We start from the raw sequence: 72,089 nt of genomic DNA, 5'->3' as shown, positions 1-72,089 counted from the left end.
ACAGGAACAAGGATGTGTTGCTGCAGTTGCACAGGGCCTTGGTGAGACCACATCTTGAGTATTGTGTGCAGTTTTGGTCGCCTTATCTGGAGAAGGATGTTCTTGCCATGGAAGGAGTTCAGCGAAGATTCACCATGCAGATACCTGGAAACTTATAACATTCTGACATGACTGGACAGACTAGATGGTCGGGGAGTCCAGAACCAGGGGTCACAGTCAAAGGATAAGGGGTAAGCCATTTAGGACAGAGATGAGGAGGAATTTCTTCATCCAGCGAGAGGTGAACCTGTGGCATTCTCTACCACAGAAGGCAGTAGAGGCCAATTCATTAAATATATTCAAGAAGGGTTTGGATATATTTCTTAAGGCTAAAGGGATCAATGGGCATGGGGAGAAAGCAGGGACAGGGTACTGAATTTGGATGATCAGCCATGATCGCATTGAATGGTGGAGGAGGCTCGAGGGCCCGAATGGCCTACTCCTGCTCCTATCTTCCATGTTTCTATGTCTCTATTACCAAGGCATAGAATTCAAGAACAGAGTTGTTATGCTTGAACAGTATAAAACACTAGTTAGGCCACAGCTAGAGTATTGCAGACAGTTTTGGTCACCACCCTACAGGAAAGATGTGATTGCACTAGAGAATGTACAGAGGAGATTTACTAGGATGTTGCCAGGACTGGAACATTTTAGCTATAAGTAAACATTGGATAGGGTGGGGTTGTTTTCTTTGGAGCAGAGGAGGCTGAGGGGATACATAATTGAGGCATACAAAATTATGAGGGGCCTATATACAGTGGATAGGAAGGACCTATTTCCCTTAGCAGAGATGTCAATGATCAGGGGGCGTAGATATAAAGTAAATGGTAAAATGATTAAAGAGGAGTTGACAAGAACCATTTACACAGAGAGTGGAGGGGATCTGGATGTCATTACCCAACACATTAATAGAAAGCACTATGGATATGTACTTGAAGTGCTGTACACTACAGGGCTACGGGCCCAGAGCTGGAAAGTGGGATTAGACAAAATAGCACTTTTTCATCCAGCAAAGACACGATGGGTCGAATGGCCTCCTTCTCTGGCGTAAATTTCTGTATTTCTATGATCTCACCCCTTAATCTTCAATATTCCAGGAAATACAAGCCTAGTTTATGTAATGTCTGCTCATAGCCTAAACCTTGGAGCCCTGGCATCACACTCGTGAATCTGCACCGCACTCCCTCCAAGGTCAATATAAGCTTTCTAAGGTGCAGTGCGCAGAACTGTACACAGTGGCCTAACCAGGCCTCTGTACAGCTGTCACAAAACTTCCTTCCATTTGTGCAGGGCAATTGTCTAATATTTTGCACTGGTCATTCCAGTTTTGAAACATTGTGCACGCCCTGCTGCGATGGCCGAGTGGTTAAGGCGTTCAACTTGAAGTTCAATGTGATTTCTCCGTGCAGGCTCGAGCTCTGCTCACTGTGAATCTGTCACAAAATTTTAATTGCATTTCTTCGGCTCCCTGTGCAGATCACTGGCCGCGAAACCAGCCCGAATTCCCTCCACTGCACTTTATTACACTGAGTAATCCAAAGCTGCTGTCCAATTGGAAACACAAATAATTTAGCGGCATCAATTAGATATTGTGGATATTTTTGAAACTATTTGCAAAGATCAGTGAGAAATTTACGCATAAGAAAACACGTAAAAATTCCATTTAATGAAGAGCCCTGCAATGTTTGGAAGGAAAAGAGTGGAAACGCGGTTTGGTTTTCTAAAGTTGAACACAAATTAGAAAGTGTGTAAAATGAGCACCATAGGAATCGAACCTGCAATCTTCTGATGGCACGAAAAATTAACACCAAAGCCAGATATCTTAACCATTAGACCACACGGCCACGAAAATGCTTTGTAAACTAATCGCAATAAAGGGTGATTTAACTCCGTCACTGTGTTCATTTCAATAATAACAACAGAGAATGCTGGAAGCATTTAGAAGGTCAGGCAGCATCGAGTGAGAGAGACACAAAGTTAACGTTTCAGATCGAAGCCTTCCTCAGAACAGGAAAAGGTTAGAGGAGGGATGTTTTTAATCAGGGGTGGGAGGAGGCGAGGTAAGAACAAAGGGAATGCCTGTGACAGAATGGAAGGCAGGAGAGATTGACAGGCAAAACGGATAATGGTGCAAGGCAAAACGAGAGGTAATGGGACAAGTTAACGAACAAAAGGTGGCTCAAGATGAGGTGTGAATGATGATGGCAGAAACATTAACAACTGCCATGTGAGGAAATATGAGAACAAATAAAAAAAAAAGAAATAGAGGGGCCAATTAATAGTCTAAAATTGTTGAACTCGGTGTTAAGTCCAGAAGGCTGTATAATGCCTCATAGAAAGATGAGGTGCTGTTCCTCGAGCTTACGTAGAGCTTCATTGTAACAATGTAACTGGCCAAGTAAGGAGAGATCAGAGAAGGAGTGGAGTGGAGAATTATAGTGTCAGGCGCCCAGAAGCTCGGAGTCACACTTGTGGAATGAATGGAGGTGTTCCGCAAAGCAATCACCCAATCTGCGTTTAGTCTCACAATGTAAAAGCAGCGAATATAGTTTACTAAATTGTAAGAAGTACAAGTAAATCGCTGATTCACCTGGAAGGGGCCCTGGGTGATGGGAAGGAAGGAGGTAAAAGGGCAGGTGATGCATTGCCAGCACTTGCACGGGAAGATGTCAGGCGAGTGGGGAAGGGGTGTTGGGGTGATAGAGGAGTGGACCAGGGTGTCGTGGAGAGAGCCGTCCCTTCAAAATACTGAAAGTGGGGAGGGCAGATGTGTTTGGTGGTGGGATCATGTTGTAGGTGGCTGGATTGGCGCAGGCTGATCCGTTGAATGTGGAGACGCGTGGGGTGAAAGGTGAGGACAAGGGTGGAACCCTATCATGTTTCTGCGAGTGAGGGGAAGGGGTGAGAGCAGCAGTGCAGGAAATGGAACGGACACAGTCGAGGGTCATGTCATCCACGGTAGAGGGTGATCCTCAGTTGAGAAAAATGGAAGACTTGCCGGAAGCACTGATATGGAAGGTGGCATCGTCAGAACAGGTGCAATGGAGACTTGTTAAACTGGGAGAATGGAATATAATCCTTACAGCAAGCGGGGTGGGAGGAAGTGTAGTCCAGGTAGCTGGGGGAGTCAGTGGGCTTATAGTGGATGTTGGTAGAAAGCCTAGCCCCAGAAATGGGGGCAGAGAAGTCGAGGAAGGGAAGGGAAGAGTTGGAGATGGACCATGTGAAGGTGAGGGAAGGGTGGAAATTGGAAGCAAAGTGAAGGAAAATATCTAGTTTAGGGTGAGAGCAGGAAACGGCACCAATACAGTCATCGATGTACCGGAAAAGAGGTGAGGAAGGGGATCTGAGTAGGACTGGAACAAAGAATGTTCCACATATCCCACGAAAAGGCAGGCATAGCTACGGCCCATGCAACACCTTTAATTTGGAGGAAGTGAGTGGAATCAAAGAAGAAGTTGTACAATGTGAGGGCAAGTTCAGCCAGGCGGTCGAGGGCGGTGGTGGATGAGGACTGGTGAGGCCTCTGTTCAAGGAAGATGTGGAGCGGCTTAAGGCCGTCCTGGTGGTGGATGGAGGCGTGGAGGGATTGGGCGTCCATAGTGGAAAGGAGACGTTTGGGAACCGGAAACTGTTAAAGTGACCAGTCGAGAAAAAATAGTCTAGCTATAAAGAAATCAGTTCTGTGGGGAAAGAAGAGGCCCCAACAATTGGTCGGCTAGGGCAGTCCTGTTTGTGGATCTTGGGAAGGAGGTAGAAGTGGGCAGTGCGGTGTTGAGGAAGTGAGAGGTTGGCGGCCATGGGGCAAGATCTCCAGAGGAGGTGAGGTCAGTGACAGTCTTGGAAACGATTGCTTGATGTTCAGTAGTGGGGACATGGTCCAGGCTTAAGGTAGGAGGTGGTGTCAGTGAGTTGCTGTTCAGCATCCACATGGTAGAGAACGGTTCACCAAACAACAACAGCACCACCTTTGTCAGTAGGTTTAATGAAAATGTTAGGGTTGCATCGGAGAGAACGGACTGCGGCAAGTTCAGAGGGAGGTAGGTTGGAGTGGGTGAGGGGAGCAGGGAACTGGAGATGGCCGATGTCATTTCAGTCCCATTCTTTGCACTCCAAACCAACAGAGAGAGTAGACAATGGTAATGCAGCAGATGTAATGTTTCTTGATTTTCATAAGGCCTTCGATAATGTACCCGATACTAGACTGATGAACAAGGTCAGAGAATGCTGAGTCAGGGGACAAGTAGTTGAATGGATTGCTAGCTGGCTTCAGGGCAGAAGGCAGAGAGTTGGAGTAAAAGGTAGCTTATTCACAGTGGCAGAAGGTTGGCGGTGGTGTTCCACAAGTATCAGAGCTGGAGCCACTGCTGTTCGCAATTTATATTCATGATTTAGATTAGTAATCTGAAACACAATTTATAAATTTGCGGATGACACCAAGTTGGGGGGCTAGTCAATGCTGAGGAGGACTGCAACAAGTTACAGGAGGACATTAATAAACTTGCAGAATTGGCACAGAATTGGTAAATGAAGTTCAACACAGATAAATGTGAAGTATTTCATTATGGTAGGAAGAATAGGGAGGTCACTTATCACTTGGAGGGCACGAGTCTAGGTGGGGTAGACGAACAAAGGGGTCTCGAAGTACAAATACACAATAACTGAAAGTTGTTACACAGAATAAAAAGGCCATAAAAAAAGCAAACCAAGCACTCGGGTTTATTTCTAGAGGGATAGAATTGAAAAGTATGGAAATTATGCTAAACCAGTAACAAACCTTGGTTAAAGTAAACCAAGCACTAGGGTTTATTTCTAGAGAGATAGAATTGAAAAGTAGGGAAATTATGCTAACCCAGTAACAAACCTTGGTTAGACCAAGGGTACAGAGAAGATTTACAAGGATGGTACCAGAAATGCGAAGGTATACATATCAGGAAAAGATTAACAGGCTGGGTCTCTTTTCTCTTGAAAAAAGAAGGCTGAGAAGTGACCTAATAGAGATATTTAAAAATATGAAACGTTTTTACAGGGTGAATACAGAGAGAATGTTTCCACTTGTATGGAAGAGCAGAACTAGAGGCCATCAATATAAGATAGTCAGCAACAAATTCAATTGGGAATTCAGCAGAAACATCTTTACCCAAAGGGTGCTGAGCATGTGGAGCGCGCTACCACAGGGAGGGGTTGAATAGTATAGATGCATTTAACGGGAGGCTAGATAAGCACATGAGGGAGAAGAGAATAGAAGTTTATGCTGATAGATTCAGATGAGGAAAGACGGGAGGAGGCTCGGGTGAAGCATAAACGTCGGCCTGGACTGGTTGGACTGAACGTTCTGTTTCTGACGGTATGTTAATAATGAGTGATTAAATCCCGGGGATTGTATTTATTTCAGTTCTATTCTTTGCACTCCAAACTAATCAGCGGCTGTGAACCGTTGACTGATTGAAATACGAGAAGTCCCGATGGATCTGGAATTGTTCATTTAATGTTGGAAATGCTCCGCAGGTCATAACTCAGGATTTCCGGCTTTGCTTCAAATTATTGCAGGACCCGTGTGAGTTTCCATCCACACATTTCAACAAATAACAAAATCAAGAAAAACCCCTGTCTACCAAGAATCAAACAGCTCGCATGGGGATTGAAGCAGCGAGCATGGTGGTATTAGCATCACACTCTAACCAACTGAGCTAACCAGCCTTCAATCACTTGGTTATCAGTTCATTTATGGTTGATTTTCCTCTTTGTCGGCTCATTCACTTTTTTCTCAGCAGGCTCTAAAAGAAAGACTTGCACTTATAGAATCTTTCATAGAATCATAGAATGGTTACCACACAGAAGGAGGCCATACGGCCCGACGAGCGCGTGCCGTGTCTCTACAAGATAACTTCTGCTTATCCCACTCCTCCACCCTTTCCCTGCAGCCCTCCAATGTTTTCCCTGTTGAAAGCCACTCTTGAATCTGCCTCCACCACCCTTTCAGGCAGTGCACTCCAGATACTAACCACAACATTTGTATTTCTTAATAGAAGCGGGGATGCTGCAGTAAAATGAAAAGCCAATTGCAGCAGATGCTGGATCTGGAATTGTTTATTAAATGCTGGAAACATCTGTGGACAGAGAAACACAGGGTTAATCTTTCAGGTCCATGAGCTCTGGGCAGAACTAAGTCGTTAGCTTTGCGTCAAAATATTGCAGGTCCCGTGTGCGTTTACTTCCAAACTTTTTAAGCTGCTCAAAAAGAACAAGAAGAAACTAACTCAATACAAAAAGGTCAATGGCCCGTACGGGGATCGAACCGTGACCTTCATGCTCAAACAACTGAGCTAACCGGCCATCAGGTTTGGCTTATGTGTCCTAAGATTTTATTTTCGAGAAACACTCTCTGGCATTTTTCTGCATTAATCTTTCTGCATACAACCTGCAGTTGTCGATCATACACTATCCGATCGGTAAATGCAGTAGATATGGCACTTTCTGCCACACATGAACACAGCCAACACAAGTGCCAGTAAATCAGCTCCAACAAGCGAAAGTCTATGCACCACCCCTTGACATTCAGCAGCATGACCATCACCGAATCCCCAACCACCATCATCAACAATAACAACTTGCATTTATATAGCGCCTTTTATGTAGTAAAACGTCCCAAGGCTCTGCACAGGAGTATTTTCGGAAAAAAAATTGACACCAATCCACATAAGGAGAAATTAGGGAAGGTGACCAAAAGCTTGGTCAAAGAGATAGGTTTTTAGAAGTGTCTTAAAGGAGGAAAGAGAGGCAGACAGGTTTCGGCAGGGAATTCCAAAGCTTAGGGCAACAGAAGGCACGGCCACCAAAGGGTGAGCGATTATAATCAGGGATGCTCAAGAGGGCAGAATTAGAGGAGCGCAGATATCTCAGGCGGTTTTGGGGCTGAACGAGATTACAGAGATAGGGAGGGGCGAGGACATGGAGGGATATGAAAACAAGCATGAGAATTTTGAAATCGAGACACTGCTTAACCGGGAGTCAATGTAGGTCAGGGAGCACAGGTGTGATGTGTGAACGGGACTTGGTGCGAGTTAGGGAAAGGGAGAGCAGAGTTTTGGATCACCTCAAGTTTATGTAGGGTGGAATGTCGGAGGCCAGCCAGGAGTGCGTTGGAATAGTCAAGTCTAGAAGTAACAAAGGCATGGATGAGGCTTTCAGCAGCAGATGAGCTGAGGCAAGGGCGGAGACGGGTGATGTTACGTTGATGGAAGTAGGTGGTCTTTGAAATGCTGTGGATATATGATGGAAAGCTCATTTCAGGGTGAAATATGACATCAAGGTTGTGAACAGTGTGGTTCAGCCTCAGACAAATGATCGTGAGATGGATGTGGTTAGTGGCTCTGCAATGCAGTTTGTGGAGGGGTCTGAAAACAATGGCGGAATACAATCGAAAACATCAACATCCTGGGGGTTACCAGTCAGATGAAGAGTGTGGTTACAAGAGCAGGTCACAGGCTGGGTATACTGTGCCGAGTTTCTCATCTTCTGACTCCCCAAATCATTTCCACCTTCTACAAGGGACAAGATAGGAGTGTGGTGGAATAATCTCCACTTGCCTGGATGCGTGCAGCTCCAACAACACTCAACCAGCTCGACACCATCCAGGACAAAGCAGCCCGCTTGATTGGCACCCCATCCACCGCCATAAACATTCACTCACTCCACCACCAGCACACCGTGTCTGGAGCCTGTACCCTCTACAAGATGCATTGCAGCAACTCACCAAGGCTCCTTCAACAGCACCTCCCAAACCCGCGACCTCTACCACAGCCTTATCTGCTGATGATACAAAGATAGGTGGGAAAGCAAGTTGTGAGGAGGGCACAAAAAGTCTTCAAAGGGATATAGATAGATTAAGTGAGTGGGTATAACTTTGCAGATGGAGTATAATGTGGGAAAATGTGATGTTATCCACTTTGGTAGAAAGAACAGCAAAGCAAAATATTATTAAAATGGAGGGAGACTACAGAATGCTTCGGTTAAGAGGGATCTGAGTGTCCTCGTACATGAAACACAAAAAGTTAGCATGCAGTAATTTAGAAGGCAAATGGAATGTTGGCCTTTATTGCAAAGGCATGGAGTATAAAAGTCGGGAAGTCTTGCTCCAAATGTACAGTTGCGAACACACCTGGAGTATTGCATACATTTTTGTTCTCCTTATTTAAGGAGGGATATACTTGCATTGGAGACAGTTCAGAGAAGGTTCTCTAGGTTGATTCCTGGGATGAAGGGATTGTCTTATGAGGAAAGGTTGAGCAGGTTGGGCCTATACTCATTGGAGGTTAGAAGAATGAAAGGTGATCATATGGAAACATATAGGATTCTGAGGGGGCTTGACAGGGTAGATGCTGAGAGGGTGTTTTCCCTCATGGGTGTATCTAGAATCAGGTGGCATAGTTTTAGAATAAGGGTTTGTCCATTTAAGACCGAGATGAGGAGGAATTTCTTCTCTCAGAGAATCGAGAATCTTTGGCATTATCTAACCCAGAGAGCTGTGCAGCCTGAATCATTGATTATATTAAAGGCTGAGATAGACAGATTGTTGAACTACAGGAGAGTCAAGGATATGGGGCAACAGGCAGAAAATTCGAATTGAGGCCTGATCAGATCAGCCATGATCCTACTGAATGGCGGTGCAGGCTTGAGGGGATGAATCGACTGCTCCTGCTCCTATTTCTTATGTTGTTATGTTTTTATAAGGGCAGCCGGTGCATGGGAACACCATCACCTCCAAATTGCCCTCCAAGTTACACACAATCCCAACGTGAAAATATATCACCATAACTTCATCATCGCTAGGTCAAAATCATGGAAGTCCCTCCCTAACAGTACTATTGGAGTACCTTCACCACATTGACTGCAGCAGGCCAAGAGGGCTTCTCACTAACACCTTCTCAAAGGGAATTAGGGATGGGCAATTAATGCTGGCCTTGCCAGCGATGCACAAATCCTAGGAACGAATTAAATTAAATTAAAATAGTCACGACTGGATGTGGCAGGATTTCAGAGATTTGTTCTGATCCGTTGGTTGTTGGATCGCTTAGCTCTGTATACACATGCTGTTTCCATAGTTTAGCATGTGTGTAGTCCTGTGTTGTAGCTTCATGAGGTTGGCACCTCATTTTTAGGTATGCCTGGTGCTGCTCATGACATGCACTTCTACACACCTCATTGAACCAGGGTTGGTCCTGTTTCTTGATGCTAATAGTAAAGGGAGGGATATGCTGGTCCATAAGGTTATAGATTGTGGTGGAACAAAATTCCAAAACTGAGGCCCGCTGTGCCGGCTGTGGTGGACATAAATGATCCCATGGCACTATTGGAAGTACAGCAGGGTGGTGAGGTTCACCCCGGTGTCCTGCAGCAAATATTTATCCGTAAATCAACATCACTAAAACAGATTATTCTCGATTATATCATTGTTGGTTGTGGGAGCTTGATGTGCACAAATTGGCTGCTGCTGTTTTTCCTATATTACAACAGTGACTACAACTTCACTGGTTGTAAAGCGTTTTGAGACGTCCTGTTGAAAAGCGCTGTAGAAATCCGAGTCTTTCTTTTACAGCCTTCGAAGTCAACTGACAAAGACCAGAAGTCAACATAAATTAAATGCAACAACAAAAGAAGTGGAACAAAGCCAGTTACCGCAGTTGGTTAGAGCGTGGTGCTAATACCGCCAAGGTTGTGGAATCGATGCCTGTACCGGACATTTATTTTTTGCTGGCCTGGGTAGTTTTTTAATGTTGTTATTTGCAGAAAAGTTTAGAAGTGCAATACTTTGAAGCAAAGCTGCAAAACCTTAGTTCTGCCGAGAGCTCAAGGACCTGCAAGGTTGAACCTGTGTTTCTCTGTCTACAGATATCACCTGACCTGCACACTACTTCTAGTGGCGCGTGGATCCGAAGCTGCTCCTGATGTTATCAGAAGATTGTAGCGTCGACTCCTGCTGCGGTCGTTTTACAAACTTTTTAAATTGTGTTCAACTTTAGAAAACCAAATTGCGTTTCCACTCATTAGCTGAAGGTAATTCCCTTCCAAACACTGCAGGGCTCTTTATTAATTAGTATTTTGACGCTGTTCTGTGTGTGTATTGCTCACTAGTTCCCAACAAATCCACAATATCTAATTCATGCCGATAAATTATTAGTGTTTCAATTAGAACAACAACTTTGCGCTAATCAGTGTAATAAATTGCAGAGGAGGGAATTCTGATCAGTTTCGGGGCCAGTGTTCTCCACAGGGAGCCGATTAAATAAAATAAAGAATTTGTGGCAAAGTTGCTGCAAGCAGGTTTCGAACCAAGATTTTGAGCCAGTGAAAATGAAGGATCAGCAATATACTTCTAAGGCAGGATGGTCTGCGACTTGCAGGGGAACTTGGAGGTGGGGGCGCTCCCATGCGCCTGCTGCCCTTCTCCTTCTGGAGAAAAAGTTTGCGTATTTGGCAGGTGCTGCCGAAGATGCCTTGGTGAGTTGCTGCAGTGAATCTTGTCGATGGTACGTACTGCAGCCAAGGTGCACCGCTGGTGGAGGGAGTGATTGTTTAAGGTGGTTGATGGGGTACCAATCAAGCGGGCTGCTTTGTGCTGGATGGTGACTAGCTTCTTGCGTATTGTTGGTGCAACGCTCATCCAGGCAAGTGGAGAGTATTCCATCACACTCCTTATTTGTGCCTTGTAGATGGCAGAAAGTCTTTGGAGAATCAGGAGATGAGACACCCGCCGCAGAATATCTAGCCTCTCACCTTCTCTTGTTGTCACAGTATTTATGGGGTTGGTCCCGTTATGTTTCTGGTCACTGGTAACCCCCCAGGATGTTGATGGTCGGGGATTCGGCGATGGTAATGTCGTTGAATGTTAAGGGGAGGTGGTTAGACTCTCGTTTGTTCGAAATAGTCATTGCCGGGCACTTCTGTGGAACGAATGTTACCTGCCACTTATCAGCACAAGCCTGAATGTTGTCCAGGTTTTTTGTATACGGGCATGGATTGCTTCATTATCTGAGGAGATCTTAATGGCACTGAACACTGCAATCATCAGCGAATATCCCCACGTTTGACCTTATGCTGGAGGGAAGGTCATTGATGAAGCAGCTGAAGATGGTTCGACCAAGGACACTGCCCTGAGTAAATCCTGCAGCGATGTCCTGGGGCTGTGATGACTGACCTTCAGTCACAACAACCATCTTCCTTTGTGCTAGGTAAGACTCCAACCAATGGAGAGTTTCCACCCCACCCCCCGATTCCCATTGACTTCAGATTTACTAGGGCTCCTTGATACCACACTCAGTCAAATGCTGCCTTGATGCCAAGGGCAGTCACTTGCACTTCTCCTCTGGAATTCAGCTCCTTATTTCATGTTTGGACCAAGGCTGTAATGAAGTCGGGAACCGAGAGGTTTTGGCAGAACCCAAGCTGGGCATCCATTAGCAGGTTATTGGTGAGTAAGTGCCACTTGATAGCACTATCGATGACAACTTCCATCACTTTGCTGATGATTGAGCGTAGATTGATGGGGCGGTATTTGGCTGGATTGAATTTGTCCTGCTTCTTGTGGACAGGAAATACCTGGGCACTCTTCCACATTGTTGGTTCGATGCCAGTGTTGTAGCCTCACTAGAACCGCTTGGCTAGATGCGCAACAAGTTCTGGATCACAAGTCTCCAGCATGATAGCCGGGATGTTGTCAGGGCCCATAGCCTTTGCTGTCGACAGTGTGCTCAGCCGTTTTTGATATCACGTGGCGTGAATCGAATTGGCTGAAGTCTGGCTTCTGTGGTGTTGGGGACCTTAGAAGGAGGCTGATATGGATCAGGACAGGTGATCCTCCCAGATTCATTTTTATTATTTTGTTTTATAGCGGTTTGTTACAACTGAGTGGCATGCTAGGCCAGTTCAGAGGGCAGTTCAGAGTCAACCACATTGCTGTGGGTCTGGAGTTACTCATCGGCCAGACCAGGTAAGGACGGCAGATTTCTTTCCCTGAAAGACATTAGTGAACCAGATGGGTTTTTACGACAATCCGATAGTTTCATGGTTACCATTACTGATCCTGGCTTTTTTTTGGGGAGTTGCAATACAGAAGGAGGAGCCTCGTGTGGAGACCAGTTCGTGCAAATGGACTGTTTCTGTGGTGCAGACTCTATAATAATATGTAACACCCGTTTTAAACAGACTTAGAATGATCTGAGTCTGACAGAAGATCCCTTTTCAACAGACACAGAATGATCAGGGACTGCCAACACACCCTTTTAAAAAGTCAAAGAATGATCAGGGACTGACAGCACATCCCTTTTAAATAGACACAGAATGATCCGTGACTGAAAGCAGAACCATTTTACACAGGCATCTAAAGCTGCCTGACTTGCAGAGTGCTTCCAGCATTTTATCTGTTTATATTTCAGATTTCCAACATCAACAATATTTTGCTTCTGTAATACAAGCGCCTTTAGTTGGCTCTGTGGCGCAATGGCAGTGTATTGAGCTTATTAATTCTCATGTGACTAGATGAAGTCATTCAAAGGCTGTGGGTTCGAATCCCACCAGAGTTGAATTTTGGGTCAGGGTTCTGTGTTTCCTCCACTGACGGTGCATTTGGCAGTAAATCAGTAATTCAGTGAAGGGAAACTCCCCCCCCCAACACTTCCTTGACACAAGTGGCTCCAGTCCCACCCCACTTTCCCTCTGAGTCCTCTCAACCCCTGAATCTGTTACACAGGAACAGGAGGATTCAATTGAACCCCTCGAGTTTGTTACACAGCAGCAGGAGGAGGCCATTCAGTCCAATGGCTCTTTTACATAGAAACAGGAGAAGGCCATTCAGTCCTATGGCCCTTTAACACAGGAACAGGAGGAGGCCTTTCAGTCCCATGGCCCTCTTACATAGGAACAGGAGGTGGCCATTCTTTCGCATGATCCTTTGACATAGGATCAGGATGAGGCCATTCAGGTCCATGACACATTAATAAAGGAGCAGAGACATGCCATTCAGTCCCAAGGCCCTTTTACACAGGAACAGGCGGAGGCCATTTAATCCCATGACACTTTTACATAGGAACAGAAGGCCATTCTGTCCCATGAGCCTTTCACACAGGAACAGGAGGAGGCCATTCAGCCCCTGTAGCCTGTTATACAGGAACAGGAGGAGGCCATTCAGCCCCTCGAGCCTGTTACACAGGGACAAGAGGAGGCCTTTAACGCCTCGAGCCTGTTGCATTGGACTCGAGGAAGCCATTCAGTGATACAAGATCTGTATAAGAACAGTAGCAATCCATTCAGCCCCTTGAACCTGTTACAGAGGATGACAAGGAGATAATTCAGAGCCACGATCCAGTTATACAGGAACAGGAGAAGGCAATTCATTCCAACAAGTCTGTTATACAGGAACAGGAGGAGACAATTCAGACACATGAGCCTGTTTCACATGAATAGGAGGAGGCCATTCAGCCCCTCAATCCTGTTATACATGAATAGCAGGAGGCCATTCAGCCCCTCGATCCTGTTATGCATGCACAAGAGGAGGCCATACAGCCACTCGAGCCAGTTACATAAGAACAGGAGGAGGCCATTCAACCCCTCAAGCCTGTTACAATGGAACTGGAGGAGGCTATTCAGTTCTTCGAGTCTGTTATTCAGGATGAGGAGGAGGACATTCATCCCCTTGAGCCTTTTACACAGGAACAGGAGGTGACCATTCAGCCACTCGGGTCTGTTATACAGGAAAAGGAGAAGTCCATTCAGCCACTCAAGCCTGTTACACAGTAACAGGATGAGGCGATTCAGCCACTAATGTCTGTTACACAGTGTCAGGAGGAGACCATTCACCCACTCGAGTCTGTTATCCAGGAACAGGAGGAGGCCATTCAGCCCCTCAAGCATGTTACACAGGAACAGGAGGAGGCCATTGAGCCACTCGAGTCTGTTATATAGGAAGAGGAGGAGGCGGTGAAGAATCCTCTCCATCACGGAATTAAACCCCGGTCTCCAGCGTGAGAGGCAAGGATACTCACCACTATACTAAGAAAGAAGTGAGCGATGCAATGTCCGTCAGTGCTAGAATTGACCGAGGGACAAAGAGGCAGAAGGGAGAGAAAGAAGAATAAGAACAGAAGAAATAGGAGCAGGAGTGGGCCATTCGGCCCCTCGAGCCTGCCACGTCATTGAATAAGATCATGGCTGATCAGATCATCCACTCTACGCCAGATTCCCGCCAACTCCCCATAACCCTTGACTCCCCTGTAGCTCAAATATATGTCTATCTCTGCCAGACCTACAGAGCGAGAGCCTCAGTTTGACGTCTTACAGAGTGGCCCGAGGGATAAGGGACTTCAGTTATGTTGATAGTGTGGTGAACTGGGATTGCTTTCCTCAGAAGGTTAAGAGGAAACTTAATAGAGGCTTGCAAGATTACAAGGGGATTTGGTAGAGGAAATGAGGAGAAACGCTTTCCAGTGGCAGGAGGGTCGGTAACCAAAGAACACCGATTGGAGATAACCGGCAAAAGAACCAGCATGAGGAGAATTGTCTTACGCAGCAAGGGGTAAGGACTAATGAATATCATAATGCTCAGGATAAGTTATCACGGCCCAGGTACACTCTCATTCCAGTCTTGCACACGTTGCTAATGTGGCATTTTTCACACTGGCAATGAGTTGATTGATAGCCGTGCTGTGATCAGCTAAGTTTGTTCGGGAGATGCAGTCGGCAACAAAATACATGGATGACGGATAACAACCGTGACGGTTCTGACACTGTGAGGTACAGTTAAATGTATGCAAGTAAACATTTAAAGTATCTTGTTCCCAATGTCATTTCCTGCAAACATTGAAACAACAGGCATTTCACAGAAGGCAATGAAGTGTATAACATAACATTACATAAGAACTCGGAGCAGGAGTAGACCATACAGCCCCTCGGGCCTGCTCCACCATTCAATAGGATAATGGCTGATCCGAACCTAGACTCACGTCCAATTCCCTGCCCGCTCCCCATAACCCCTAATTCACTTATCAGATAGGAAACTGTTTATCTCCTTTTTAAATGTATTTAATGTCGCAGCATCCACAGCTCTCTGAGGTAGCAAACGCCATAGATTTACTACCCTCTGAGTGAAGAAGTGTCTCCTCATCTCAGTTTTGTAATGGCAGCCCCTTATTCTAAGACTAGCTGGAGTGCCCGGCGGTGCCGAGGCTTTTTCGAGGACATGTTGTTGGAAGAGAGAGAGAGAAAGCGACTGGGGGGGGGGGAAAGAGAGCGAGTGACTGTGGGGGGGGGTAAGAGAGCGAGCGACTGTGGGGGGGGAAGAGAGCGAGCGACTGTGGGGGGGGAAGAGAGCAAGGGAGAGAGAGGGGGAAGAGAGCGAGCGAGAGAGGGGGGAGCGAGGGAGAGAGGGGGGCGAGGGAGAGGGGGGCACGGGAGTGGGGGGCAAGGGAGAGGGGGGTGAGGGAGAGGGGGGGGGAGGGAGAGGGGGGCGAGGGAGAGGGTGAGGGTGAGGGAGAGGGGCGGGCGAGGGGGGTGAGGGAGGGGGGGCGAGGGAGAGGGGTGGTGAGGGAGGGGGGGGCGAGGGAGAGGGGGGCGAGGGAGGGGGGTCGAGGGGGGGCGAGGGAGCGGGGGGGTGAGGGAGAGGGGGGCGCGAGGGAGAGGGGGGCGCCAGGGGGGGAGAGAGAGAGAGAGAGAGAGAGAAGGGGGGGAGAGAGTGAGAAGGGGGGGAGAGAGTGAGAAGTGAGAAGGGGGGAGGAGGTGGAGGAAGGAGAGTGGGAGGAGGGGAGGAGTGTTTTGAGGGGGACAGCGAAAGACCAAAAAAATTTATTTTTCAAAAACAGGTGTTAAGAAGATGGGAGGCCATCTTGAAAGGTTTTTAATGTTTTTAAAAAGCTGCCATGGAGAAGGAACGCGCAGTCTGTGAAACCCACAGAAATTTTTTTTTTTTTTTTTTAAGCTGCTGCGGAGAAGGAAACCAACAGAATTTTTTTCTTTTTAAAGCTGCCACGGAGAAGGAACGTGCAGTCTGTGAAACCAACAGAAATTGTTTTTATTTTTTTATAAACGGGTGTTAAGAAGATGGGAGGCCATCTTGAAAGTTTTTTAGTGTTTTTAAAAAGCTGCCATGGAGAAGGAACGCGCATTCTTGCTGAAAACACCAAAAGTTATTTTTTTTAAAACGACTGTTAAGAAGATGGGACACCATCTTCATTGTGCTTTAACGTTTTAGACATTGTGTTTTTACGTTTTACACATTTAAAAAAAAAAATCGCTCCTAACAAAACAACAGAAATTTCACTCACTTCTTAATCCTGCAAGTGACTCACGTGTACTTAGGCCAGTGTCCGTCTCTTTGTTGATGAAAGAAGGCTAAGCTAATGTATTTATAGTCTGTGAAGGATTAGGCCCCACCCAGACAATAAACACACAGAAGGTGAGAATAAAGATGGCGGCCACTCACCTCAGTTCAGAACGATAAGGCCCGCCACAGTAGCACTGATTGGTCGATTGTCATGTCACCGAAGCATAGGATTGGTCAATCGCCCTGTCACTCGACTCTAGGAGGGCCCGGCTTCACATGCGACGAACCCGCCCCCGCCATGCATTGATTGGTCGACCATCGGTTTGGTCACTCTATGGTAATAAGTGGATAATGAGCGGAATGTTGAAGGTTTTTCGGATACCGCGGGCACAATTTTTGTCCGGCCGAAACGTAAATATGCTTACCATCGTTTTGGAACGGTGAGCTTTCTTTTGACGTAACGCACGCATAGGTACGCTCTGTAACTTTCGAGCGCATAGCCGGACAGACGCACACCCGAGGACAGACAGATGGACAGACAGAAGGACAGACAGAAGTACAGACAGAAGGACAGACAGACAGAAAGAACGATCCGTTTATATATATAAATGATGTACCCTAGTTCTATTCTCACCCATCAGCGGAAACATCCTCCCCACATCCACCCGATCAAGCTACCTTTCAATCTTATATGTTTCGATAAGATCGCCACTCATTCTTCTGCATTCCAATGAGTAGAGGCCCAACCTACTCAACCTTTCCTCATAAGTCAACCCACTCATCTCCGGAATCAACCAAGTGAACCTTCTCTGAACTGCCTTGAGAGCAAGTATATCTTTTCTTAAATATGGAAACCAAAACTGTACGCAATATTCCAGGTGTGGCCTCACCAGTACCCTGTATAACTGAAGCAAGACTTCGCTGCTTTTATACTCCATCCCCCTTGCAATAAATGCCAAGATTCCATTGGCCATCCTGATCACCTGCTGTACCTGCATACCAACATTCTCTGTTTCCTGTGCCAGGACCCCCAGATCCCTTTGTACTGTAGCACTTTACAGTTGCTCTCCATTTAGATAATAACCTCCTCTTTGATTTTTTTCTGCCAAAGTGCATAACCTCACAATTTCCAACATTATATTCCATCTGGCAAATGTCTGCCCACTCACTTAGCCTGTCTATGTCCTTTTTGCAGGATTTTTATGTCCTCCTCACTCACTGCTTGCCCTCGCATCTTTGTATCATCGGCAAACTTGGATATGTTGCAACTGGTCCCCTCCTCCAAATCGTTAATATAGATTGTAAAGAGTTGTGGTCCCAGGACTGATCCCCGCGGAACACCACTAGTTACTGATTGCCAACCTGAGAATGAAACATTTTCCCAACTCTCTGTTTTCTGTTAGATAGCCAATATTCGACCCATGCAGGATATAACCCCAAATCCCGTGGTATTTTATCATGTGCAGTAACCTTTTGTGTGGCACCTTGTCAAATGCCTTTTGGAATTCCAAATACACCACAACCACTGGTTCCCCTTTATCCACACTGTTTGTTACACCTGAAAGAATTCAAGCAAATTTGTCAAACATGACTTCCCCTTCATGAAACCATGCTGACTCTGTCCGATTAAATTATGCTTATCCAAATGTCCTGTTACTGCTTCCTTAATAATGGACTCCAACATTTTACCAACCACAGATGTTAGGCTAACTGCTCTATATTTTCCAGCCTTATGTCTACCTCCCTTTTAAATAAGGGCTTTACATTAGCAGTTTTCCAATCTGCTGGGACCTTTCCTGAATCCAGGGAGTTTTGGATATTACCACCAATGCATCCGCAATCCCTACCGCTGCTTCTCTAAAGACCCGAGGATGTAAACCATCATGTCCAGGGGATTTATCCGCCTTAAGTCCCATTATCTTACCGAGTACCATCTCCTTAGTGACTTTAATCGTGTTTAGCTCCTCCACCCCTATAGCCCCCTGTTTGTCCAGTGTTGGGATAGTTTTAGTTTCCTCTACTGTAACGATTGATACAAAATATTTGATCAGCATTTCTGCCATCTCCATGTTCCCCAGCAGTAATTTCCCGGTCTTGTCCTCTAAGGGACCAACATTCACTTTAGCCACACTTTTTCTTTTTATAAAACTGTAGAAACACTTGTAATCTATTATTTGCTAGTTTACTTTCATAATTTATCTTCCCTTTCTTAATTAATCTTTTAGTTATTCTTTGCTGGCTTTTAAATGCTTCCCAATCTTCTTTCCTCCCAGTAGATTTGGCCACTTTATATGCCCTTGTTTACAGTCGGATACTATCCTTTATTCCTTTCCTTAGCCATGGATGGCTGTCTTTTCTTTCATGCCCCTTTTTCCTCAGTGGAATATATTTTTCTTGAAAGTTGTGTAATATCTCCTTGAATGTACACCACTGCTCACGTACCGTCTTACACCTTAATCTATCTTCCCAGTCCACTTGAGTCAACTCTGCTTTCATAGCTTCATAATCTCCTTTACTTAAGGTTAGTACGCTGGTTTGAGCTCCAAATGTCTCACCCTCCAACTGAATTTGGAATTCAACCATGTTATGGTCAGTCATTCCAAGGGGATCCTTTACTAGGACATTTTTTATTAATCCTGTCTCATTACACAAGACCAGATCTAAGATTGCCTGCCCCCTGGTTGGTTCAGTAACATACTGCTCAAGGAACCCGTCCCTAATACACTCTATGAAATCTTCCTCAAGGGTGCGCTGCCCAATTTCATTTGTCCAGTCATTATGAAAGTTAAAATCTCCCATGATTATAGCTGTTCCCTTATTCCAAGCCCAAACTATTTCCTGATTTATACTCCAACCAATAGAGTTCCCACTATTATGAGGCCTATAGACTACGCCCACTAGTGACTTTTTCCCCTTATTATTCCTTATCGCCACCCAAACCGTTCCACTATCCTGAACATTTGACCGAATATAATTTCTCACTATTGCAGTGATTCCATCTTTATTAACACAGCCACCCAACCTCCCTTTCCTTCCTGTCTGTCCTTCCTAATAGTCAAGTGCCCCTGGATGTTTAGTTCCCAGTCCTGGTCACCCTGCAGCCATGTCTCCGTAATGGCCAGCAGAACATACCCATGTGTAATTATTTGTACCGTCAACTCGTCTATTTTATTACGAATGCTGCATGCATTCAGATAAAGAACGTTTAAATATGCTTTGTGACAATTAATTCCTGCTTTTACCCCCTTTACTACTTTACCTTTATTTTTATATATTCTGTCCCTTCCTGACACGATCTGGTTTTTAATTCCCCCACTGCCACCTTGGTTTTTAATTCCCCCACTCCTACATTTCTCTATTGCCTTCTCCGTTGACATTTTTATTTTTCACTTTCTTGAAACCTCCCTCCCCCCACTAATTATTTTAAAGCCCTCTCTACAGCCCTAGTTTTTCGATTCGCCAGGATTCTAGTCCCAGCACTGGCCAAGTGAAGTCCGTCACAACGGAAAAGCTCTCTCCTGTCCCAGTACTGGTGCCAGTGTACTAAGAAGCAAAACCCATTTCTCCCACACCAGTCTTGTAGCCAGGCATTTAACTCTCTGATTTTATTTACCCAAGCCAAATTTGCTCGTGGCTCAGGTAGTAATCCAGAGATTATTACCCTTCTGGTTCTGCTTTTTAATTTGGCACCTAGCTGCTCATACTCCCTCAGAAGAACCTCTTTCCTTGTCCTATTTATGTCGTTGGTACCAACATGGACCACGACAACTGGATTCTCCCCCTCCCACTCCAAGTTTCTCTCCAGCCTAGAGGAGATGTCCTTAACCGTGGCACTGGGCAGGCAACACAGCCTATGGGACTCTCACTCTCGGCTGCAAAGAACCCTATCTATCCTCCTAATGATGCTACCCCCTACCACTACAACATTTCTATTTACTCCCCCAACTTGAATGGCCCCTCGTTCCACGGTGCTGTGGCCAGGTTGCTCATCATCCCTGCAGTCCCCGTTCCCGTCCTCACAGGGAGTAAGAGCCTCGAACCTGTTGGACAAGAGCAAGGACTGTGGCTCGTCCAGCACTACCTCCTGCTTCCCCGTCCCTGCCTCAATAATAGTCACACCATCCTGCCCTGACCACGGACTACATCTGAATTGGTGTGACTACTTCCAGAAACACAGAGTCCAGGTAACTCTCCCCCTCCCTGATGTGTCGCAGTGTTTGAAGCTCGGTCTCCAGCTCATCAACACGGAGCCAGAGTTCCTCGAGCAGCCAGCACTTACTGCAAATGTGATCACTGTGAACATCAATGCTGTCCACCAGCTCCCACATATTGCAGCAGTAACACATCACCAGCTCTCCCATTCTATGTAATGAATTACATTTATTAATATTATTTTTAAATACCCTCTGCCCCGATTCTAGATGATGAATATCGCACCTCTATTTAATTGATCTTCTCAACTTATAAAGGTTTCAAAGGGAAGGAAAAGTACTCACGAACCAGCCAATCACCTACCAGCTTTTCTGTGATGTCACTTTTGAATTCTGACGTCCCCTTGGTATGTTGCCTTTGGAGCCTTTTTAGGCTGCTTCGCCTCGCTGCTCTGACTCGACTCAACACCCACTGCTGCTACCAGCAGCCTCGACTGGGCCGCGCCTCGCTGCTCCGCCTCCACGATGTCTGCTAATCCTGAGACTGGCAGGAAAACAAGGCCAGAAACAAAACAGAAACAGCACCTCACACCCCAATTACCCTAACTCTCTCACTTACCCAAACTCTCACAGCACGCTCTGCTACTCGCACTGATCTTTTTATACTGTTTGTTTGTAACCAATTGAACCACCCCTGCTGATTGGTTAGAGAACTGGTTTTTACTGCCTGCCAATTAACTCTGACTGCACTGTTATCTTGCATTACTCTTCTTAAATCAACAGAAACTCAAATATTTAACTTTTCCCCTTTACTTAAACTGCTTAAGTAATCTTATCAAGATACTACTGGCAAATGCCACTAACAATTTGCACCACTCCAAATGATTCATAGAGAAATAACCATTAAAGAACTATGTCATTTACCCAAACTTTCACAGCACTCTCTGCTAATCGCACTCATTTTGTACCTCTGTACCGAATGATGCGCTGCTGATTGTTGAGGCAACAGCAGCGGTGTGGAAAGTTGAAAAGTTCAGAGGTGCACGCAATTTTTCTCGCGGTTGCTTTGAATGCTGCTATTACAAACAGCCGAAAAATGCACTGTTCTCTGACTGCGAATGGAACCCGTGCCGCGGCGGTTTAAGTGCCGAATCCTAACCACTAGACCAGGAAGCGCCCTGCCAGCAAGCAGAACACTGCAGTCTTTCCTCCTTGCTGCTTTGAAATTCAGGTCACATTCATGCCAGGCAAACTTTTCGTACACGATGACATTATTTAGGCGAGATCACAAAGGACATGTTCACGAAACCACAGCATCAAGTGCGGGGAGGCGTCCACCTGAAATCTATTTGCTTCTGTGCTTTTCTCAGAGACACACAGTCAGAGAAAACCCTTCGGGATATTGAGTAATCAGGACTAAAATATCAAGGACAATATAGAGGAAATAGTAATGCGGTGCTTGAGGCAAAGACTCAAACACATACACGAACACAGATGTGTGCCCACTTTGTGTGGGTATGTCTCAGATATCCTTATGATTCATGGAGGCCTGCAGCATAGTGTGTGGCCATTCGGCCAATCGTGCCAGTGCTGTCTCCTTGAAAGAGCAGACGTGCTTTCTTCCGCTGTTATCTACATTTCCCTGTCCTCTCTCCTTCCGCAGTGCTCCGCACAAAAGACAAACAGAAAGAAAACACGAACGAAGAATTGATGCAGGAAGTTGTTATACAGTTCTCCACCGTTTAAAATTATTTTAGGTTCATTTTTATTCTGTTATTCTTTTCGAAGGAGCACTTTAATGTGCTGCCCAAAGGTTTAAAATTGGGATTAAGCCAGTTACACAGCAACAGGATGCCATTCAGCCCCTCAAACCAGTTGCACAGGAACAGGAGCAGAACATTCATAACCTTGACCCAGTTGCACAGGTACAGCTAATATATTATTAATGCTTCATGTGATGTGTTTGCTATGAAATAAATTGTTAAAAAATTACACTGCATTGACCAAGATTCGAACCCAGATTCTGCTACGCTGGCAGGCGAGAATTCTACCCCTGATCCACCAATGCACACCGAGTTAATAAATTCCATTTTCTGGTAGCTACAATTTAATTTTGACTTTTGTTAATACAAGCGAGGACACTGCGTTAACATAAAAAGTAAAATGCAGCAGATGCTGGATCTGGAATTGTTGATTAAATGCTGGAAACACTCCGACGGTCCTGGAATATCTGTGGACAGAGAAACACAGTGTTAATCTTTCAGGACCATGAGCTCTCGGCAGAGATAAAATTTTGCGGTTTTGTACTTCCCGTGTGAGTTTCCATCCAAAGTTGTTAAGCTGCTCAAAAATTAGATAATTAAGAAACTAACCTTCCCCAAAATAATAAATAGGTGCAGGATTGGGCCATTCGGCCCCTCGAGCCTAACTCGCCATTTAATAATTTCATGGCTGATGAGATCTCCAACACAACGCCACTTTGCCACCCGCTCCCCATAAAGCTTGACTCCCCTGTAGCTGAAATATATATCTATCTCCGCCAGACATACAGAGCCCGTTTCACGTCTTACAGAGTGGCCCGAGGGATAAGCAACTTCAGTTATGTTGATAGTGTGGCGAAGCTGGGACTGCTTTCCTCTGAAGGCTAAGAGGAAATATAATAGAGGTTTGCAAAATTACAAGGGGTTTTGATAGATGAAATAAAGGGAAACGCTTTCCAGTTGCAGGAGAGATGGTAAGCAGAGGGAGAATTGTCTTATGCAGCAAGTGTTAAGGCATAATAAATATCTGGATAAGTTATCACGGCCCAGGTATTCTCTCATTCCAGTCTTACACACGATGCTAAATTTTCACACTGGCAATAAGTTGACTGATAGCCGTGCTGTGATCAGCTAAGTTTGTTAGGGAGATGCAGTCGGTGAGATAAAACATGAAAGACGGATAATAACCGTGACTGTTCTGACACAGTTAAATGTGGGCATTTAAAGTGTCTTGTTCCCAATGTCATTTCCTGCTGACTTTGAAACAACAGGCAAGGCAGGAAGTGAATGTTGCACCTTTGTACCGAATGATGCGCTGCTGTCGGTTGAGGCAACAGCAGCGGTGTGAAATGTTGATGAGGTGCAAGCAGAACATTCACACCCTTGATCCAGTTGCACAGGTACAGCTAATATATTATTTATGCTCATGTGATGTGTTTGCTATGAAATGAATTGTTAAAAGTATTAACCCGCATTGGCCGGGAATCGAACCCGGGTCTCTAGGCGAGAATTCTATCGCTGAAACCATCAATGCACACCAAGTTAACAGATCCCTTTTTCTGGTAGCTACAATTTATGTTTGACTTTTGTTAATACAAACGGGGACACTGCGTTAACATATAAAGCAAAATGCAGCAGATATTGCATCTGGAATTGTTGATTAAATGCTGGAAACACTTCGAAGGTCCTGGAAGATCTGTGGACAGAGATACACAGGGTTAACCTCTCTGGTGCATGAGCTCTCGGCAGAGCTAAGATTTTGCACTTTTCTAGGTCCCGTGGGAGTTTCCTTCCAACGTTGCTTAGCTGCTCAAAAATTACATAATTAAGAAACTAACCTTCTCCAAAAGAATAAATAGGAGCAGGATTGGGCCATTCGGCCCCTCGAGCCCCGCCATTTAATAAGTTCGTGGCTGATGAGATCTTCGACACAAAGGAACTTTGCCGCCCGTTCCCCATAACCCTTTAACACCCCTGTAGCTGAAATATATGTCTATCAGACACACAGAACCCGTTTGACGTCTTACAGTGTAGCCCGAGGGACAAGCGACTTCAGTTATGTTGATAGTGTGGAGAAGCTGGGATTGCTTTCCTCTGGAGTCTAAGAGGAAATTTTATAGAGGCTTGCAAAATTACAATGGGTTTTGATAGAGGAAATAAAGACAAACGCTTTCCAATGGCAGGAGGGATGGTAACCAGAGGTAGAATTGTCTTATGCAGCGAATGTTAAGGCCTCATGAATATCAGGACAAGTTATCACGGCCCAGGTACTCTGTCATTCGAGACTTGCACACGTTGCTAATGTGGCATTTTCCACAATGGCAATGAGTTGACTGACAGCCGTGCTGTGATCAGCTAAGTTTGTTAGGGAGATGCACTGGGCAAAATAAAACATGGAAGACGGATAACAACCGTGACTGTTCTGACATTGTGAGGTACACATAAATGTGGGCATTTAAGGTGTCTTGTTCCCAATATCATTTCCTGCTGACTTTGAAACAGCAGGCATTTTACAGAAGCCAAGGAAGTGAATGTTGCACCTCGGTACCGAATGTTGCGCTGCTGACTGTTGAGGCAACAGCAGCGTGGAAAGTTGAAAGGTTGATGAGGTGTAAGCATTGTTTCGCGCGGGTGCTTTGATTGCTGGCATTTCAAACAGCCAGAAAAAGCACTGGTTCTCTGACCGGGAATCGACCCCGGGCCGCGGCGATGAAAGTGCCGAATTCTAAACACTAGACCACCAGGGAAGCTGTGGAAAGCATCCTGCCAGCAAACAGATCAATGCAGTCTTTCCTCCTTGCTGCTTTGAAATTCAGGTCACTTTCGCGCCAGGCAAACTTTTCGTACAGTGTGAGGCCATTCGGCCAATCGTGCCAGTGCTGTCCCCTTGAAAGGTCAGACGTGCTTTCTCCCGCAGTTATCTGCATTTCCCTGTCCTCTCTCGTCCCTCGCATGGCAGGTGAGAATTCTACCCCTGATCCACCAATGCACACCGAGTTAACAAATTCCATTTTCTGGTAGCTACAATTTATTTTTTGCTTTTGTTAATACAAGCGGGGACACTGCTTTAACATAAAAAGCTAAATGCAGCAGATACTGCATCTGGAATTGTTGACTAAATGCTGGAAACACTTCGAAGGTCCTGGAAGATCTGTGGACAGAGAATCACAGGGTTAACCTCTCAGTTGCATGAGCTCACGGCAGAGCTAAGATTTTGCACTTTTCTACGTGCCGTGGGAGTTTCCTTCCAACGTTGTTTAGCTTTTCAAAAATTACATAATTAAGAAACTAACCTTCCCCAAAAGAATAAATAGGAGCAGGATTGGGCCATTCGGCCCCTCGAGCCCCGCCATTTAATAAGTTCGTGGCTGATGAGTTCTTCGACACAACGCAACTTTTCCGCCCGCTCCCCATAACCCTTGACTCCCCGACATACAGAACTCGTTTGACGTCTTACAGTGTGGCCCGAGGGGCAAGCGACTTCAGTTATGTTGATGGTGTGGACAAGCTGGAATTGCTTTCCTCTGGAGGCTAAGAGCAAATTTAATAAAGGCTTGCAAAATTACAATGGCTTTTGATAGAGGAAATAAAGACAAACGCTTTCCAATGGCAGAAGGGATGGTAACCAGAGGTAGAATTTTCTTATGCAGCGAATGTTAAGGCCTCATGAATATCAGGATAAGTTATCACGGCCCAGGTACTCTGTCATTCGAGTCTTGCACACGTAGCTAATGTGGCATTTTTCACACTGGCAATGAGTTGACTGATAGCCGTGCTGTGATCAGCTAAGTTTGTTAGGGAGATGCAGTCGGCAAATTAATACATGGAAGGCGGATAATAACCGTGACTGTTCTGACACTGTGAGGTACACATAAATGTGGGCATTTAAGGTGTCTTGTTCCCAATGTCATTTCCTGCTGACTTTGAAACAGCAGGCATTTTACAGAAGGCAAGGAAGTGAATGTTGCACCTCGGTACCGAATGTTGCGCTGCTGACTGTTGAGGCAACAGCAGCGTGGAAAGTTGATGAGGTGCAAGCATTGTTTCGCGCGGGTGCTTTGATTGCTGGCATTTCAAACAGCCAGAAAAAGCACTGGTTCCCTGACCGGGAATCGAACTCGGGCCGCGGCGGTGAAAGCGCCGAATTCTAAACACTAGACCACCATGGAAGCTGTGGAAAGCATCCTGCCAGCAAGCAGAACAATGCAGTCTTTCCTCCTTGCTGCTTTGAAATTCAGGTCACTTTCGCGCCAGGCAAACTTTTCGTACAAGATGACATTTTTTAGGCGAGGTCACAAACGACATGTTCAAAAATCTACAGCATCAATTGCGGGTAGGCGTCCACCTGAAATCTATTTGCTTCTGTGCTTTTCTCAGTGATACACAGTCAGAGAAAAGTCGTCGGGATATTGAATAATCAGCACCAAAATATCAAGGACAACACAGAGGAAATAGTAATGCAGTGTTTGAGACAAAGACTCAAACACATACACGAACACAGATGTGTGCTCACTTTGTGTAGGTATGTCTCAGATATCCATATGATTCATGGAAGCTTGCAGTACAGTGGGAGGCCATTCGGCCAATAGTGCCAGTGCTGTCCCCTTGAAAGTTCAGACGTGCTTTCTCCCGCTGTTATCTGCATTTCCCTGTCCTCTCTCGTTCCGCAGTGCCCCGCACAAAAGACAAACAGAAGGAGAACACTATGCTAACGAGGAATTGATGCAGGAGGTTTTTATACAATTCCTCATCGTTTAAAATTATTTTGGGTTCAATTTTTCGCTGTTGATCTTTTCCAAGGAGCACGTTAAGGTGCTGCCCAAAGTTTTAAAATTGGGGATGTTAAAATTCCTCCCCGTCGGGGAATTTCACCCCGGTCTCCCGCGTGACAGGTGGGGATACTCACAACTATACTAACGAGGAAGTGAGCAATGTAATGTCTCTCAGAGTAAGAATCGAGCCTGTTACACAGGAACAGGATGCCATTCAGCCCCTGAAAGCTGTTGCACAGGAACAGGAGCAGAACATTCATACCCTCGATCCAGTTGCAGCTAATATATTATTTATGCTCAAGTGATGTGTTTGCTATGAAATGTATTGTTTAAAATGTTAACTTGCATTGGCCGGGAATCGAACCCGGGTCCCCCGCGTGGCAGGCGAGAATTCTACCCCTGAACCACCAATGCACGCCGAGTTAACAAATTCCATTTTCTGGTAGCTACAATTTATTTTTGGCTGTTGTTAATACAAGCGGGGACACTGCGTTAACATAAAAAGCAAAATGCAGCAGATACTGCATCTGGAATTGTTGACTAAATGCTGGAAACACTTCGAAGGTCCTGGAAGATCTGTGGACAGAGAATCACAGGGTTAACCTCTCAGTTGCATGAGCTCACGGCAGAGCTAAGATTTTGCACTTTTCTAGGTGCCGTGGGAGTTTCCTTCCAACGTTGTTTAGCTGCTCAAAAATTACATAATTAAGAAACTTACCTTCCCCAAAAGAATAAATAGGAGCAGGATTGGGCCATTCGGCCCCTCGAGCCCCGCCATTTAATAATTTCGTGGCTGATGAGATCTTCGACACAACGCAACTTTTCCGCCCGCTCCCCAAAACCCTTGACTCCCCGACATAGAGAACTCGTTTGACGTCTTACAGTGTGGCCCGAGGGACAAGCGACTTCAGTTATGTTGATGGTGTGGACAAGCTGGAATTGCTTTCCTCTGGAGGTTAAGAGGAAATTTAATAAAGGCTTTCAAAATTAAAATGGGTTTTGATAGACGAAATAAAGACAAACGCTTTCCAATGGCAGGAGGGATGGTAACCAGAGGTAGAATTGTCTTATGCAGCGAATGTTAAGGCCTCATGAATATCAGGATAAGTTATCACGGCCCAGGTACTCTGTCATTCGAGTCTTGCACACGTAGCTAATGTGGCATTCTTCACACTGGCAATGAGTTGACTGATAGCCGTGCTGTGATCAGCTAAGTTTGTTAGGGAGATGCAGTCGGCAAAATAATACATGGAAGGCGGATAATAAACGTGACTGTTCTGACACTGTGAGGTACACATAAATGTGGGCATTTAAGGTGTCTTGTTCCCAAAATCATTTCCTGCTGACTTTGAAACAGCAGGCATTTTACAGAAGGCAAAGAAGTGAATGTTGCACCTCGGTACCGAATGTTGCGCTGTTGACTGTTGAGGCAACAGCAGCGTGGAAAGGAGAAAGGTTGATGAGGTGCAAGCATTGTTTCGCGCGGGTGCTTTGATTGCTGGCATTTTAAACAGCCAGAAAAAGCACTGGTTTCCTGACCGGGAAATTCGAACCCGGGCCGCGGCGGTGAAAGCGCCGAATCCTAACCACTAGACCACCCGGGAAGCTGCGGAAAGCATCCAGCCAACAAGCAGAACAATGCAGTCTTTAATCCTTGCTGCTTTGAAATTCAGGTCACTATCGCGCCAGGCAAACTTTTCGTACAAGATGTCATTTTTTAGGCGAGATCACAAACGACATGTTCAAGAAACCACAGCATCAATTGCGGGTAGGCGTCCACCTGAAATCTATTTGCTTCTGTGCTTTTCTCAGTGATACACAGTCAGAGAAAAGTCGTCGGGATATTGAATAATCAGCACCAAAATATCAAGGACAACACAAAGGAAATAGCAATGCACTGCTTGAGACAAAGACTCAAACACATACACGAACACAGATGTGTGCTCACTTTGTGTGGGTATGTCTCAGATATCCATATGATTCATGGAAGCTTGCAGCACAGTGTGAGGCCATTCGGCCAATCGTGCCAGTGCTGTCCCCTTGAAAGTTCAGACGTGCTTTCTCCCGCTGTTATCTGCATTTCCCTGTCCTCTCTCGTTCCGCAGTGCCCCGCACAAAAGACAACCAGAAGGAGAACACTATGCTAACGAGGAATTGATGCAGGAGGTTTTTATACAGTTCCTCACCGTTTAAAATTATTTCAGGTTCAATTTTTCGCTGTTGATCTTTTTCAAGGAGCACGTTAAGGTGCTGCTCAAAGGTTTAAAATTGGGGATGTTAAAATTCCTCCCCGTCGGGGAATTTCACCCCGGTCTCCCGCGTGACAGGTGGGGATACTCACAACTACACTAACGAGGAAGTGAGCAATGTCATGTCTGTCAGAGTAAGAATCGAGCCTGTTACACAGGAACAGGATGCCATTCAGCCCCTGAAAGCTGTTGCACAGGCAACAGGAGCAGAACAATCATACCCTTGTCCCAGTTGCACAGATACAGCTAATATATTATTCATGCTCAAGTGATGTGTTTGCTATGAAATGAATTGTTTAAAATGTTAACTTGCATTGGCCGGGAATCGAACCCGGGTCACCCGCGTGGGAAGCGAGAATTCTACCCCTGAACCACCAAAGCACGCCGAGTTAACAAATTCTATTTTCTGGTAGCTACAATTTATTTTTGGCTTTTGTTAATACAAGCGGGGACACTGCGTTGACATAAAAAGCTAAATGCAGCAGATACTGCATCTGGAATTGTTGACTAAATGCTGGAAACACTTCGAAGGTCCTGGAAGATCTGTGGACAGGGAATTACAGGGTTAACCTCTCAGGTGCATGAGCTCACGGCAGAGCTAAGATTTTGCACTTTTCTAGGTGCCGTGGGAGTTTCCTTCCAACGTTGTTTAGCTGCTCAAAAATTACATAATTAAGAAACTAACCTTCCCCAAAAGAATAAATAGGAGCAGGATTGGGCCATTCGGCCCCTCAAGCCCCTCCATTTAATAAGTTCGTGGCTGATGAGATCTTCGACACAACGCAACTTTTCCGCCCGCTCCCCATAACTCTTGACTCCCCGACACACAGAACTCGTTTGACGTCTTACAGTGTGGCCCGAGGGAGAAGCGACTTCAGTTATGTTGATGGTGTGGACAAGCTGGAATTGCTTTCCTCTGGAGGCTAAGAGGAAATTTAATAAAGGCTTGCAAAATTACAATGGCTTTTGATAGAGGAAATAAAGACAACCGCTTTCCAATGGCAGGAGGGATGGTAACCAAAGGTAGAATTGTCTTATGCAGCGAATGTTAAGGCCTCATGAATATCAGGATAAGTTATCACGGCCCAGGTACTCTGTCATTCGAGTCTTGCACACGTAGCTAATGTGGCATTCTTCACACTGGCAATGAGTTGACTGATAGCCGTGCTGTGATCAGCTAACCTTGTTAGGGAGATGCAGTCGGCAAAATAATACATGGAAGGCGGGTAATAACCGTGACTGTTCTGACACTGTGAGGTACACATAAATGTGGGCATTTAAGGTGTCTTGTTCCCAATGTCATTTCCTGCTGACTTTGAAACAGCAGGCATTTTACAGAAGGCAAGGAAGTGAATGTTGCACCTCGGTACCGAATGTTGCGCTGCTGACTGTTGAGGCAACAGCAGCGTGGAAAGTTGAAAGGTTGATGAGGTGCAAGCATTGTTTCGCGCGGGTGCTTTGATTGCTGGCATTTCAAACAGCTAGAAAAAGCATTGGTTCCGTGACCGGGAATCGAACCCGGGCCGCGGCGGTGAAAGCACCGAATCCTAACCACTAGACCACCCGGGAAGCTCCGGAAAGCATCCTGCCAGCAGGCAGAACAATGCAGTCTTTCCTCCTTGCTGCTTTGAAATTCAGGTCACTATCGCGCCAGGCAAACTTTTCGTACAAGATGTCATTTTTTAGGCGAGATCACAAACGACATGTTCAAGAAACCACAGCATCAATTGCGGGTAGGCGTCCACCTGAAATTTATTTGCTTCTGTGCTTTTCTCAGTGATACACAGTCAGAGAAAAGTCGTCGGGATATTGAATAATCAGCACCAAAATATCAAGGACAACACAGAGGAAATAGTAATGCACTGCTTGAGACAAAGACTCAAACACATACACGAACACAGATGTGTGCTCACTTTGTGTGGGTATGTCTCAGATATCCATATGATTCATGGAAGCTTGCAGTACAGTGTGAGGCCATTCGGCCAATCGTGCCAGTGCTGTCCCCTTGAAAGACCAGACGTGCTTTCTCCCGCTGTTATCTACATTTCCCTGTCCTCTCTCGTTCCGCAGTGCCCCGCACAAAAGACAACCAGTAGGAGAACACTATGCTAACGAGTAATTGATGCAGGAGCTTTTTATACAGTTCCTCACCGTTTAAAATTATTTTGGGTTCAATTTTTCGCTGTTGATCTTTTCCAAGGAGCACGTTAAGGTGCTGCCCAAAGGTTTAAAATTGGGGATGTTAAAATTCCTCCCCGTCGGGGAATTTCACCCCGGTCTCCCGCGTGACAGGTGGGGATACTCACAACTATACTAACGAGGAAGTGAGCAATGTAATGTCTGTCAGAGTAAGAATCGAGCCTGTTACACAGGAACAAGATGCCATTCAGCCCCTGAAAGCTATTGCACAGGAACAGGAGCAGAACATTCATACCCTCGATCCAGTTGCACAGATGCAGCTAATATATTATTTATGCTCAAGTGATGTGTTTGCTATGAAATGAATTGTTTAAAATGTTATCCTGCATTGGCCGGGAATCGAACCCGGGTCCCCCGCGTGGCAGGCGAGAATTCTACTCCTGAACCATCAATGCACGCCGAGTTAACAAATTCCATTTTCTGTTAGCTACAATTTATTTTTGGCTGTTGTTAATACAAGCGGGGACACTGTGTTAACATAAAAAGCAAAATGCAGCAGATACTGCATCTGGAATTGTTGACTAAATGCTGGAAACACTTCGAAGGTCCTGGAAGATCTGTGGACAGAGAATCACAGGGTTAACCTCTCAGTTGCATGAGCTCACGGCAGAGCTAAGATTTTGCACTTTTCTAGGTGCCGTGGGAGTTTCCTTCCAACTTTGTTTAGCTGCTCAAAAATTACATCATTAAGAAACTAACCTTCCCCAAAAGAATAAATAGGAGCAGGATTGGGCCATTCGGCCCCTCGAGCCCCCCCAATTAATAATTTCGTGGCTGATGAGATCTTCGACACAACGCAACTTTTCCGCCCGCTCCCCATAACCCTTGACTCCCCGACATAGAGAATTCGTTTGACGTCTTACAGTGTGGCCCGAGGGACAAGCGACTTCAGTTATGTTGATGGTGTGCACAAGCTGGAATTGCTTTCCTCTGGAGGCTAAGAGGAAATTTAATAAAGGCTTTCAAAATTAAAATGGGTTTTGATAGACGAAATAAAGACAAACGCTTTCCAATGGCAGGAGGGATGGTAACCAGAGGTAGAATTGTCTTATGCAGCGAATGTTAAGGCCTCATGAATATCAGGATAAGTTATCACGGCCCAGGTACTCTGTCATTCGAGTCTTGCACACGTAGCTAATGTGGCATTCTTCACACTGGCAATGAGTTGACTGATAGCCGTGCTGTGATCAGCTAAGTTTGTTAGGGAGATGCAGTCGGCAAAATAATACATGGAAGGCGGATAATAACCGTGACTGTTCTGACACTGTGAGGTACACATAAATGTGGGCATTTAAGGTGTCTTGTTCCCAATGCCATTTCCTGCTGACTTTGAAACAGCAGGCATTTTACAGAAGGCAAGGAAGTGAATGTTGCACCTCGGTACCGAATGTTGCGCTGCTGACTGTTGAGGCAACAGCAGCGTGGAAAAGTGAAAGGTTGATGAGGTGCAAGCATTGTTTCGCGCGGGTGCTTTGATTACTGGCATTTCAAACAGCCAGAAAAAGCACTGGTTTCCTGACCGGGAAATTCGAACCCGGGCCGCGGCGGAGAAAGCGCCGAATCCTAACCACTAGACCACCAGGGAAGCTGCGGAAAGCATCCTGCCAGCAAGCAGAACAATGCAGTCTTTCCTCCTTGCTGCTTTCAAATTCAGGTCACTATCGCGCCAGGCAAACTTTTCGTACAAGATGTCATTTTTTAGGCGAGATCACAAACGACATGTTCAAGAAACCACAGCATCAATTGCGGGTAGGCGTCCACCTGAAATCTATTTGCTTCTGTGCTTTTCTCAGTGATACACAGTCAGAGAAAAGTCGTCGGGATATTGAATAATCAGCACCAAAATATCAAGGACAACACAGAGGAAATAGCAATGCACTGCTTGAGACAAAGACTCAAACACATCCACGAACACAGATGTGTGCTCACTTTGTGTGGGTATGTCTCAGATATCCATATGATTCATGGAAGCTTGCAGTACAGTGTGAGGACATTCCGCCAATCGTGCCAGTGCTGTCCCCTTGAAAGATCAGACGTGCTTTCTCCCGCTGTTATCTGCATTTCCCTGTCCACTCTCGTTCCGCAGTGCCCCGCACAAAAGACAACCAGAAGGAGAACACTATGCTAACGAGGAATTGATGCAGGAGGTTTTTATACAGTTCCTCACCGTTTAAAATTATTTTAGGTTCAATTTTTCGCTGTTGATCTTTTCCAACGAGCACGTTAAGGTGCTAACCAAAGGTTTAAAATTGGGGATGTTAAAATTCCTCCCCGTCGGGGAATTTCACCCCGGTCTCCCGCGTGACAGGTGGGGATACTCACAACTACACTAACGAGGAAGTGAGCAATGTAATGTCTGTCAGAGTAAGAATCGAGCCTGTTACACAGGAACAGGATGCCATTCATCCCCTGAAAGCTGTTGCACAGGAACAGGAGCAGAACAATCATACCCTTGATCCAGTTGCACAGATACAGCTAATATATTATTTATGCTCAAGTGATGTGTTTGCAATGAAATTAATTGTTTAAAATGTTAACCTGCATTGGCCGGGAATCGAACCCGGGTCACCCGCGTGGGAAGCGAGAATTCTACCCCTGAACCACCAATGCACGCCGAGTTAACAAATTCTATTTTCTGGTAGCAACAATTTATTTTTGGCTTTTGTTAATACAAGCGGGGACACTGCGTTGACATAAAAAGCTAAATGCAGCAGATACTGCATCTGGAATTGTTGACTAAATGCTGGAAACACTTCGAAGGTCCTGGAAGATCTGTGGACAGGGAATTACAGGGTTAACCTCTCAGGTGCATGAGCTCACGGCAGAGCTAAGATTTTGCACTTTTCTAGGTGCCGTGGGAGTTTCCTTCCAACGTTGTTCAGCTGCTCAAAAATTACATAATTAAGAAACTAACCTTCCCCAAAAGAATAAATAGGAGCAGGATTGGGCCATTCGGCCCCTCGAGCCCCGCCATTTAATAAGTTCGTGGCTGATGAGATCTTCGACACAACGCAACTTTTCCGCCCGCTCCCCATAACCCTTGACTCCCCGACATACAGAACTCGTTTGACGTCTTACAGTGTGGCCCGAGGGATAGTGTGGAGAAGCTGGGGTTGCTTTCCTCTGGAGGCTAAGAGGAAATTTAATAGAGGCTTGCAAAATTACAATGGGTTTGATAGAGGAAATAAAGACAAACGCTTTCCAATGGCAGGAGGGATGGTAACCAGAGATAGAATTGTCTTAAGCAGCGAATGTTAAGGCCTCAGGAATATCAGGATAAGTTATCACGGCCCAGTTACTCTGTCATTCGAGTCTTGCACACGTTGCTAATGTGGCCTTTTTCACACTGGCAATGAGTTGACTGATAGCCGTGCTGTGATCAGCTAAGTTTGTTGGGGAGATGCAGTCGGCAAAATAATACATGGAAGACGGATAATAACCGTGACTGTTCTGACACTGTGAGGTACACATAAATGTGGGCATTTAAAGTGTCTTGTTCCCAACGTCATTTCCTGCTGACTTTAGAACAGCAGGCATTTTATCGAAGGCAAGGAAGCGAATGCTGCACCTCGGTACCGAATGATGCGCTGCTGACTGCTGAGGCAACAGCAGCGGTGTGGAAAATTGAAAGGTTGGTGAGGTGCAAGTATTGTTTCGCGGGGGTGTTTTGATTGCTGGCATTTCAAACAGCCAGAAAACGCACTGGTTTCCTGACCGGGAATCGAACCCGGGCCGCTGCGGTGAAAGCGCCGAATCCTATCCACTAGACCACCAGGGAAGCTGCGAGAAGCGTCCTGCCAGCAAGCAGAACAAGGCAGTCTTTCCTCCTTGCTGCTTTGAAATTCAGGTCATTTTCACGCCAGGCAAACTTTTCGTACAAGATGACATTTTTCAGGAAACCACAGCATCAAGTGCGTGTAGGCGTCCACCTGAAATCTATTTGCTTCTCCGCTTTTCTCAGAGATACACAGTCAGAGAAAAGCCGTCGGGATATTGAATAATCAGCACCAAAATATCAAGGACAATACAAAGGAAACAGTAATGCACTGCTTGAGACAAAGACTCAAACACATGCACGAACACAGATGTGTGCTCACTTTGTGTGAGTATGTCTCAGATATCCATATGATTCACGGAGGCGTGCAGTACAGTGTGCGGCCATTCGGCCAATCGTGCCAGTGCTGTCCACTTGAAAGATCAGACGTGCTTTCTCCCGCTGTTATCTGCATTTCCCTGTCCTCTCTCGTTCCGCAGTGCCCCGCACAAAAGACAAACAGAAGGAGAACACTATGCTGACGAGGAATTGATGCAGGAGGTTTTTATACAGTAATCACCGTTTAAAATTATTTTAGGTTCAATCTTTCGCTGTTGATCTTTTCCAAGGAGCGCTTTAAGGTGCTCCAAAACGTTTAAAATTGGGGATGTTAAAATTCCTTCCCGTCGGGGAATTTCACCCCGGTCTCCCGCGTGACAGGCGGGGCTACTCACAACGAGACTAACGAGGAAGTGAGCAATGCAATGTCTGTCAGAGTAAGAATCGAGCCTGTTACACAGGAACAGGATGCCATTCATCCCCTGAAAGCTGTTGCACAGGAACAGGAGCAGAACAATCATACCCTTGATCCAGTTGCACAGATACAGCTAATATATTATTTATGCTCAAGTGATGTGTTTGCAATGAAATGAATTGTTTAAAATGTTAACCTGCATTGGCCGGGAATCGAACCCGGGTCACCCGCGTGGGAAGCGAGAATTCTACCCCTGAACCACCAATGCACGCCGAGTTAACAAATTCTATTTTCTGGTAGCAACAATTTATTTTTGGCTTTTGTTAATACAAGCGGGGACACTGCGTTGACATAAAAAGCTAAATGCAGCAGATACTGCATCTGGAATTGTTGACTAAATGCTGGAAACACTTCGAAGGTCCTGGAAGATCTGTGGACAGAGAATCACAGGGTTAACCTCTCAGGTGCATGAGCTCACGGCAGAGCTAAGATTTTGCACTTTTCTAGGTGCCGTGGGAGTTTCCTTCCAACGTTGTTCAGCTGCTCAAAAATTACATAATTAAGAAACTAACCTTCCCCAAAAGAATAAATAGGAGCAGGATTGGGCCATTCGGCCCCTCGAGCCCCGCCATTTAATAAGTTCGTGGCTGATGAGATCTTCGACACAACGCAACTTTTCCGCCCGCTCCCCATAACCCTTGACTCCCCGACATACAGAACTCGTTTGACGTCTTACAGTGTGGCCCGAGGGATAGTGTGGAGAAGCTGGGGTTGCTTTCCTCTGGAGGCTAAGAGGAAATTTAATAGAGGCTTGCAAAATTACAATGGGTTTGATAGAGGAAATAAAGACAAAAGCTTTCCAATGGCAGGAGGGATGGTAACCAGAGATAGAATTGTCTTAAGCAGCGAATGTTAAGGCCTCAGGAATATCAGGATAAGTTATCACGGCCCAGTTACTCTGTCATTCGAGTCTTGCACACGTTGCTAATGTGGCCTTTTTCACACTGGCAATGAGTTGACTGATAGCCGTGCTGTGATCAGCTAAGTTTGTTGGGGAGATGCAGTCGGCAAAATAATACATGGAAGACGGATAATAACCGTGACTGTTCTGACACTGTGAGGTACACATAAATGTGGGCATTTAAAGTGTCTTGTTCCCAACGTCATTTCCTGCTGACTTTAGAACAGCAGGCATTTTATCGAAGGCAAGGAAGCGAATGCTGCACCTCGGTACCGAATGATGCGCTGCTGACTGCTGAGGCAACAGCAGCGGTGTGGAAAATTGAAAGGTTGGTGAGGTGCAAGTATTGTTTCGCGGGGGTGTTTTGATTGCTGGCATTTCAAACAGCCAGAAAACGCACTGGTTTCCTGACCGGGAATCAAACCCGGGCCGCTGCGGTGAAAGCGCCGAATCCTATCCACTAGACCACCAGGGAAGCTGCGAGAAGCGTCCTGCCAGCAAGCAGAACAAGGCAGTCTTTCCTCCTTGCTGCTTTGAAATTCAGGTCATTTTCACGCCAGGCAAACTTTTCGTACAAGATGACATTTTTCAGGAAACCACAGCATCAAGTGCGTGTAGGCGTCCACCTGAAATCTATTTGCTTCTCCGCTTTTCTCAGAGATACACAGTCAGAGAAAAGCCGTCGGGATATTGAATAATCAGCACCAAAATATCAAGGACAATACAAAGGAAACAGTAATGCACTGCTTGAGACAAAGACTCAAACACATGCACGAACACAGATGTGTGCTCACTTTGTGTGAGTATGTCTCAGATATCCATATGATTCACGGAGGCGTGCAGTACAGTGTGCGGCCATTCGGCCAATCGTGCCAGTGCTGTCCACTTGAAAGATCAGACGTGCTTTCTCCCGCTGTTATCTGCATTTCCCTGTCCTCTCTCGTTCCGCAGTGCCCCGCACAAAAGACAAACAGAAGGAGAACACTATGCTGACGAGGAATTGATGCAGGAGGTTTTTATACAGTAATCACCGTTTAAAATTATTTTAGGTTCAATCTTTCGCTGTTGATCTTTTCCAAGGAGCGCTTTAAGGTGCTCCAAAACGTTTAAAATTGGGGATGTTAAAATTCCTTCCCGTCGGGGAATTTCACCCCGGTCTCCCGCGTGACAGGCGGGGCTACTCACAACGAGACTAACGAGGAAGTGAGCAATGCAATGTCTGTCAGAGTAAGAATCGAGCCTGTTACACAGGAACAGGATGCCATTCAGCCCCTCAAAGCTGTTGCACAGGAACAGGAGCAGAACATTCATACCCTTGATACAGTTGCACAGGTACAGCTAATAAATTATTTATGCTCATGTGATGTGTTTGCTATGAAATGAATTGTTAAAAAAAATTAACCTGCTTTGGCCGGGAATCGAACCCGGGTCTCCCGCGTGGCAGGCGAGAATTCTACCCCTGAACCACCAATGCACGCCGACTTAATAGGTTCTATTTTCTGGTAGCTACAATTTATTTTTGACTTTTGTTAATACAAGCGGGGACACTGCGTTAACATAAAAAGCAATATGCAGCAGATACTGCATCTGGAATTGTTGATTAAATGCTGGAAACACTTCGAAGGTCCTGGAAGATCTGTGGACAGAGAAACACAGGGTTAACCTCTCAGGTGCATGAGCTCTCGGCAGAGCTAAGATTTTGCACTTTTCGACGTCCCGTGGGAGTTTCCTTCCAACGTTGTTTAGCTGCTCAAAAATTACATAATTAAGAAACTAACCTTCCCCAAAAGAATAAATAGGATCAGGATTGGGCCATTCGGCCCCTCGAGCCCGCCATTTAATAAGTTCGTGGCTGATGAGATCTTCGACACAACGCAACTTTGCCGCCCGTTCCCCATAACCTTTGACTCCCGTGTAGCTGAAATATATGTCTATCAGACATACAGAACCCGTTTGACGTCTTACAGTGTGGCCCGAGGGATAGTTTGGAGAAGCTGGGGTTGCTTTCCTCTGGAGGCTAAGAGGAAATTTAATAGAGGCTTGCAAAATTACAATGGGTTTGATAGAGGAAATAAAGACAAACGCTTTCCAATGGCAGGAGGGATGGTAACCAGAGATAGAATTGTCTTATGCAGCGAATATCAGGATAAGTTATCACGGCCCAGTTACTCTGTCATTCGAGTCTTGCACACGTTGCTAATGTGGCATTTTTCACACTGGCAATGAGTTGACTGATAGCCGTGCTGTGATCAGCTAAGTTTGTTGGGGAGATGCAGTCGGCAAAATAATACATGGAAGACGGATAATAACCGTGACTGTTCTGACACTGTGAGGTACACATAAATGTGGGCATTTAAAGTGTCTTGTTCCCAACGTCATTTCCTGCTGACTTTAGAACAGCAGGCATTTTTTTGAAGGCAAGGAAGCGAATGCTGCACCTCGGTACCGAATGATGCGCTGCTGACTGCTGAGGCAACAGCAGCGGTGTGGAAAATTGAAAGGTTGGTGATGTGCAAGTATTGTTTCGCGGGGGTGCTTTGATTGCTGGCATTTCAAACAACCAGAAAACGCACTAGTTCCCTGACCGGGAATCGAACCCGGTCCGCGGCGGTGAAAGCGCCGAATCCTATCCACTAGACCACCAGGGAAGTTGCGAGAAGCGTCTTGCCAGCAAGCAGAACAAGGCAGTCTTTCCTCCTTGCTGCTTTGAAATTCAGGTCATTTTCACGCCAGGCAAACTTTTCGTACAAGATGGCATTTTTCAGGAAACCACAGCATCAAGTGCGTGTAGGCGTCCACCTGAAATCTATTTGCTTCTCCGCTTTTCTCAGAGATACACAGTCAGAGAAAAGCCGTCGGGATATTGAATAATCAGCACCAAAATATCAAGGACAATACAGAGGAAACAGTAATGCACTGCTTGAGACAAAGACTCAAACACATGCACGAACACAGATGTGTGCTCACTTTGTGTGAGTATGTCTCAGATATCCATATGATTCACGGAGGCGTGCAGTACAGTGTGAGGCCATTCGGCCAATCGTGCCAGTGCTGTCCACTTGAAAGATCAGACGTGCTTTCTCCCGCTGTTATCTGCATTTCCCTGTCCTCTCTCGTTCCGCAGTGCCCCGCACAAAAGACAAACAGAAGGAGAAGACTATGCTAACGAGGAATTGATGCAGGAGGTTTTTATACAGTAATCACCGTTTAAAATTATTTTAGGTTCAATCTTTCGCTGTTGAACTTTTCCAAGGAGCGCTTTAAGGTGCTCCAAAACGTTTAAAATTGGGGATGTTAAAATTCCTTCCCGTCGGGGAATTTCACCCCGGTCTCCCGCGTGACAGGCGCGGATACTCACAACGAGACTAACGAGGAAGTGAGCAATGCAATGTCTGTCAGAGTAAGAATCGAGCCTGTTACACAGGAACAGGATGCCATTCAGCCCCTCAAAGCTGTTGCACAGGAACAGGAGCAGAACATTCATACCCTTGATACAGTTGCACAGGTACAGCTAATAAATTATTTATGCTCATGTGATGTGTTTGCTATGAAATGAATTGTTAAAAAAAATTAACCTGCATTGGCCGGGAATCGAACCCGGGCATCCCGCGTGGCAGGCGAGAATTCTACCCCTGAACCACCAATGCACGCCGACTTAATAGGTTCTATTTTCTGGTAGCTACAATTTATTTTTGACTTTTGTTAATACAAGCGGGGACACTGCGTTAACATAAAAAGCAATATGCAGCAGATACTGCATCTGGAATTGTTGATTAAATGCTGGAAACACCTCGAAGGTCCTGGAAGATCTGTTGACAGAGAAACACAGGGTTAACCTCTCAGGTGCATGAGCTCTCGGCAGAGCTAAGATTTTGCACTTTTCGACGTCCCGTGGGAGTTTCCTTCCAACGTTGTTTAGCTGCTCAAAAATTACATAATTAAGAAACTAACCTTCCCCAAAAGAATAAATAGGATCAGGATTGGGCCATTCGGCCCCTCGAGCCCGCCATTTAATAAGTTCGTGGCTGATGAGATCTTCGACACAACGCAACTTTGCCGCCCGTTCCCCATAACCTTTGACTCCCCTGTAGCTGAAATATATGTCTATCAGACATACAGAACCCGTTTGACGTCTTACAGTGTGGCCCGAGGGATAGTGTGGAGAAGCTGGGGTTGCTTTCCTCTGGAGGCTAAGAGGAAATTTAATAGAGGCTTGCAAAATTACAATGGGTTTGATAGAGGAAATAAAGACAAACGCTTTCCAATGGCAGGAGGGATGGTAACCAGAGATAGAATTGTCTTATGCAGCGAATATCAGGATAAGTTATCACGGCCCAGTTACTCTGTCATTCGAGTCTTGCACACGTTGCTAATGTGGCATTTTTCACACTGGCAATGAGTTGACTGATAGCCGTGCTGTGATCAGCTAAGTTTGTTGGGGAGATGCAGTCGGCAAAATAATACATGGAAGACGGATAATAACCGTGACTGTTCTGACACTGTGAGGTACACATAAATGTGGGCATTTAAAGTGTCTTGTTCCCAACGTCATTTCCTGCTGACTTTAGAACAGCAGGCATTTTTTTGAAGGCAAGGAAGCGAATGCTGCACCTCGGTACCGAATGATGCGCTGCTGACTGCTGAGGCAACAGCAGCGGTGTGGAAAATTGAAAGGTTGGTGAGGTGCAAGTATTGTTTCGCGGGGGTGCTTTGATTGCTGGCATTTCAAACAGCCAGAAAACGCACTGGTTCCCTGACCGGGAATCGAACCCGGTCCGCGGCGGTGAAAGCGCCGAATCCTATCCACTAGACCACCAGGGAAGCTGCGAGAAGCGTCCTGCCAGCAAGCAGAACAAGGCAGTCTTTCCTCCTTGCTGCTTTGAAATTCAGGTCATTTTCACGCCAGGCAAACTTTTCGTACAAGATGACATTTTTCAGGAAACCACAGCATCAAGTGCGTGTAGGCGTCCACCTGAAATCTATTTGCTTCTGCGCTTTTCTCAGAGATACACAGTCAGAGAAAAGCCGTCGGGATATTGAATAATCAGCACCAAAATATCAAGGACAATCCAGAGGAAACAGTAATGCACTGCTTGAGACAAAGACTCAAACACATGCACGAACACAGATGTGTGCTCACTTTGTGTGAGTATGTCTCAGATATCCATATGATTCACGGAGGCGTGCAGTACAGTGTGAGGCCATTCGGCCAATCGTGCCAGTGCTGTCCACTTGAAAGATCAGACGTGCTTTCTCCCGCTGTTATCTGCATTTCCCTGTCCTCTCTCGTTCCGCAGTGCCCCGCACAAAAGACAAACAGAAGGAGAAGACTATGCTAACGAGGAATTGATGCAGGAGGTTTTTATACAGTAATCACCGTTTAAAATTATTTTAATTTCAATCTTTCGCTGTTGATCTTTTCCAAGGAGCGCTTTAAGGTGCTCCAAAACGTTTAAAATTGGGGATGTTAAAATTCCTTCCCGTCGGGGAATTTCACCCCGGTCTCCCGCGTGACAGGCGGGGATACTCACAAAGAGACTAACGAGGAAGTGAGCAATGTAATGTCTGTCAGAGTAAGAATCGAGCCTGTTACACAGGAACAGGATGCCATTCAGCCCCTCAAAGCTGTTGCACAGGAACAGGAGCAGAACATTCATACCCTTGATACAGTTGCACAGGTACAGCTAATAAATTATTTATGCTCATGTGATGTGTTTGCTATGAAATGAATTGTTAAAAAAAATTAGCCTGCATTGGCCGGGAATCGAACCCGGGTCTCCCGCGTGGCAGGCGAGAATTCTACCCCTGAACCACCAATGCACGCCGACTTAATAGGTTCTATTTTCTGGTAGCTACAATTTATTTTTGACTTTTGTTAATACAAGCGGGGACACTGCGTTAACATAAAGAGCAATATGCAGCAGATACTGCATCTGGAATTGTTGATTAAATGCTGGAAACACTTCGAAGGTCCTGGAAGATCTGTGGACAGAGAAACACAGGGTTAACCTCTCAGGTGCATGAGCTCTCGGCAGAGCTAAGATTTTGCACTTTTCGACGTCCCGTGGGAGTTTCCTTCCAACGTTGTTTAGCTGCTCAAAAATTACATAATTAAGAAACTAACCTTCCCCAAAAGAATAAATAGGAGCAGGATTGGGCCATTCGGCCCCTCGAGCCCGCCATTTAATAAGTTCGTGGCTGATGAGATCTTCGACACAACGCAACTTTGCCGCCCGTTCCCCATAACCTTTGACTCCCCTGTAGCTGAAATATATGTCTATCAGACATACAGAACCCGTTTGACGTCTTACAGTGTGGCCCGAGGGATAGTGTGGAGAAGCTGGGGTTGCTTTCCTCTGGAGGCTAAGAGGAAATTTAATAGAGGCTTGCAAAATTACAATGGGTTTGATAGAGGAAATAAAGACAAACGCTTTCCAATGGCAGGAGGGATGGTAACCAGAGATAGAATTGTCTTATGCAGCGAATGTTAAGGCCTCAGGAATATCAGGATAAGTTATCACGGCCCAGTTACTCTGTCATTCGAGTCTTGCACACGTTGCTAATGTGGCATTTTTCACACTGGCAATGAGTTGACTGATAGCCGTGCTGTGATCAGCTAAGTTTGTTGGGGAGATGCAGTCGGCAAAATAATACATGGAAGACGGATAATAACCGTGACTGTTCTGACACTGTGAGGTACACATAAATGTGGGCATTTAAAGTGTCTTGTTCCCAACGTCATTTCCTGCTGACTTTAGAACAGCAGGCATTTTATAGAAGGCAAGGAAGCGAATGCTGCACCTCGGTACCGAATGATGCGCTGCTGACTGTTGAGGCAACAGCAGCGGTGTGGAAAATTGAAAGGTTGATGAGGTGCAAGCATTGTTTCGCGCGGATGCTTTCATCGCTGGCATTTCAAACAGCCAGAAAACGCACTGGTTCCCTGACCGGGAATCGAACCCGGGCCGCGGCGGTGAAAGTGCTGAATCCTATCCACTAGACCACCAGGGAAGCTGTGAGAAGCGGCCTGCCAGCAAGCAGAACAAGGCAGTCTTTCCTCCTTGCTGCTTTGAAATTCAGGTCACTTTCACGCCAGGCAAACTTTTCGTACAAGATGACATTTTTTAGGCGAGATCACAAAGGACATGTTCAGGAAACCACAGCATCAAGTGCGTGTAGGCGTCCACCTGAAATCTATTTGCTTCTGTGCTTTTCTCAGAGATACACAGTCAGAGAAAAGCCGTCGGGATATTGAATAATCAGCACCAAAATATCAAGGACAATACAGAGGAAACAGTAATGCACTGCTTGAGACAAAGACTCAAACATATGCACGAACACAGATGTGTGCTCACTTTGTGTGAGTATGTCTCAGATATCCATATGATTCATGGAGGCGTGCAGTACAGTGTGAGGCCATTCGGCCAATCGTGCCAGTGCTGTCCACTTGAAAGATCGGACGTGCTTTCTCCCGCTGTTATCTGCATTTCCCTGTACTCTCTCGTTCCGCAGTGCCCCGCACAAAAGACAAACAGAAGGAGAACACGATGCTAACGAGGAATTGATGCAGGAGGTTTTTATGCAGTTCCTCACCGTATAAAATTGTTTTAGGTTCAATCTTTCGCTGTTGATCTTTTCCAAGGACCGCTTTAAGGTGCTGCCAAAATGTTTAAAATTGGGGATGTTAAAATTCCTTCCCGTCGGGGAATTTCACCCCGGTCTCCCGCGTGACAGGCGGGGATACTCACAACGAGACTAACGAGGAAGTGAGCAATGCAATGTCTGTCAGAGTAAGAATCGAGCCTGTTACACAGGAACAGGATGCCATTCAGCCCCTCAAAGCTGTTGCACAGCAACAGGAGCAGAACATTCATACCCTTGATCCACTTGCACAGGTACAGCTAATAAATTATTTATGCTCATGTGATGTGTTTGCTATGAAATGAATTGTTAAAAAAATTAGCCTCCATTGGCCGGGAATCGAATCCGGGTCTCCCGCGTGGCAAGCGAGAATTCTACCCCTGAACCACCAATGCACGCCGACTTAATCGATTCTATTTTCTGGTAGCTACAATTTATTTTTGACTTTTGTTAATACAAGCGGGGACACTGCGTTAACATAAAAAGCAATATGCAGCAGATACTGCATCTGGAATTGTTGATTAAATGCTGGAAACACCTCGAAGGTCCTGGAAGATCTGTGGACAGAGAAACACAGGGTTAACTTCTCAGGTGCATGAGCTCTCGGTAGAGCTAAGATTTTGCACTTTTCTACGTCCCGTGGGAGTTTCCTTCCAACGTTGTTTAGCTGCTCAAAAATTACATAATTAAGAAACTAACCTTCCCCAAAAGAAAAAATAGGAGCAGGATTGGGCCATTCGGCCCCTCGAGCCCGCCATTTAAAAAGTTCGTGGCTGATGAGATCTTCGACACAACGCAACTTTGCCGCCCGTTCCCCATAACCTTTGAATCCCCTGTAGCTGAAATATATGTCTATCAGACATACAGAACCCGTTTGACGTCTTACAGTGTGGCCCGAGGGATAGTGTGGAGAAGCTGGGATTGCTTTCCTCTGGAGGCTAAGAGGAAATTTAATAGAGGCTTGCAAAATTACAATGGGTTTTGATAGAGGAAATAAAGACAAACGCTTTCCAATGGCAGGAGGGATGGTAACCAGAGGTAGAATTGTCTTATGCAGCGAATGTTAAGGCCTCATGAATATCAGGATAAGGTATCACGGCCCAGTTACTCTGTCATTCGAGTCTTGCACACGTTGCTAATGTGGCATTTTTCACACTGGCAATGAGTTGACTGATAGCCGTGCTGTGATCAGCTAAGTTTGTTAGGGAGATGCAGTCGGCAAAATAATACATGGAAGACGGATAATAACCGTGACTGTTCTGACACTGCGAGGCAAGGAAGCGAATGCTGCACCTCGGTACCGAATGATGCGCTGCTGACTGTTGAGGCAACAGCAGCGGTGTGGAAAATTGAAAGGTTGATGAGGTGCAAGCATTGTTTCGCGCGGGTGCTTTGATTGCTGGCATGTCAAACAGCCAGAAAACGCACATGGTTCTCTGACCGGGAATCGAACCCGGGCCGCGGCGGTGAAAGCGCCGAATCCTATCCACTAGACCACCAGGGAAGCTGTGAGAAGCTGCCTGCCAGCAAGCAGAACAAGGCAGTCTTTCCTCCTTGCTGCTTTGAAATTCAGGTCACTTTCACGCCAGGCAAACTTTTCGTACAAGATGACATTTTTTAGGCGAGATCACAAAGGACATGTTCAGGAAACCACAGCATCAAGTGCGTGTAGGCGTCCACCTGAAATCTATTTGCTTCTGTGCTTCTCTCAGAGATACACAGTCAGAGAAAAGCCGTCGGGATATTGAATAATCAGCACCAAAATATCAAGGACAATACACAGGAAACAGTAATGCACTGCTTGAGACAAAGACTCAAACATATGCACGAACACAGATGTGTGCTCACTTTGTGTGAGTATGTCTCAGATATCCATATGATTCATGGAGGCGTGCAGTACAGTGTGAGGCCATTCGGCCAATCGTGCCAGTGCTGTCCACTTGAAAGATCAGACGTGCTTTCTCCCGCTGTTATCTGCATTTCCCTGTCCTCTCTCGTTCCGCAGTGCCCCGCACAAAAGACAAACAGAAGGAGAACACTATGATAACGAGGAATTGATGCAGGAGGTTTTTATGCAGTTCCTCACCGTTTAAAATAGTTTTAGGTTCAATCTTTCGCTGTTGATCTTTTCCAAGGAGCGCTTTAAGGTGCTGCCAAAACGTTTAAAATTGGGGATGCTAAAATTCCTTCCCGTCGGGGAATTTCACCCCGGTCTCCCGCGTGACAGGCGGGGATACTCACAACGAGACTAACGAGGAAGTGAGCAATGCAATGTCTGTCAGAGTAAGAATCGAGCCTGTTACACAGGAACAGGATGCCATTCAGCCCCTCAAAGCTGTTGCACAGCAACAGGAGCAGAACATTCATACCCTTGATCCACTTGCACAGGTACAGCTAATAAATTATTTATGCTCATGTGATTGCTATGAAATGAATTGTTAAAACAATTAGCCTGCATTGGCCGGGAATCGAACCCGGGTCTCCCGCGTGGCAGGCGAGAATTCTACCCCTGAACCACCAATGCACGCCGACTTAATCGATTCTATTTTCTGGTAGCTACAATTTATTTTTGACTTTTGTTAATACAAGCGGGGACACTGCGTTAACATAAAAAGCAATATGCAACAGATACTGCATCTGGAATTGTTGATTAAATGCTGGAAACACCTCGAAGGTCCTGGAAGATCTGTGGACAGAGAAACACAGGGTTAACCTCTCAGGTGCATGAGCTCTCGGTAGAGCTAAGATTTTGCACTTTTCTACGTCCCGTGGGAGTTTCCTTCCAACGTTGTTTAGCTGCTCAAAAATTACATAATTAAGAAACTAACCTTCCCCAAAAGAAAAAATAGGAGCAGGATTGGGCCATTCGGCCCCTCGAGCCCGCCATTTAAAAAGTTCGTGGCTGATGAGATCTTCGACACAACGCAACTTTGCCGCCCGTTCCCCATAACCTTTGACTCCCCTGTAGCTGAAATATATGTCTATCAGACATACAGAACCCGTTTGACGTCTTACAGTGTGGCCCGAGGGATAGTGTGGAGAAGCTGGGATTGCTTTCCTCTGGAGGCTAAGGGGAAATTTAATAGAGGCTTGCAAAATTACAATGGGTTTTGATAGAGGAAATAAAGACAAACGCTTTCCAATGGCAGGAGGGATGGTAACCAGAGGTAGAATTGTCTTATGCAGCGAATGTTAAGGCCTCATGAATATCAGGATAAGTTATCACGGCCCAGTTACTCTGTCATTCGAGTCTTGCACACGTTGCTAAAGTGGCATTTTTCACACTGGCAATGAGTTGACTGATAGCCGTGCTGTGATCAGCTAAGATTGTTAGGGAGATGCAGTCGGCAAAATAATACATGGAAGACGGATAATAACCGTGACTATTCTGACACTGTGAGGCAAGGAAGCGAATGCTGCACCTCGGTACCGAATGATGCGCTGCTGACTGTTGAGGCAACAGCAGCGGTGTGGAAAATTGAAAGGTTGATGAGGTGCAAGCATTGTTTCGCGCGGATGCTTTCATCGCTGGCATTTCAAACAGCCAGAAAACGCACTGGTTCCCTGACCGGGAATCGAACCCGGGCCGCGGCGGTGAAAGCGCCGAATCCTATCCACTAGACCACCAGGGAAGCTGTGAGAAGCGGCCTGCCAGCAAGCAGAACAAGGCAGTCTTTCCTCCTTGCTGCTTTGAAATTCAGGTCACTTTCACGCCAGGCAAACTTTTCGTACAAGATGACATTTTTTAGGCGAGATCACAAAGGACATGTTCAGGAAACCACAGCATCAAGTGCGTGTAGGCGTCCACCTGAAATCTATTTGCTTCTGTGCTTTTCTCAGAGATACACAGTCAGAGAAAAGCCGTCGGGATATTGAATAATCAGCACCAAAATATCAAGGACAATACAGAGGAAACAGTAATGCACTGCTTGAGACAAAGACTCAAACATATGCACGAACACAGATGTGTGCTCACTTTGTGTGAGTATGTCTCAGATATCCATATGATTCATGGAGGCGTGCAGTACAGTGTGAGGCCATTCGGCCAATCGTGCCAGTGCTGTCCACTTGAAAGATCGGACGTGCTTTCTCCCGCTGTTATCTGCATTTCCCTGTACTCTCTCGTTCCGCAGTGCCCCGCACAAAAGACAAACAGAAGGAGAACACGATGCTAACGAGGAATTGATGCAGGAGGTTTTTATGCAGTTCCTCACCGTATAAAATTGTTTTAGGTTCAATCTTTCGCTGTTGATCTTTTCCAAGGACCGCTTTAAGGTGCTGCCAAAATGTTTAAAATTGGGGATGTTAAAATTCCTTCCCGTCGGGGAATTTCACCCCGGTCTCCCGCGTGACAGGCGGGGATACTCACAACGAGACTAACGAGGAAGTGAGCAATGTAATGTCTGTCAGAGTAAGAATCGAGCCTGTTACACAGGAACAGGATGCCATTCAGCCCCTCAAAGCTGTTGCACAGCAACAGGAGCAGAACATTCATACCCTTGATCCACTTGCACAGGTACAGCTAATAAATTATTTATGCTCATGTGATGTGTTTGCTATGAAATGAATTGTTAAAAAAATTAGCCTCCATTGGCCGGGAATCGAATCCGGGTCTCCCGCGTGGCAAGCGAGAATTCTACCCCTGAACCACCAATGCACGCCGACTTAATCGATTCTATTTTCTGGTAGCTACAATTTATTTTTGACTTTTGTTAATACAAGCGGGGACACTGCGTTAACATAAAAAGCAATATGCAGCAGATACTGCATCTGGAATTGTTGATTAAATGCTGGAAACACCTCGAAGGTCCTGGAAGATCTGTGGACAGAGAAACACAGGGTTAACTTCTCAGGTGCATGAGCTCTCGGTAGAGCTAAGATTTTGCACTTTTCTACGTCCCGTGGGAGTTTCCTTCCAACGTTGTTTAGCTGCTCAAAAATTACATAATTAAGAAACTAACCTTCCCCAAAAGAAAAAATAGGAGCAGGATTGGGCCATTCGGCCCCTCGAGCCCGCCATTTAAAAAGTTCGTGGCTGATGAGATCTTCGACACAACGCAACTTTGCCGCCCGTTCCCCATAACCTTTGAATCCCCTGTAGCTGAAATATATGTCTATCAGACATACAGAACCCGTTTGACGTCTTACAGTGTGGCCCGAGGGATAGTGTGGAGAAGCTGGGATTGCTTTCCTCTGGAGGCTAAGAGGAAATTTAATAGAGGCTTGCAAAATTACAATGGGTTTTGATAGAGGAAATAAAGACAAACGCTTTCCAATGGCAGGAGGGATGGTAACCAGAGGTAGAATTGTCTTATGCAGCGAATGTTAAGGCCTCATGAATATCAGGATAAGGTATCACGGCCCAGTTACTCTGTCATTCGAGTCTTGCACACGTTGCTAATGTGGCATTTTTCACACTGGCAATGAGTTGACTGATAGCCGTGCTGTGATCAGCTAAGTTTGTTAGGGAGATGCAGTCGGCAAAATAATACATGGAAGACGGATAATAACCGTGACTGTTCTGACACTGCGAGGCAAGGAAGCGAATGCTGCACCTCGGTACCGAATGATGCGCTGCTGACTGTTGAGGCAACAGCAGCGGTGTGGAAAATTGAAAGGTTGATGAGGTGCAAGCATTGTTTCGCGCGGGTGCTTTGATTGCTGGCATGTCAAACAGCCAGAAAACGCACATGGTTCCCTGACCGGGAATCGAACCCGGGCCGCGGCGGTGAAAGCGCCGAATCCTATCCACTAGACCACCAGGGAAGCTGTGAGAAGCGGCCTGCCAGCAAGCAGAACAAGGCAGTCTTTCCTCCTTGCTGCTTTGAAATTCAGGTCACTTTCACGCCAGGCAAACTTTTCGTACAAGACGACATTTTTTAGGCGAGATCACAAAGGACATGTTCCGGAAACCACAGCATCAAGTGCGTGTAGGCGTCCACCTGAAATCTATTTGCTTCTGTGCTTCTCTCAGAGATACACAGTCAGAGAAAAGCCGTCGGGATATTGAATAATCAGCACCAAAATATCAAGGACAATACAAAGGAAACAGTAATGCACTGCTTGAGACAAAGACTCAAACATATGCACGAACACAGATGTGTGCTCACTTTGTGTGAGTATGTCTCAGATATCCATATGATTCATGGAGGCGTGCAGTACAGTGTGAGGCCATTCGGCCAATCGTGCCAGTGCTGTCCACTTGAAAGATCAGACGTGCTTTCTCCCGCTGTTATCTGCATTTCCCTGTCCTCTCTCGTTCCGCAGTGCCCCGCACAAAAGACAAACAGAAGGAGAACACTATGCTAACGAGGAATTGATGCAGGAGGTTTTTATGCAGTTCCTCACCGTTTAAAATTGTTTTAGGTTCAATCTTTCGCTGTTGATCTTTTCCAAGGAGCGCTTTAAGGTGCTGCCAAAACGTTTAAAATTGGGGATGTTAAAATTCCTTCCCGTCGGGGAATTTCAACCCGGTCTCCCGCGTGACAGGCGGGGATACTCACAACGAGACTAACGAGGAAGTGAGCAATGCAATGTCTGTCAGAGTAAGAATCGAGCCTGTTACACAGGAACAGGATGCCATTCAGCCCCTCAAAGCTGTTGCACAGCAACAGGAGCAGAACATTCATACCCTTGATCCACTTGCACAGGTACAGCTAATAAATTATTTATGCTCATGTGATGTGTTTGCTATGAAATGAATTGTTAAAAAAATTAGCCTGCATTGGCCGGGAATCGAACCCGGGTCTCCCGCGTGGCAGGCGAGAATTCTACCCCTGAACCACCAATGCACGCCGACTTAATCGATTCTATTTTCTGGTAGCTACAATTTATTTTTGACTTTTGTTAATACGAGCGGGGACACTGCGTTAACATAAAAAGCAATATGCAGCAGATACTGCATCTGGAATTGTTGATTAAATGCTGGAAACACTTCGAAGGTCCTGGAAGATCTGTGGACAGAGAAACACAGGGTTAACCTCTCAGGTGCATGAGCTCTCGGTAGAGCTAAGATTTTGCACTTTTCTACGTCCCGTGGGAGTTTCCTTCCAACGTTGTTTAGCTGCTCAAAAATTACATAATTAAGAAACTAACCTTCCCCAAAAGAAAAAATAGGAGCAGGATTGGGCCATTCGGCCCCTCGAGCCCGCCATTTAAAAAGTTCGTGGCTGATGAGATCCTCGACAAAACGCAACTTTGCCGCCCGTTCCCCATAACCTTTGACTCCCCTGTAGCTGAAATATATGTCTATCAGACATACAGAACCCGTTTGACGTCTTACAGTGTGGCCCGAGGGATAGTGTGGAGAAGCTGGGATTGCTTTCCTCTGGAGGCTAAGAGGAAATTTAATAGAGGCTTGCAAAATTACAATGGGTTTTGATAGAGGAAATAAAGACAAACGCTTTCCAATGGCAGGAGGGATGGTAACCAGAGGTAGAATTGTCTTATGCAGCGAATGTTAAGGCCTCATGAATATCAGGATAAGTTATCACGGCCCAGTTACTCTGTCATTCGAGTCTTGCACACGTTGCTAATGTGGCATTTTTCACACTGGCAATGAGTTGACTGATAGCCGTGCTGTGATCAGCTAAGTTTGTTCGGGAGATGCAGTCGGCAAAATAATACATGGAAGACGGATAATAACCGTGACTGTTCTGACACTGTGAGGCAAGGAAGCGAATGCTGCACCTCGGTACCGAATGATGCGCTGCTGACTGTTGAGGCAACAGCAGCGGTGTGGAAAATTGAAAGGTTGATGAGGTACAAGCATTGTTTCGCGCGGGTGCTTTGATTGCTGGCATTTCAAACAGCCAGAAAATGCACTGGTTCCCTGACCGGGAATCGAACCCGAGCCGCGGCGGTGAAAGCGCCGAATCCTATCCACTAGACCACCAGGGAAGCTGTGAGAAGCGGCCTGCCAGCAAGCAGAACAAGGCAGTCTTTCCTCCTTGCTGCTTTGAAATTCAGGTCACTTTCACGCCAGGCAAACTTTTCGTAGAAGATGACATTTTTTAGGCGAGATCACAAAGGACATGTTCCGGAAACCACAGCATCAAGTGCGTGTAGGCGTCCACCTGAAATCTATTTGCTTCTGTGCTTCTCTCAGAGATACACAGTCAGAGAAAAGCCGTCGGGATATTGAATAATCAGCACCAAAATATCAAGGACAATACAGAGGAAACAGTAATGCACTGCTTGAGACAAAGACTCAAACATATGCACGAACACAGATGTGTGCTCACTTTGTGTGAGTATGTCTCAGATATCCATATGATTCATGGAGGCGTGCAGTACAGTGTGAGGCCATTCGGCCAATCGTGCCAGTGCTGTCCACTTGAAAGATCAGACGTGCTTTCTCCCGCTGTTATCTGCATTTCCCTGTCCTCTCTCGTTCCGCAGTGCCCCGCACAAAAGACAAACAGAAGGAGAACACTATGCTAACGAGGAATTGATGCAGGAGGTTTTTATGCAGTTCCTCACCGTTTAAAATTGTTTTAGGTTCAATCTTTCGCTGTTGATCTTTTCCAAGGAGCGCTTTAAGGTGCTGCCAAAACGTTTAAAATTGGGGATGTTAAAATTCCTTCCCGTCGGGGAATTTCAACCCGGTCTCCCGCGTGACAGGCGGGGATACGCACAACGAGACTAACGAGGAAGTGAGCAATGCAATGTCTGTCAGAGTAAGAATCGAGCCTGTTACACAGGAACAGGATGCCATTCAGCCCCTCAAAGCTGTTGCACAGCAACAGGAGCAGAACATTCATACCCTTGATCCACTTGCACAGGTACAGCTAATAAATTATTTATGCTCATGTGATGTGTTTGCTATGAAATGAATTGTTAAAAAAATTAGCCTGCATTGGCCGGGAATCGAACCCGGGTCTCCCGCGTGGCAGGCGAGAATTCTACCCCTGAACCACCAATGCGCGCCGACTTAATCGATTCTATTTTCTGGTAGCTACAATTTATTTTTGACTTTTGTTAATACGAGCGGGGACACTGCGTTAACATAAAAAGCAATATGCAGCAGATACTGCATCTGGAATTGTTGATTAAATGCTGGAAACACTTCGAAGGTCCTGGAAGATCTGTGGACAGAGAAACACAGGGTTAACCTCTCAGGTGCATGAGCTCTCGGTAGAGCTAAGATTTTGCACTTTTCTACGTCCCGTGGGAGTTTCCTTCCAACGTTGTTTAGCTGCTCAAAAATTACATAATTAAGAAACTAACCTTCCCCAAAAGAAAAAATAGGAGCAGGATTGGGCCATTCGGCCCCTCGAGCCCGCCATTTAAAAAGTTCGTGGCTGATGAGATCCTCGACAAAACGCAACTTTGCCGCCCGTTCCCCATAACCTTTGACTCCCCTGTAGCTGAAATATATGTCTATCAGACATACAGAACCCGTTTGACGTCTTACAGTGTGGCCCGAGGGATAGTGTGGAGAAGCTGGGATTGCTTTCCTCTGGAGGCTAAGAGGAAATTTAATAGAGGCTTGCAAAATTACAATGGGTTTTGATAGAGGAAATAAAGACAAACGCTTTCCAATGGCAGGAGGGATGGTAACCAGAGGTAGAATTGTCTTATGCAGCGAATGTTAAGGCCTCATGAATATCAGGATAAGTTATCACGGCCCAGTTACTCTGTCATTCGAGTCTTGCACACGTTGCTAATGTGGCATTTTTCACACTGGCAATGAGTTGACTGATAGCCGTGCTGTGATCAGCTAAGTTTGTTCGGGAGATGCAGTCGGCAAAATAATACATGGAAGACGGATAATAACCGTGACTGTTCTGACACTGTGAGGCAAGGAAGCGAATGCTGCACCTCGGTACCGAATGATGCGCTGCTGACTGTTGAGGCAACAGCAGCGGTGTGGAAAATTGAAAGGTTGATGAGGTACAAGCATTGTTTCGCGCGGGTGCTTTGATTGCTGGCATTTCAAACAGCCAGAAAATGCACTGGTTCCCTGACCGGGAATCGAACCCGAGCCGCGGCGGTGAAAGCGCCGAATCCTATCCACTAGACCACCAGGGAAGCTGTGAGAAGCGGCCTGCCAGCAAGCAGAACAAGGCAGTCTTTCCTCCTTGCTGCTTTGAAATTCAGGTCACTTTCACGCCAGGCAAACTTTTCGTAGAAGATGACATTTTTTAGGCGAGATCACAAAGGACATGTTCCGGAAACCACAGCATCAAGTGCGTGTAGGCGTCCACCTGAAATCTATTTGCTTCTGTGCTTCTCTCAGAGATACACAGTCAGAGAAAAGCCGTCGGGATATTGAATTTAATAGAGGCTTGCAAAATTACAATGGGTTTTGATAGAGGAAATAAAGACAAACGCTTTCCAATGGCAGGAGGGATGGTAACCAGAGGTAGAATTGTCTTATGCAGCGAATGTTAAGGCCTCATGAATATCAGGATAAGTTATCACGGCCCAGTTACTCTGTCATTCGAGTCTTGCACACGTTGCTAATGTGGCATTTTTCACACTGGCAATGAGTTGACTGATAGCCGTGCTGTGATCAGCTAAGTTTGTTAGGGAGATGCAGTCGGCAAAATAGTACATGGAAGACGGATAATAACCGTGACTGCTCTGACACTGTGAGGTACACATAAATGTGGGCATTTAAAGTGTCTTGTTCCCAATGTCATTTCCTGCTGACTTTGAAACAGCAGGCATTTTATAGAAGGCAAGGAAGCGAATGCTGCACCTCGGTACCGAATGATGCGCTGCTCACTGTTGAGGCAATAGCAGCGGTGTGAAAAATTGAAAGGTTCAAGCACTGTTTTGCGCGGGTGTTTTGATTGCTGGCATTTCAAACAGCCAGTAAATGCAGTGGTTCCACTGAACGGGAATCGAACTCGGGCCGCGGCTGTGAAAGCGCCGAATCCTGTCCACTAGACCACCAGGAAAGCTGCGTAAAGCGTCCTGCCAGCAAGCAGAACAATGCAGTCTTTCCTCCTTGCTGCTTTGAAATTCAGGTCACTTTCACGCCAGGCAAACTTTTCGTACAAGATGACATTTTTTAGGGTTGTTTTGCGCGTTTCAAACAGCCAGAAAACGCACTGGTTCCACTGAGCGGGAACATCATGTGATGTGCTTGCAATGGAATGAATTGTTAAAAAAATTAGACTGATTTGGCCGGGAATCGAACCCGGGTCTCCCGCATGGCAGGCGAGAATTCTACCACCAGTAGATTAGCGCGTGGTGCTAATAACGCCAAGCTCACGGGTTCGATCCCCGTACGTGCCATTTATTTTTTGATGGTGTGGGTAGTTTCTTAATTTTGCTATTTGCTGAAAAGATTGGAGCTGTCATACTTTGAAGCAAAGTTCTGCCGAGAGCTCAAGGAACTGGAAGGTTGACCCTGTATTTCTCTATCCACAGATGTCACCTGATCTGCAAACGACTGTTAGTGGCCGCGTGGCCTAATGGATAAGGCATCTGACTTCTCTACTAATTCTCAAGTTATTCAGAAAATTGCAGGTGCGAGTCCTACCGCGGCCTTTTTACACACTTTTTAATTCGTGTTCAGTTTTATAAAACCAAACCGTGTTCCCACTTCCTCGCTGAAGGTGATTCCCTACCAAACACTGCAGGACTCTTTATTAATTGGTATTTTTGATGCTGCTTTGTGTGTGTATTGCTCACTAGTTCCCAACAAATCCACAATATCTAATTGATGCCGATAAATTATTAGTTTTGCAATTGGATCAACAGCTTTGGTTTAATCAGTGTAATAAAGTGTAGTGGAGGGAATTCTGATCAATTTCGGGACCAGTGATCGCCACAGGGAGCAGATGAAATAAAGAATTACCATCAAAGTCGCTGTGAGCGAGATTCGAACCTGTGTGGGGAAACCCCATTGAATGTCAAGTCCAACGCCTTAACCACTCGGCCATCACAGCTGCACGTTAACAGTGACAAAATGCTTCCTACTGTGAGTGAGTCAGGAACTAGCTCAGAGAAGACAGATCACAAACACTCACCGATAAATTCATCAGGGAATTCAGGATTAACTTCTTTGCCCAAAGAGCGCTGAGAATGCAGTAGTTGAGGCGAATACTAAAGATGCATTTAAGAGGAAGGGAGAAAGGAATAGAAGGATATGCTGATAGGATTTTTTTTAATTCGTTTATGGGATGTGGGTGCGCTGGCAAGGCCAGCATTAAATGCCGATCCCTAATTGCTCCTTGAGAAGGTGGAGGTGAGCCGCCTTCTTGAACCGCTGCAGTCCGTGTGGTGAAGGTACTCCCACAGTGCTGTTAGGGAGGGAGTTCCAGGATTTTGACCCAGCGACGATGAAGGATCGGCAATATACTTCTAAGACAGGATGGTGTGTGACTTGCAGAGGAACTTGTAGGGGGGGTGGTGTTCCCATGCGCCTGCTGCACTTGACTTCCAGGTGGAAGAGGTCGCGGGTTTGGGAGGTGCTGCCCAAGAAGCCTTGGTGAGTTGCTGCAGTACATCTTGTAGATGGTACGCACTGCAGCCACGGTGCGCCGGTGGTGGAGGGAGTGAATGTTTAAGGTGGTGGACTGGGTGTCAATCAAGCGGGCTGCTTTGTCCTGGATGGTGTCGAACTTCTTGAGTGTTGTTGGAGTTGCACTCATCCAGGCAAGTGGAGAGTATTCCATCACACTCCTTACTTGTGCCTTGTAGATGGTAGAAAGTCTTTGGGGAGTCAGGAGGTGAGACACCCGACGCAGAATGCCTAGCCTCTGACCTTCTCTTGTTGTCACAGTATTTATGGTCAATAGTCACCCCCAGGATGTTGGTGGTCAGCTCCTTTGTTCATGTTGGACCAAGGTTTTGATGAAGTCGGGTGCCGAGTGCTCTTGGCAGAACCCAAGCCGGGCATCAATGAGCAGGTTATTGGTCAGTAAGTGCCACTTTACAGCACTGTGGATGAAACCTTCCATCACTTTGCTGATGATTGAGAGTAGAGAGTAGACTGATGGGGTGGTAATTGGCTGGATTGGAATTGTCCTGCTTTTTGTGGACAGGACATACCTGGGCAGTCTTCCACATTGTTGGATAGATGCCAGTGTTTTAGCTGTACTAGAACAGCTTGGCTGGAGCACAAGTCTTCAGAATGATAGCCAGGGTGTTGTCAGGGCCCAGAGCCATTGCTGTATCCAGTGTGCTCAGCCTTTTCTTGATATCACGTGGAGTGAATCGAATTTGCTGAAGGCTGGCTTCTGTGATGGTGGGGACCTCAGGAGGAGGCTGATAAGGATCAGGCCAGGTGGCCATACAGTTTCATTTTTATTATTTTGTTTCGTAGCGGTTTGTTACAACTGAGTGGCTTGCTAGGCCATTTCAGAGGGCAGTTAAGATTCAAGCACATTGCTGTGGGACTGGAGTCACACAAAGGCCAGACCAGGTAAGGACAGCAGATTTCTTTCCCTGAAAGACATTAGTGAACCAGATGTGTTTTTATGACAATCCGATAGTTTCATGGTTATCATTATTGATTCTAGTTTTTTTGGGGGGGTTAGGAGAAATAGAGAAGGAGCAGTCTCGTGTGGAGACCAGTTCGTTCAAATGGACTGCTTCTGTGGGGCAGACTCTATAATATTATGTAACACCCGTTTTATTCAGACACAGAATGATCCAGGACTGACAGCACATCCCTTTTAAACAGACACAGAATGATCCGGGACTGACAGCATGTCCCTTTGAAACAGACACAGAATGATCCGGGACTGACAGCACATCCCTTTTAAACAGACACAGAATGATCCGGGACTGAGAGCACATCCCTTTTAAACAGACACAGAATGATCCGGGACTGACAGCACATCCCTTTTAAACAGACACAGAATGATCCGGGACTGACAGCATGTCCCTTTTAAACAGACACAGAATGATCCGGGACTGACAGCACATCCCTTTTAAACATACACAGAATGATCCGGGACTGACAGCACATCCCTTTTAAACAGACACAGAATGATCCGGGACTGACAGCACATCCCTTTTAAACAGACACAGAATGATCCGGGACTGAAAGCATGTCCCTTTTAAACCGACACAGAATGATCCGGCACTGACAGCACATCCCTTTTAAACAGACACAGAATGATCCGGGACTGACGGTAGATCCCTTTTAAACAGACACAGAATAAACACATCACATGAAACATTAATAATAAATTAGCTGTTCCTGTGTAACTGGGTCAAGGGAATGAATGGCCTCCACGTGTTCCTCTGTAACAGGCTCGAGGGGCTGAATGGCCTCCTCCTGTTCCTCTTCGACAGGATCGAGGGGCTGAATGGCCTCCTCCTGTTCGACGGGCTGAATGGCCTTCTCCTGTTCCGGTTTGACAGGCTTGAGGGGCTGAATGGCCTCCGGCTTGACAGGCTCGAGGGGCTGAACGGCCTCCTCCTGTACCTATTGAACCATGTTTCAGGCGCTGATGTTCTGATTGTGCCCGGTGCAGAAAGAAACACAGTGCCAGTGTATAAAACCCCAAGTCCTTGTACTATCTTTCTTTCATTTCTTCCTTTTCTGTGCCATATGCTCCTTATTCTATTGTTGCTTTGTGATATATGTGTTCATATTTGCCGGTTTCATCGTGTTCATTTCTTCTGCTGCTTTGAATTGTGTCGAAAAAGTGAACTGAATTTCTACACCTGCGTGAAGTATCCTCGGGTTCGAAGCTGTTTTGGTTTCAATCAAACAAACACACAGATTTCTCGGACTCGCTGAGACTTTCCTGGCCAGTATTTGTTTCTTACTTCATTGCATTTGGAAAGCTCCAGGCTCCATTCCCGGCCTGTGCTGAGGGAGCTGACCTGAGCCTGGGCAGCGGTTACAATTGGTGTCAGTGGCCCTGTGTCAGTGAGAGGGTGAATGAGCCTTGCTTCTTGTCCACTCGCCCTGCTGGCTCTGGGCAATGGCTGAGCAGAGGACCAGTTGTGATGGGTGTCAGCAGGAGGGGAGAGGTGGAGAAGGGAAGTTGTAAAGATAAAGAAAGTGGCTCCCAGCTGTTACAGCTGCTGCTGCCCACAGTAGGCAGTTCGGACAGCGGGTTACCACAGCCCATGACACACAAGAGCCAATCCAGCCTCCTCGTGGACTGCCTTCACTTACACTTCTCCTTTTTAAGATGAAACTGCCATTTCATTCATGTGACGTCTAAACCACATCCCCTCTGATAGTCATTTCAAAACCATTGCACTTACAGTCTCAGCTCAACATCGGCAAACCCCAGCAGCAAGCAGGTGAGATTTACGATCTCTTAATGATCAATGACCTTTCACAGTAACGTGTCAAATCAGGGCTATGTTATTAACGTCAACACAGAATGTCAAGGTCTTAGAGAGGGTGCAGAGGAGATTTACCAGAATGGTACCAGGGATGAGGGAATTCAATTATGTGGAGAGACTGGAGAAGCTGGGATTGTTCTCCTTAGAGCAGAGAGGGTTAAGAGGAGATTTGATAGAGATGTTCAAAATCATGAATAGTTTTGATAGCGTAAATAAGAAGACAATGTTTCCACTGGCAGAAGGTTCGGTAACCAGAGAACACAGATTTATGGTGATTGGCAAAAGAACCAGAGGTGACATGAGGAAACATTTTTTTTAAGCAGCAAGTTGTTGTGATCTGGAATGTGCTGCCTGAAAGGGCGGTGGAAGCAGATTCAATAGTAACTTTAAAAAGGCAGTTGAATAATTACTTGAAGGAAAATCATTACAGGGCTATGGGGAAAGGGCAGGTGAATGAAATTAATTGCAGAGCTCTTTCAAAGTGCCGGCACAGGGCTATGGGGAGAGAGTGGAGCACTGGGATTTATTTGGGATTGATACAGGTCTATGGGGTGTCAGCGGGGCAGTGTGATTAGTTTGGGATTGATACAGGTCTATGGGGTGTGAGCGGGGCAGTGGGATTAGTTTGGGGATTGATACAGAGCTATGGGGAGATAGCGGTTCAGTGGGATTAGTTTGGGATTGATGCAGGGCTATGGGGTGAGAGCGGGACAGTGGGATTAGTTTGGGATTGTTACAGGGCTTTGGGGAGAGAGCGGGGCAGTGGGATTAGTTTGCGATTGATACAGGTCTATGGGGAGATAGTGAGTCAGTGCGTTTAGTTTAGTATTGCTCTGGCAAAGACCCAGAATAAACACAGTGGGCCGAATGGTCTCCTCTGATCTGTAAATATCTATTTTTGGGGACTCCTTGGCAGCTTTTAATACACTATTTGGTGTACATTTCCTCTCCATATTCTTCTCTAAAAGTTCACTGACGGTTCCTTCACAGCTACCCAGGCTCCCTGTTTTTCGTGTTACCAGCATATTTCGATACGTCTGCCTCCTGTACCCAAGTCCAGATTGTTGAAATAGCAAGAAGGGCAACGTTCGCAGCAGTGATGCAGGGTGGCCCACTCGTTACATCGTCCAATCAAAAAAACACCCAATAACTACCACACTCTGCTTCTGTCTTTTAACCAGCTTCCTGGTTTCTAGAACGGTTTCTAGTTGAGTATTAATGTTATCCCATATTAGGTCATAGAAACATAGAAACTTAGAAGATAGGAGCAGGAGTGGTCCATTCGGCCCCTCGAGCCTGCTCCGCCATTCAATGTGATCATGGCTGATCATCCAAATTCAGTACCCGGTCCCTGCATTCTCCCCAAATCCCTTGATCCCTTTAGCCTTAAGAAATATATCCAACTCCTTCTTGAAAAAAATTAATGAACTGGCCTCTACTGCCTTCTGTGGTAGAGAATTCCACAGGTTCACCACTCTCTGGGTGAACAAATTCTTCCTCATTTCTGTCCAAAATGGCTTACCCCTTATCCTTAGACTGTCGCCCCTGGTTCTGGACTCCCGGACCATCGAGAACATCCTTCCTGCATCTGGTCTGTCCAGTCCTGTCAGAATTTTATAAGTTTCAATGAGATCCCCTCTCATTCTTCTAAACTCCAGCGAGTATAAGCCCAATCGACCCAATCTCTCCACATACGTCATTCCTGCCATCCCAGGTATCAGACTGGTGAATCTTCGCTGAACTCCTTCCAAGACAAGATCATCCTTCCTCAGATAAGCCGACCAAAACTGCACACAATACTCACGATGTGGTCTCACCAAGGCCCTGTACAACTGCAGCAAGACATCCTTGTTCCTGTACTCAAACCCTCTCGCTACGAAGGCCAACATGCCATTTGCCTTCTTAACTGCTTGCTGCAACTGCATGCTTGCCTTCAGCGACTGCTGTACAAGGACACCCAGGTCTCATTGCACTTCCCCTTCTCCCAATCTATTGCTATTCAGATAATAATCTGCCTTCCTGTTTTTGACACCAAAGTGGATAACCTCGCATTTATCCACGTTATATTGCATCTTCCATGCTTTTGCCCAATCACCCAACCTGTCCAAATCATACTGGAGTTTCTCAGCATCCTCCTCAGAGCACACACGCCCACCCTGCTTTGTGTCATCTGCAAACTTGGAGATATTACATCTAGTTCCCTTATCTAGATCATTATTATATATTGTGAATAGCTGGGGTCCAAGGACCGATCCCTGCGGTGCCCCACTAGTCACTGCCTGCCGCTCAGAAAAAGACCCATTTATTCCAACTCTTTGCTTTCTGTCTGCCAACCAGTTCTCTATCCAAGTCAATACCTTGCTCCCAATCCCATGTGCCTTAACTTTACATGCTAATCTCTTATGCGGGACCTTATCAAAAGCCTTTTGAAAGTCGAAATACACCACATCCACTGGTTCTCCATTATCTATTTCACCAGTTACATCCTCAAAAAATTCCAGTAGATTAGTCAAGCACGATTTACCTTTTGTAAATCCAAGTTGACTTTGTCCGATCCTGTCACTGTTTTCCAAGTGCTCTGCTATTACATCTTTTATAATGGCCTCTAGCATTTTCCCCACTACCGATGTCAGGCTTACCGGTCTGTAATTCCCCGTTTTCTCTCCACTACCTGTTTTGAATAGTGGGGTAACATTAGCTACCCTCCAATCAATGGGTACTGTTCCAGATTCCATCGAATGTTGGAAGTTGATCAGCAATGCATCTGTATTTGGTAGGACCATTTCCTTACGTACCCTAGGATGTAGATTATCAGCCCCTCGGGATTTATCGGCCTTCAATCCCGTCAATTTCCCTAACACCATTTCCCTACAAATACTGATTTCTTTCAGTTCCTCCCTTTCATCAGACCCTATGTGTCAGCCGTGGCTCAGTGGGAAGCCCCCTTGCCCTGAGTCACTCTCGCTCTCCCCACTCCAGTGACTTGAGCACAAAAATCCAGTCTGACAATCCAGTGCAGTACACAGAGAGTGGTGCACTTTCGGAGGCACAGTCTTTCAGATGAGATGTTAAACCGAGGCCACGTCTGTCCTCTCAGGTGGGCGTAAAAGATCCTATGGCACTATTTCGAAGAAGAGCAGGAGAGTTCTCCCCTGGGTCCTTGGCCAATACTTATCCCTTAATCAACATAACTAAAACAGATTATCTGGTCATTATCACACTGCTGTTTGTGGGAGCTTGCTGTGCGCAAATTGGGTACCACATTTCCTACATTACAACAGTGACTGCACTTCATTGGCGCTAAAGCTTTTGGCCATCCTCAGGTCATGAAAGGCGCTGTAGAAATGCAAGACTTTCTTTTTTCTTTCTCTGGGAGCTCCCCCACCACCAATGTTGGGCTGAGTGGTCTGTAGTTATCTGATTTATCCCTTTCACTCTGATTGAAGGGAGTTGTTATATTGGCAACTGCAGGCATGTGGCACAACTTCCATATCCAAGGCTTAGATGGAATTTTACAGCACAGGCACAGGCCATTCGGCTCGACTGCTCCACGCCAGCGTTTATGCTCCACACGAGCCTCCTCCCACCCTACTTCATCTCACACTATCGCCACATCCTTCTATTCCTTTCTCCCTCAGGTCCTTATCTAGCTTCCCCTCAAATGACATTCGCCTCAATCACTCCTTGTGGCAGCGTCTTCCACATTCTCACCACTCTCTGGGTAAAGAACTTTCTCCTGAATTCCCTATTGGATAAATTAGTGACTATCTCATATGTATGGCCCCCAGTTTTGGTCTCCCCCCACAACTAAAAATAATTTCTCTCTGTCTACCCTATCGAACCCCTTCATAATTTTAAAGGCCTCTATCACGTCACCTCTCAATTTCTTTTCTAAAGAGCCCCAGCCTGTTTAATCTTTCCTGATAGTTGAAACCTCTCAGTTCCAGTACAAACCTTTTGTGCAGCTTCTCCAGTGCCTCTATATATTTTTTCTAATATGGGGACCAGAACTGTGCACAGGATGTTTGGAGCATTGTCCTCAAAGCTTCTGTTATCTCCTCTCTGTCTTCCCTCAGTATTCGAGAACACAGTCATCAGGGTCTGGGGCCTTTGGCACTTCAATACAAAGAGGAAGCAAATCTTAATGAGAAAGTAGACGTGGCCTGGCAGAGCCGCAGGTGATGATGGATTGGGCGAGGCTTGCGGGAGTGTGAGGTGTTCAGAGGAGGAAGGTGTTTTCAGGGAGCTGGTAATATTTGGACAGAAAGGAGCCTTCCGCATATCACAGATACTTTTCAGAGTAGTGGAGAACAGAGTATCCGTGGCAGCAGGTTAACTGATTTGCTCAGTTTCTACTAAAATGGCAATGTAAACAATCTCTGACTTTACAGGCTGTTCTGGCAGCGACAGAGAAAAAACATCTCACACCCACGGAATTTTTTTTGAGTGAGGTCCTGCAAAACATCTGAACCCACGGACGGAAAAGGAGGCCGTGATGTTGAGACTGAGCGTTGACTGGCCGATGCTTCTCTGTGCCCTCTCCTGCAATGCGTTGGTGCCCACAGTCCCCGGGCACAGTTTCAATAACTGCATGCAGGATGCCAATCACAATGGTACCTTTCGGTGCGTCCACCGCTTCCTGACACAGGTCTCTAGTTCCGTGTCTGACCTCCCAGCCAGCACCATGCACTTGAACATCTCCCACAACTGGCTCACCCAACTGCAAGCGGGCAGCTTCCGCAGCCTGCCCAAGCTGCTTACCCTGCGGCTAGATTACAATTGGATTGAGAAGTGTTTGCTGCAGTGCGTTCAGTAATCTCACCAGCCTACTGACCCTCAACCTGTCCTACAACAGTATCTCTCGTCTGAAATCTTCGGGCTTCCAAGAACTTGGAAAGTTAGACCACCTCCTGCTCCATCACAACCGCTTGGTCACAGTTGAACCCAAAGCCTTCGCTGCATTGGACATTCTTCAAACACATGTCTTAAACTCCAATAAACACCAGAATTTCTCCCATCTGGTGAGCGCTGTCTCTGGGTTCAGTAATCTGACGCTCCTGGATCTGGGCAACAATCAACTCGCCTCCCTGCAACATCGCACCACCCTCCCGCACTCCCTCCAAAACCTCTCCCTCTCTAACAACTCTCTCACAACATTTGACAGCCAACGGGACTTCCTCAGCAACATTCTCAATTTGGATCTGTCCAATAATAAACTCTCCGATGCTTTGGAATTTTCTAAAGTTGACCTGAGGAACATCTCGTGTTTAATCATCAAGAACAACCCCTTAAATATCACCGAGTTTCTCAAATCTGCAAACCTGGGTCTACAGAATGTTTAATACTCTGGGATAAGGCTGCACAACCAGAGTCAGCTGTCCAACCTGTGCCACTATCTGGGTCACAGGATTATGAACTGCCTGGTCTTGCAGAGCAATCAGATCTTATTCCTCCCTGCCCATTCCCTATCCCAGTGCCCACCCATCATCAGCTGGGATTTATCACAAAATCTCCTCACATCTGTGGCCAGCTTTTGAATTTGCATCGAAAAGAAGCAAGTTGTTTCTTTCATTATCGAGCACAACAAAAACAACAAGTTACTTTCCTCTTACAAGAACGGGAAGGCCTTCGCGGTGTTTCCCAAGCTGTCGCTCCTAACCTTTCGCTACAACAGGATTGTCACCATTTACACTCACTCCATCTCTTATGCTTCCCATCTCCGGTCCCTAAAGCTGAACATTAACAACATTGCTGTCATCAACAATGCTGCCTTTTCTAAACTCACCAACTTGCAGGAGCTCCGACTCGACCAAAACCTCATAACTGACATCTATGAAGACTCCTTCAGTGACATTGGGAGTCTCAGGAATCTGAATCTCAGAAACAACAGGATCTCAATTGCTTTTAGAAAGATGTTTGCAAATCTCAATAATCAGGACACATTGGACTTGGGAGGGAACAAAATTCGAGGGCTCACCAGCCAGTCTTTCTGTGGATTACACAACCTGACCAAGCTTTATCTCAATAGGAACTGTATAACCCGTATCAGCAGGGAGATCTTCGACATCCTCCCATCATTAGGAGTGTTGGACTTGGACAGTAACCGGATCAAATACAACACTGTCCTGATTGCAGCATCTCCTTCTGTTAACCTCACAAAGCTCTGCATTCTCAAACTACAAGCCCAGCAACCCTACGGCCTCAACATTATTCCAGCAATGTTTATCAACGGCCTGATCTCTTTAAGAAGTCTCTATATAGGAGAGAATAAAATGTCGCTGTCCAATGACGGATTTGAAGAACTGACCAATTTGAGGATCCTCTCCATGCACGATGCTTGCAACGGGATCCACAGTCTGAATCCAGGGATCTTCAAAAATCTCCAGAGTCTAAAGAGACTCAACTTTGAAAATATCGGCCTCCAATCCATGTCTATTGACATCTTTGGAAACCTTTCCAACCTCAGGACATTGTTCTTGGGGAAAAACGCCATTCAGATCATCAATAGCACGGTTGTAGAACACCTGCCCTCCCTGACCTATCTGGATCTACGAAAGAACCCGTTCCCCTGCAGCTGTGACATCAGTTGGTTCCAAAACTGTTCCCTGTCCAACCCCAGGTTGCAAGTTATCTATTTTAAAACCAAACCTGTGCAGATCGGCCAACCGAATGCTTGTACAAGTTTGATGCTCGCGTTTGTTACTTGGACATTGGGCAGATCATGTTCCATATTATTGTGCCGGTCTTGATCTTGTTCATGTTCATCCCTATAATCTACAGCAAAGGGTACTGGCACATCAAGTATGGGTTTTATATTTTCCGATCGTGGTTGAATGACCACAGAGGGAGAGGAGAGAGTCAGCAGTCCTACAGGTATGATGCCTTTATATCCTAAATAATTCTCAGGACGAAGACTGGGTTCTGCAAGAGTTGGTGCCAAACCTGGAAACGAGAGGACCCCAATGCTTCAAACTCTGCCTCCACCACAGAGATTTTGAGCTGGACAAATATATCATCGACAACATCGTGGACAGCATCGACCAAAGCAGGAATACCATCTGTGTGATGAGCCACAACTACCTGTACAGCGAGTGGTGCTCCATGGAACTGCAGCTAGCGAGCTACAGGCTCTTCCACGAGCTGAAAGATATCATCATCCTGATCTTCTTGGAGAAGATTCCAATTGCTGAACTCTCAGCCTACCACAAGATGAGAAAGGTCATGAAAAAGAAGACCTACATCCAGTAGCCATCAGACATCGAAGCACAAAAATTGTTTTGTGTCAAAGTGAGAGAAACGATTAAAGGCTCCAACTGGGCCAAGGAGGGGAATCCCGCTTCTGAAAGTTAAGCTTCAGGGCCTAGAAATCCACAGTCTTACCGCAGGTCCTGAAGGCCCGTTTCGGGGAAAAAATGGTGGCCGCTGCACTTCCCACGTGTTTTGGATTGCGCCGCTCAACATACCGCCATATGTTAATTGCGCACAACTGCCCCAGTGGCTGCAGAATGGCCGGTGGAAGACTGCTGACTTTCAGTGGGGGAGACTGGAAATGGCCTTGAAGGACGACCTCGAGCAGCTCTGGCCCTAGAAAACCCGACTGTAGATTGCACCAACTCGGCATGGGCGGCAGCAGCCTTGGCTGGCTGACAGGCAGCGGCAAGGGCAATGGCGAAGGGGCAGAGGTGGGAGTAGGATTGCTGTCATCCAGAGAGAGGGCAGCCAGTTCCTGTTCCCCAAACCCACTGCCACTCCCCCCGGGGCGGTGCCTCAACATTCCTAGCAATCTGTTGGGGGCCATATGTCTGGGCAGCTGCGACATCCTGCAAGAACGGTTCGGCACTGGTAAACCCAGACACGGTGGCAGCAGTCTGAGCTTGGGTGGCAGCAAGCTGAGGCTGCAGGTGAGCACTCTGATATACCGTCAACTTCCAAGTGGCGCTCCAAATGGAATGACAATGAGGTGCTGCTGCATCAAAGAACCTCCCCTTTAAGTAGTGGAGAAAGCCGAGGCCAAAAATGAATAGCAGTTAGACTGCACCCGATATTGGCCCATCTGTTGAGCGGTTAAACAATGAGTAGCGGGTTTAGTGCTGAGATCAACACTATAACCATGTAAAAGAGCACTCACCGTTTTCGGGCCATATCTGATTTCTTGGCCCGTGTTCCTCAAAGCCCCTTTGGTTCTAGTGCCAGGGCACCCACTCATCTCGGAACATGCTGCCACGTGCTTCCATCCACCTCTGACGCAGTCCCACCTAAATGTTAATCCTGTCATTGCTGCTTTTGGCCCAGGATAAGGCAAAGGTACAGACATACAATGTAAGCACAGAATAAAGCCTTAACCATCTGGCCCCCGCATGTCGGCTCACTGTCGTCTTACCATCCAACATCTGCTCGAATCTGGGCCAGACTGATGGACTGAACGTATCCTCGGTCCGTGGTAATCTGACACTGCTGGGCATGAATCCACAGCATAAGAATTTCCAAACTGGAGCCCAACAGGAGATCTCAGTCACTCTCCCAATGGCCTGAAGATTGTCCGGTGTGAGAAATCCAGCTAACAAACCTTTCATATTATCCGCTAATTTTGACACAATACTGGCTCCCATGACAGATTAGCCCTGGTGCTACCCATTGCAGGTATTCCAGGATATACCTGCAGGGACGGTGATTGCAGGTAATGTAGAAATACCCCTGGTGGGTCAGTGATTACTGCTAATGCGCGGATACACCCGGTGGGACAGTGATCACAGGTAAAGCCCAGATACCCCTGGTGGCCCGGTGATTACAGGTAATGCCTGGTTATCCCTCATGTGAAGGTGATTACAGGTAATGGCCAGACACCCCTGGTGGGACAGTGAATACAGGTAATGCCCAGATAACCATGTTGTGACAGTGATTACAAGTAATGCCCAGATACCACTGTTGGGACGGTGATTACAGGTAATGCCTGAATACCCCTCGTTTGAAGGTGATTATAGGTAATGCCCAGATACACATGTTTGGAAAGTGAATGCAGGCAATGCTGAGATACAACTGGTGTGACGGCAATTCAGGTAATGCCTGGCTAGCCCTCGTGGAATGGTGAATTATGGAAATGCCCAAATATCCCTGTTGGGACAGTGATTACAGGTAATGCTCAGATAACCCTGGTGTGATGATGATTACAGTTAATGCCCAGATAGCCCTGGTGGGACAGTGATTACAGGTAATGCCCAGAAAACCCTGGTGGGTCAGCGATTACTGGTAATGTCCGGAATCCCCTGGTGTGAAGGTGATTACAGGTAATGCCCAGATTCCCCTGGTGGGACAGTGGTTACAAGTAATGCAAAGATACCCCTGGTGGGACAGTGATTACAGGTAATGCCCGCATACCCCTGGTGGGACAGTGATTACAGGTAATGCCCAGATAGCCCTGGTGTGAAAGTCATTACTGGTAATGCCCGGATAACCCTGGTGGGAAAGTGATTAAAGGTAATGCCTGGAAAGCCCTGGTACGAAAGTGATTACAGGTAATGCCCAGATACCCCTAGTGGGACGGTGATTACAGCTAATGCCCGGAAACCCCTGGTGGGATGGTGATTAAAGATAATGGCCAGATACCCCTGGTGTGATGATGATTACAGGTAATGTCAATATACCCCTGGTGGTACAGTGATTACAGGTAATGCCCAGATAACCCTGGTGGGTCAGTGATTACTAGTAATGCCCGGAATCCCATGGTGTGAAGGTGATTACTGGTAATGCCCAGATGGCCCAGTTGGGACAGTGGTTACAGGTAATGCACAGATACCCCTGGTGGGATAGTGATTACAGGTAATGCCCAGATAACCCTGGTGGGTCAGTGATTACTAGTAATGCCCGGAATCCCATGGTGTGAAGGTGATTACTGGTAATGCCCAGATGGCCCAGTTGGGACAGTGATTACAGGTAATGCCCCAATATCACTAGTGGGACAATTGTATTGTATGTACCTTTAAGAGGAACTATGTTTTTGAAGCCCTTGTATACTGTGGTACCAGCAGTGACCACTCGGGTATATAAGCCTGTGTAGCGTCTTGTGTTGTTAGTTCACCTCCAGACTTTGTTCAGTAAACACTTGTTAAATGAACTCCTGCATTCCGTGTCTCCATTAACACACGGATCTAACAGTGGCGACCAGTTAGAAATGAACTTACCTGCAATTCAGCAGAACCACAAGGGGATCGATTCCTCAGACGAAGGTCAAAGCCAGAAGCAAGAAAAAAAAATAACTCGAAGAAACTCGAAATCGAGGGCCAGGCTTGGTCTCCAGTCTGTGGTTTCCCCAGCTAAACGGGCTGGTGGCAGGTAGAGCACTGATCCTTCCTGGGCTGTGGCGGGCTAGAGCTCGATCGGATGGCTCTGCAACGGGGCCAGGCAGTGAGTTGGGAAGCAGAAGCAAAGAGACAGAGAGGATGGAGCACTCAGGGCACGGCCGGTGCTGCAAAGCAGGTCGGCGTTCGGACCGAGCAGAGGGAGGGGGAAGTCCCAGAGTGTCCGCTCCATGACGGGAACGGTTCTCCAAGTATCGGAGAAACTATTGAAGCGATATATAAAAAAATAGAAATACCGCGAAAAGCTGCAGGTCGCAACGGGAACCACGGAGAACAGCTTTGGCAGCAGCGGCAGTGGCAGGAAAGTGCGGGAGGCGCCATCTTAACTCAGCAGGGAAGAAAGAAAAGTGCGGGAAGCGCCATTTCAGATTTTCAAGATGCCGAAGACTGGCAATATTACTGTTTCGATAGTGATATAGAAGATTGGACCACATATGTGGAAAGAGTGGAGGTATATTGCAAGGTGAATGAAGTAGCGGATGATAAAAAGGCTTCGGTACTTCTAAATCTGATGGGCGCAAGTACATGCGGGCTGTTACGAAACTTGATCACTCCAGCCAAACCGATGGACAAGAATTTTAAGCAGATTGTTGATACCTTACAGGATACTTAAACCCAACACCGCTTCTGATAGCGGAACTTTTAAAATTCTTCAGGAGGAATCAGCACAAGAATGATAGTAATGCTGATTACCTCACCGAATTATGAAAGCTGCCAAAGCAGTGCCAATTCGGGGCAGGACTGGCAGATTCTCTACGAGACAAATTCGTCTGTGGTCTACTAAACGAAGGAACACAGAAAAGACTACTTTCTGAGAAAGATTTGACACTGGACAAGGCTTTCAGTGTGGCTGTATCATACGAAGCAGCAGCAAGAGGAGCTGCAGAGATACAGCAAAAGCCACAGGACTTCGGCACCCATGAAATGACGTGGGGTTTCGAGAGATGTTATCGCTGCGGCAGATCCACCCATGACCAGAAGGACTGCTGGTTCAAGGACAAAGCATGCAGGCAATGCGGAAAGATGGGACACATTGCACATGTATGCAGATATGGAAAGAAATCCACTGACAGTAAAAAGGTCAATAAGGAAATGTACAGAAAGGTACAAATGATGACGGACAGTAGCTCCGAAGACCAGAAGAGCGATAGTGACTCTGGAAACAAGAGACTAAGCTGTCTCAAATTACATATTGTAATTGATAAAGAAGATTACCAGATCTTTGGGTTACCCTCACGATGGCGGGGTCCTCAGTCAAAATGGAGCTAGATACAGGATCAGCTCTGACCGTCATGAGTCGGCAGGATTACGAACGGCTATTACCGCACATACCTTTGAAAGACACATCCATTGTCTTGAAGACATATGCGGGGCAGAAAGTATACCCCAGAGGGAAAATAAGGGTGCCTGTTGTATACAAAGGCAACGAATAACAGAAGTTGTATTTATACGTTCTGCAAGATGGTGGTCCACCGTTGTTGGGACGTCAATGGATCAGAACGATACGTTTAGACTGGCACTCCATTCAGGCACTGACGGTGACCAGTAAGAAAAAAATGATGATGACGTCATACGTGGACGATTAAAATAAATCTTGGCTAACGCCAAAGAAGTGTTTCAACAGGAACTAGGAACCCTGAAAGGCGCCACCGCCTCACAAAAATTGGAAGATGCGGCAATTCCCAAGTTTTTTAAGGCAAGGCCGGTGCCATACGCAATTCGTCCAGCTGTCGAGGCAGAGCTGGAGACTTTGGAAAAAGCAGGCGTGTTATCCAAGATAGATTGGAGCGAGTGGGCAACACCCATCGTCCCAGTCATGAAGAAAATGTTGAATAATGATAAATCTGAAGAACAGAGAAAAGTTCGCATCTG

The 72,089-nt window shown here is 46.2% G+C and overlaps 9 non-coding genes across 9 annotated transcripts; all 9 read right to left on the bottom strand.

Annotated features, from left to right (window-relative positions):
- Positions 1-29,593: 29,593 nt before the first annotated feature.
- trnag-ccc (transfer RNA glycine (anticodon CCC)) lies at positions 29,594-29,664 on the bottom strand. The gene has a single exon. It is a non-coding gene; the product is annotated as a tRNA-Gly (tRNA).
- Positions 29,665-34,021: 4,357 nt separating this feature from the next.
- On the bottom strand, positions 34,022-34,092 carry trnag-ccc (transfer RNA glycine (anticodon CCC)). Its single transcript has one exon. It is a non-coding gene; the product is annotated as a tRNA-Gly (tRNA).
- A 2,095-nt stretch (positions 34,093-36,187) lies between these two features.
- trnag-ccc (transfer RNA glycine (anticodon CCC)) lies at positions 36,188-36,258 on the bottom strand. Its single transcript has one exon. It is a non-coding gene; the product is annotated as a tRNA-Gly (tRNA).
- A 6,442-nt stretch (positions 36,259-42,700) lies between these two features.
- trnag-gcc (transfer RNA glycine (anticodon GCC)) lies at positions 42,701-42,771 on the bottom strand. The gene has a single exon. It is a non-coding gene; the product is annotated as a tRNA-Gly (tRNA).
- A 4,274-nt stretch (positions 42,772-47,045) lies between these two features.
- Positions 47,046-47,116, bottom strand: trnag-gcc (transfer RNA glycine (anticodon GCC)). Its single transcript has one exon. It is a non-coding gene; the product is annotated as a tRNA-Gly (tRNA).
- A 1,036-nt stretch (positions 47,117-48,152) lies between these two features.
- On the bottom strand, positions 48,153-48,224 carry trnae-uuc (transfer RNA glutamic acid (anticodon UUC)). Its single transcript has one exon. It is a non-coding gene; the product is annotated as a tRNA-Glu (tRNA).
- A 2,062-nt stretch (positions 48,225-50,286) lies between these two features.
- trnae-uuc (transfer RNA glutamic acid (anticodon UUC)) lies at positions 50,287-50,358 on the bottom strand. Its single transcript has one exon. It is a non-coding gene; the product is annotated as a tRNA-Glu (tRNA).
- A 954-nt stretch (positions 50,359-51,312) lies between these two features.
- On the bottom strand, positions 51,313-51,383 carry trnag-gcc (transfer RNA glycine (anticodon GCC)). The gene has a single exon. It is a non-coding gene; the product is annotated as a tRNA-Gly (tRNA).
- Positions 51,384-53,445: 2,062 nt separating this feature from the next.
- Positions 53,446-53,516, bottom strand: trnag-gcc (transfer RNA glycine (anticodon GCC)). The gene has a single exon. It is a non-coding gene; the product is annotated as a tRNA-Gly (tRNA).
- Positions 53,517-72,089: the final 18,573 nt, after the last annotated feature.

Source organism: Somniosus microcephalus, unplaced genomic scaffold (assembly GCF_052327205.1).
Source record: "Somniosus microcephalus isolate GS21.2 unplaced genomic scaffold, FLI_Smic_1.0 unresolved_chr8, whole genome shotgun sequence".
NCBI lineage: Eukaryota > Metazoa > Chordata > Chondrichthyes > Squaliformes > Somniosidae > Somniosus > Somniosus microcephalus.
The sequence above is the reverse complement of the archived record's forward strand: the minus strand, read 5'-3'. Positions and strand labels throughout refer to the sequence as shown.